General features: G+C 35.2%; 2 protein-coding genes across 2 annotated transcripts in view; both read right to left on the bottom strand.

Moving 5' to 3' along the window:
* The window catches only part of LOC123311538, a 2,026-nt gene extending 304 nt beyond the window's left edge, over positions 1–1,722 (bottom strand). The window contains exon 1 of the mRNA XM_044895569.1: positions 1–1,722. This exon is cut by the window's left edge and continues 213 nt beyond it. Within this exon, the coding sequence (XP_044751504.1) occupies positions 29–1,651 (1,623 nt within the window). The 5' untranslated portion in view covers positions 1,652–1,722 and the 3' untranslated portion in view covers positions 1–28.
* Positions 1,723–54,630: 52,908 nt separating this feature from the next.
* On the bottom strand, positions 54,631–57,984 carry LOC123311664. The gene has a single exon (XM_044895733.1). The coding sequence runs from the start codon at positions 57,982–57,984 to the stop codon at positions 54,631–54,633; it is 3,354 nt and encodes a 1,117-aa protein (XP_044751668.1).
* Between the last annotated feature and the right edge of the window lie 14,105 nt (positions 57,985–72,089).

Here is a 72,089-nt window from a genome sequence, read left to right as displayed (position 1 = left end):
GCACAGAAGTCATCAAACATAATCCCGATTATTTTCTCAAAGGAACTAATAGACTGTTATATATGGTGCTGAGTCTATTGACATCTTCTCTATAATTCACTGTTTTGTTCAGTGTTATGTGAATCATTTCACTTATGTTTCTCCGATAGTTGTTGTTTTCATGGTCAAGTATTGTCGTTTCCTCGAAATTGAATTTGTGTCCTTCTTTGAATGTATGTGAAGTCAGAGCAGTTTTCTCTTTATGTGTGATGTTGTTGGAGTCTGTTTTATGTTGTCTAATTCTGTCTTTTAACAGCTGTTTCGTCTGTCCGATGTAGGCCTTGTCGCAGTTCGAGCATGGGATGTTATACACCACTGATGATTGCAAATTTGTTGGTACACTATCCTTCAACTGTGTGAAGTATTTCTTTGTTGTGGTCTTGTTGTAGAAGGCACATGTGCAATTAATCCTCTTAAAGATCCTGGAAATTTTCTGTGAGAGTCCAGGTATAAAAGGGAATCTGCAGTATTGTGTAGTTTCTTTGTTTTTCTGTTGAATGTTGTTTCTCGTACACATTACTTTTTCTTTGGCCTTATTTACAACACGTTGGATGATATATTTTGGGTAGTTGTTTTCTCTTAAAATTTTGCAAACTTTCTGTGTAGTCTCTTCTCTAAATTTGCTGTCACTTAATGACAATGCTCTGTACATCAGGCTGATTGCAGTGTTGACTTTTTGGGTGTTACTATGGTTGCTGTAGTAGTTTATAATCCTATTTGAATTTATAGTTTTCGTGTACCAACAGGTCGTCAAATTGGTCTCTTCTCTGGTTATTAAAAGGTCTAAGAAAGGAATTTTGTTTTCATTTTCATCTTCTATAGTGAACTTTATACTAGGGTGGTATGAGTTGAACAGGTCAAATATGGTTTGTCTCATCTCCAAGGGAATCAACATCAGAGTGTCGTCCACATAAAGTAACATTAAAAGAATGCGAAAAGTTAATCTATCGCAAACAAAGTCAAACAGGTCATTCATCACCAAATTTGCAAAGGAGGTGCTGGCAGGTGCTCCCATTGCAGTTCCATTTAATTGTTGGTAAAATTTGTTATTGAAACTAAAATATCCTCCTTCAAAACATAATTCAATCAGTGATATGAAGGTAGCTTTGTCCAGGGTAGTAAAATTCTTGATATAGTTCCATCTTTTGTGTGCAACTCTGATTACCAGGTCCTTGGAAATATTTGTAAACAGGGAAACCACATCCAGTGATATAAGAATATAGCCTTTTGGTACCACGATATTTTTTATAATCTCCTTTGCCTGAATGGAATTTTTAACATTATATGGTGATGTTGATAAAACTTTGGATAGAATGTCATGCATAAGCTTTCCCAGGTTGTATGTGGGTGCATTGATGTTACTTACGATTGGTCTCAAACTCAATGTATCTTTGTGAGTTTTTCTCAGACAGTACAATTTAGGTATTACACTGTTGTGTCTGATTAACGTTCTGTATTCGATCTCATTTATTAATCCAGCTGTCCTCATTTCTTTCAACTTGTTATTTACTTTGTCTTGTATCTTCTTTGTGGGGTCCTTGTTTAGAGGTTTATATGTTTCTTCATCCTCGAGAAGTCCTGTGACTCCTCTAATGTATTCTTCCTTGAACATAACCACTGTACAGTTGCCTTTGTCAGATTCAGTTATTATGATTTCAGGATTATTTTGTATGAACTCATTGGTACACCTGAGGTATTTCTTGTATGGAAATCTGAATTTGTCTACTTTGTCATGTCTTTTCAAATAATTGTTCACAGCACCAGTACATTCAATATATATATATTCAGTACATTCATATATATATATATATATATATATATATTTACGCCGTAAGGTGTATTGCTGGACCGATATTTTCTGATGACTATCCGTTCTTTGCTGGACGTCGTTTTTTATATGTCTTAACGTGACTTGCTGGACAAGTTACATGCATTGTTGCCAGATGCACCTCCTTATTTGCAAAATGAGGGAAATTAGCGATCCGAGAATAAAAATTCATTTCACTGTAGATGCTCCACATCTGTGACCTACATTTTTATCAACGAATATACATATTGAGTAATTCAATGTCTTTCATACTCCAAGGGTATATTTATGCTTCTTTTAGATATGTTTATTGAAATTTATTCGAAGAATGATGATGAACCAAAAGTTTAAGAAGACTTTAGTCAACATGAAAAATGCGTTTTCTCCGTGAGTATAGAAAATATTCTTGGGACATCTTTTTATTTTTCTGGGCACCTGTGCTATGTTTTCTGTAGTTTGTCAAAATTTCCTGCTATAATTCGTCGCGTATACAGTTTTTTTTGAGCATTCCTTATAGATTATAAGCAACGTGATTACATCTGCATAATTCTTTAACATCTTCAAATGCTTTTTCTGCTCGTAGCTATGGTGTTATGATTATTTATTTATACAGGGTGCGGCACGGAGGATGGATGGTTTTAAAAAAATAATAAAAGCGTTAATTTTTACTCAAAAACACATTTATTGACGGAATCAGATTCTCAAGGAAATAGCATTTGAGACAGTCAAGTGTGGAAAATCACATCAGGCATGTGGTGGCCGAAATCGGTGATGCAGTGCTGGAGGCGCTCTGGCTGTGTGGGCGGTCGCCCCATCCTGTTGGAACCACACACGTCGGATTGGAACACGTTGCCGTCGTAATTCGGGGATAAAGAAGTTGTTGATCATTTCGACGTACCGCTCTGAGTTCACGGTAACAGCACGACCATTAACGTCTTCGAAGAAGTAAGGGCCAATGATGTGAGTTTGCGATACAGCGCACCAAACCGTAACTTTTGAGCTGTGCAGCGGTCTTTCGTGTAAGTGTTGTGGATTTTCATGTGTGGATTTTCATAAATGCTAGGAACACGCGAGTCTAACAGCACCTTTCCCACTTCTCTCGTCCTCAGTGGGGGAAAGTTATGCTCATCTGAAAAACGTCCGCCCTCCATGCCGCACCTTGTACAATAACTGATGACATTAATAAATTATCATTATTCCCATAACATCGTGAAGTGAATAACTTGATTCCTAACATTTCTTTCTTTCCTTTTATGTTGTATAATTTTGAAGATTGCTTGGTCTTCCACAACTCCGCCTTTGACGAGCATTACTCAAGACATCAGATGTGGTTGATTCACAAACACTATGATTCGGAACTTTGGAGTGATCCGTCTCATATTCAGCGTTTGGTGAAAATTTTTCTTCAGTTTCTGATATAGGTGGATCTTTAAGCGAATTATCAGTTGAAACCATATCGAAAGTTTCCATCAATACATTGGGAGGAATTGAATCATTTGTATATCCTTCTGCATACCTCTTCCTCATCATAGGCTATGACAATAATCTCTTGCTCTCTAGGTTCGGTACCGTATCCACTACGGATAGGGTGAATATATGTGCACACCTGAATTTTGTGTTTATTTGTTGTGTATTATATTACTTTGTGTACCATTTCAATATGTAACTGTATTCCCCATTTTTTTTTCTTTTGTTTTCCTGTAATTGGGAGTGTATCCTGTAGCATATGACATTAATAAATTGTCATAATCTCCATAACATTGTGAAAGTAATAACTTGATTTCTAACATATGGGCTCAGATATGAAGATCTTTTTAAACCTTCCTTACTTCCCCCCAATAGTTCCTTTTAGTTTTGAAGACCACTTGAGGAAAAAACAATGCTAACCTGAAGCCTTACTTATCATGACAAAATTTGCATTCATCAAGTTAAGGTCCACAATATTCCGAATATTTAATGATAACCAACATTGTTTCATGCAGGATAAAAGTACAGAAACAGCAATTTATCAATTGATCCAGGAAACCAGGAGAGTCATAAAAAAGCAATACTTCATTGACATTTGACTGTTTAGAATATGAAAATTAATGAATACCATGGAGCATGGAGTGTAAAGCAGATACACCCGAATGCAAATATTGACACCAAAAATTCAGAGTAGTTGGTCCTTCATAGGCCAATTTCTTTTAGACTCCGTTCGAAAGTTGCGGAGAAAGACATTTTACATTAGGTCTATGTTTGTCCACTTTTTTCATCCCCCCAGGCCCCCAGATTGTAAAAAACTAGGCAAAATGGATCAGATCGTATTAACAATGTCCACTTTTGTATACCCGGAGAACCACAGAATTCGATCATAGTGTTGAGTTGGTACCACTAACGGCGGTTTTCAATAAACCTATCTATCCATTTTTTACTGAAGATAGAAAAACCATCTGATTTCATTTCTATGATCTATCTGTAGATATATTTTAGAATGGTTACCAATGGTTACTAATCATCAGTAAGTGAAACGATGGATAGATAGGTTTTTTGAAAAAGGTCGTAAATGAAAGCCTTGAGAAGTTGGCAACTCCAGAAACGAATTTTGAAACCATAAAGCAAAAGAAAGTTCGTTTGTCCATCTTTTTTGTGTTTGCCTAGGCACCATTTAAGAATTATGAAGAAAGGAATTTATATCTTTCATTTTCGGAGCAGCACGCCCAAATTGCAGAAATGTATTTTAAACGTTGAAATTGATCAATTGTCCAAGGTTAGTCCACTTTCGACCATAAAATTATTTTAATTGTCCACAAAAACAACCGTAAAAATCAAACGTCGACCATCGTAGGTGCACTTTTTTTTTTACCTCAGCGAGAATATTTTGGAACGATTCAACATCATGTTGGTCTACGACGGTCGTCCACGTTTTTTCAATTTGTCATTGTTGAAGGGATATTGGAAAATAAGTTATTTCAGTGCCTTTTCTTGATCAAACAACACAAAATTTTTAGTTTTGAAATTCGAATTTTGTGTTACCAACTTCCAAAACTTTTAATGATTGATTTTTTTTGGTTCTGTGGATGGAAAAATGAAAAATGAAATATGTAAATCGGTGGACTATTGTTGGATAAATGGTCTATACCATTCGAAACAATTTTTTTGCAATTTGATGATCACGATCAGAGATTGCTCAAAAAAATTTATTTTTTCTAATTTTGAGATATAAAAGGACACTTTTCAAAACTCACTGACGTTTTAAAACGTTTTACTTTTCGCAACCAGTTACGCAAAGTAAAATATTTCGCAACTGATGATGAAACGATACTTGCTTTCATAGTATAAGTGAAAAATTGAATAATTTCCGTCAATAGACGATTTTGGGAATCTGCGGGAGACGCTTTTGAAGACGTTTTTGGTACATTTAATTTCAAATAATAGCAACATCCTATTCAAAATTAGAAAAAATGTTGTGTGAAACACGTTGGAAAACACTATTTTTCGTATTTCGCGTTCTCTACGCTCATTTCGAAAAATAATGCTTTTCCTAACTGGTTGCACAAATAACTATTTATTATGATGCATACATTGCCATGAAGAGAACTTTCATTTCAAAACTGAAAAATATTCAATGACCATTGCAATTCATCTCTGGGAAAAAAACACTTTGTCTTTATTGGATGTGATTTTCTGGAAAGGGAATGAAGGTCATCTTTTCTTTAAATCATGTCTTTAATACGATGCCATTTATTTCTCATCCAAATCAGTATTACACTTAGGCACTGTTTGTTTTATTTGATTAAATTTTATTTTTGACTGTGCATGAAAGTTAAATGCATCAACCAATTTAATATTCCAAGGAAATGAGCAGTAAACAACACGGTAACACATTAGAGTTTTCGAATTTGTGTGGATTAAGTCTATCGTGCAGCTATACCCGCATGGACATAGGAAAATCTATTGTTCATTGCTGGACGTCCAGCAATAACACGCTCTGTCCATTAATTGACGCATGGATGAATGGTTCGGTCCAGCTAAAAACGCAACGATATAATATATATTTATGGCGAAGGGTGTATTGCTGGACCAATATTTTCTGGCAAATATCCGTTCTTTGCTGGACATCGTTTTTATATGTCTTCGCGTGAAATTCTGGACAAGTTGCATGAATTCTTGCCAGAGTCAACTCGTTAAAAAAAAATTTCTTTATAGTGCATGCTACAAATCTGTGATATGCATATTGTTAAATTCGATGCCTTTTCTATTTCGATAGTTCTTTTTTCACTTATTTGTTGAAGTTTGTTTCAAATAGGCTCTATTTAACCAAAAGTTCGAAGAAATCTTAGTCAACATGGAAACATGGAAATTTCGTTTTGTCCACGAAAATGCTTGGGAAAGCTCATCTCTCAATTCCTCAAAAAGTTGTTGTTATTTTACTTGTATTTTGTCGAAATTTTTTGTGAAAAATAATCGTCGTGTGTACAGGCTGTAATCGATCATTTTTTGAATCTGAATAATTTTCACCTCTTTTAATGTACAGGGTGGGCAAAATTCGTTATCTACTGAAGGGAGCTCGAGAACTAGAGTAGCTAGAAGAAAACCGACGACACTTTTTTCTCCACTAATCCAAAACTGAAAACAGATCCAGCCTAACGTTTATAGATTTTGAGTTATGAACGAAAATTGAGAAATTGTCATTTTCAATGAAGCTGAATAACTCGCTTATTTGAACTCGTATTCGAAATCCGTTTTAACATTCTACAGGCACTTTTTTATGAGGAATTCGAATATGATATTATTAAATTTTTTGATCCAGTCAATTTGGAGATACGACAGGGATTTTTGACTTTTCAAATGTAAACTATAGTTAAAAGTTCTTTCGTCTTGCTGCAATTTTTTTGTTGATTTCAAAAATGTATGATATGTCGCTATTCACATGAATATAACATAAGAAAAAAAATTTAATACTTTTTCCTGCTTTTCGATTCACTGTTGATTTTTCAGTAGGCTGGCGTAACCATAGCGACCGTTGAAAATGCATTATGGTTCGTGAACTCCACATAATTCTATGTTAACTCAACCTTCTGTGATAGGAATCACTAACTGCCGAATAATTATTTCTTTTATATATCGATATCGAGATCGATATCCTTTAAAAGAGAGTTAAAGATTTTCGTTTGATTATTGAAGGAGAAAATTTATTCAATTATCGTTTTTCTATTCATGAAAGAGACTTAGAAAGTCAGTAATATAAATCAAATACGATAGTTAACTATAATTATAATTTTCACAGAAGTAAGATGATGAAAAATAGGTACTTCTGTCAACGGTAGTGTTCGAATTGCGAACCATTGTTAGATATGCATGCCAAACATCGCGAGAACAAACGATGACGAATTAATAATCGAAATATTTATTCAGCAATCCGTGATTCCAATCATAATGGCTCAGGTTCACAAAAGATAATGCATATTCAACGGTTGTTGGGGTAAGCCAGCCTACTTATAATTCAACAGTGAATCAAAAAGCAGGAAAAACATTGAATTTTTTTCTCGTGTAACATTCATGGAAAATGCGACATATGATACATTTTTGAAATCAGCAGAAAAATTGCAGCAAGATGAAAGAACTTTCAACTATAGTTTACTTTTGTAAAATCAAAAATTCTCGTCGTATCTCGAAAATGACTGGATCTAAAAATTAAATAATATCATATTCGGATTCCTCATATAAAAAAGTGCCTGTAGAATGTGACAACGGATTTCGAATATGAGTTCAAACAAGCGTGCTAGTCAGCTTCATTGAAATTGACAATTTCTCAATTTTCGTTCATAACTCAAAATCTTTGAACATTAGGCTGGAGCTGTTTTCAGATTAGAATTGTCAGGATAAAAGAGAATGTGCCGTCCGTTTTCTTCTAGCTGCTTTAGTTCTCGAGATCCCTTCAGTAGATAACGAATTTTGCCCAACCTGTACTTTCTGCTCGTACCTGTGCGCTTAGACATAAACTAGATTTAAAAATTTTTTTACTTCCCCTCAAGAGATATGGAAAATAAGTTATTTCTGTGAATTTTCCTGATCAGGAAACCAAAATTGCGGAAAAGTATTTCAAATAAATTAGATAGTACTATCGTATGCAGAGGAGGATTTAGATATTCGACACCCAGGGGCAAACAAATCCAGATTTTTCGCGACATTGTTTCGAGTTATCTTCAGCTCCTTCCTTTTTCCCCACTCATTTTGTTTCTTCAAGATTATTCATCTATGAAGTTTTTCTGCTGTTCGATGTACCTCTTTCAATGAATACTTGACTCAATAGTTTTTCTTTTCATTGTTATTATTTGTTTCTTGTATTATTATCAACATTCTGAAAACTATGGATAACATTTGGTTTTACTTATAAATTTTCCCGAATTGGTGATTTATATACATATTTTGATATGCTTTTGCCGAAACTATGGCAGATATAAAAAAAAATAGTTTTCCAATGTTCAAAACATTTTCTATGAAAAAAACTCATCCTCCGAAACATTGCTACCAATATTTCGAATTGTAATTCAGCGATGTATATGGAATTGAATACGGGTGTTGTGAGTTTCACGCTTACACTTGATAGGCCTCATTCACAAACAAATTTCTGATCTATAATTGTAATGAAAATTTTTTGATCATCACTTCTGTTGCGAGTTAGTACCTGATAGGTCATAGGTACTCCTCAATTTTCATGATTCTAAAGTTACACTTCTGTTTAAACTTCCTAAAATGTCCTGTTTTCATTGCTCAATCAAAATCTCAATATATAAAACAAAGTCGCTATTCTGTGGGTTACACCATTTATAACTCAAGATTGGATGAAGTGTTTGTTATGAAAGATGATTTGTTGGATTCTTCTACGGGATTAATATAATATACATTAAAACACAATCATTAAAAATTCGATTGAATGAAAATAAAGGAAATAATTATCCCTCTTGCGAATAACGCCAGTAGGTGACGCTACGTTAAATAGCGTTTTCGTGAAAGTATTATATTGGATATTAATTATTAAGATAGGAGCTTGTTTGACAGTTGGTGAAAACGGGCGTCAGACTTTTTCATAGCAAATATCCTACTCATTAGAGAACTGCTCTTGTTTTTTCAATATCTCCGATAGTTTTACAGAGTCCACATCCCTTTATTCAACCGAATTATTTATAACTGTTGTTATTTTTCAGTCCTGGTTGATTTTCCTCAAGAATAATATGATCAAGAATCGGATAACACCTTGATCATCATTTTCTGAGCCCGAAATCTTCAATTAGAGAAAATAGAACTTGAGTTGTAGGCTTATGGTATGGAAATGGGTAATAGATGAGAGCGTAATTTCGATTACATTTTGCGGCGCTCATACGCTAAAATTATTGATGATACGAAAAAATATGTAGGAGTATATTGTTGTGAATCTACTCTAGTTTAATTTTTCATATAATTGTTATCATCGTCAAATGAGTCAAAAAAACGAGATATTTAAAAAAAATTGATTTTTGCTGTCATTTCGTCAAAATGGCGGCCAAAGCGAGAAGGATGGGAAGTTGATATTCGGAGAAAGCATATCACAATATACAGGGTGTCCCAAAACTAGTGAATCAAACGTCACACCACGATAGAGTAGATCAAATACTATCGAATGACACCAATATTAGTTGAGCGAAAATATACCGTTTCCAAAAAAACCTAACCTGAAATTGCCGATTTTCGGACTAATTTTCTAGTCACAAGGCCAATTTGTGATTAGGGACAGCATTTTTCGCCCATATTATTACCCCAATAGAGGGGGTTTATTCAGAGTAATAAAAATTATGTAGAAAAAACAAGAGTTTTAATTTACATTTATTTAGGTTTTCGATTAACTCCTTGAAATAATTTTAATTAGGTATAATGAAACAATAATCTAGGATTAATATAATTTAAAATCGCTATCTTTTTTCCCAAACTGGCCCTGTGATTGAAAAAAATTTTGTTCGAAAATCGGCGGTATTTTCATAAACTTCTGATTATTTTGGAAACGGTACATTTTCGCTGAACTAATATTGGTATCATTCGATAGAGTTTGGTCTACTCTATAGTGGTGTGACGGTTGATTCACTAGTTTTGGGACACTCTGTACAAAATCGCCAATTTCCAAAACTTTCGACTAATATTCCCGGGTAACCATCTCAACGCTCAATTTCAAGATCAAGCACCTAACGCCTTTTTAGAATAATTTGATTTGACACACATTTTGTGACTTACCCAAATTTCTTTCGTTTCTCTTTTGAAATAAATCATCGAATCAAAATTGATTATCTGATATTTTATTGTTGGGACATAAACTCATAATAATAATTTTTTTTTTCAATTTTCAGTTCGAATTGCTAGTAAATCTTATTGTTCAGTTTCAATCATAACTCTTTGTTCGTGAAAGCATGCTCATTAAAAATATCAATCAATGTTTTTTAATAAATGTATCTTTCAACTAATAATGAAACCACTAATACCATGGAGAAGTTTTTATTAAAGAGCACATGAAAAAGGACATATAGAACAAAAAATGCTTTTTTGATTATGAAAAATAAAAAGGGATAGAAAGCTGAAGATTTCCTCGAACTAGATAGTTTAAATAGATCTCCTTTTTTTAATACTATTGTAAATGAATGTTTTCACAGCTGACGGAGACCTTGAACTCAACACTTCATTCGTTTCTATTACATAAGAACATTCTCTTAGACTAGGATATGATCCTTCTTGCAGGTGACGAGCAACTGTTTCTTCTAACACTTCCTGTTCTTCTATGCTGTATCTTTCTTTCTTTGCTGAAATAATGTGTAGTTGATCATGATCTACTGTATAAAGTTATTACTCATCTTTTCTGCAAACCTCAAATTCTGTGATCAATAATTGTATCATTGAAATAGGAATCTTTGGAAACTGCAATGCAACATTCGAAAGAAAGATTTTTGACAAGTGATTTAGGAATTAAATGTTGAATATGATTGACGGATTCGAAATTATCCGAGTTATGTGTACATTTATATTTATGTTAATATCTTTGAATACTTCTATGTTCATGTTCGGTTGTTGAGAATCGTGCGTTAATTGAAGAAAAATCATGCATTAGTAGGGGTTGTTAATGGACGATTTCGTGTACGTTGAGATGACTTGATCGGCGGAAAATAAATATAAGTTGAGATTCGTGTTTTCTTTGGGGTAATTGAACTGCATGAGTATTGGTCATATTATACAATGACTTGAATTTTTGTGGAGAAAATCTCCATTTCAATATAATATTATTATTGACACATTGAAGAAAATATACTCACGTTTCAAGTTTTCACGCATCATCTTATTTTTCTTCTGGTCTGCTTTGATTTTCTGAATAATTAAATGAGGCGTACGCCTATTCATCGCAACTCTGTTTTTGTAGTAAAACTCCTGTACTTTAGATTTCGAGATTTCCTCATTGTGATCTATTTCAGGACTGAAGGTCTCTTGAAGAAGTTGTATTTCTCTTTTACTCCATGGTACACGTCTAGATTTTTTACCTAAAATCAGGTTTATTTCCGCTTGGGAGAGATTTTCTTCTTCGTTTTCTGAGTCACTGCAACTGGATAGTTCATAGTTAGATTCCTCTTCAACATTCGACGTTGTACGTTCTGAATTTGAAAGTCTGTTATTTTCTGCCATATTTTCTGAATTACAAGACGTCGACGGTAAATGATGGGGATATGATTACTTTCGGCGAACCAAATTTCAAACTTAATTGTACTTCTTTAAGACTACTGAGATCATCCGATTTACACAAGAGTTCATTATTCCCAGTCATTCTTTCAGTCCTTCGAATCACATAAGAATTATTTTTCTTAACGCGAAATAATGTATACATTTTGCAGCTTTCACTCCCTTCGACGACGAAATCAAACTGAATTCACATTCAAGGAAATGAACAGCAAACAACATGGCAATACAGCAAAATGTTATGATTTGGGTGGGGGAAAACTATCGTCCAGCTATACACGCCTAGACATATAATAATATGCTGTTCATTGCTGGACGTCCAGCAATAACACGCTCTGTCGTATATATATATATATATATATATGTATATATATATATATATATATATATGACTAACGTTGAGTTCCAAGACATTTTGTACATATGGAAAGAGCATATACATCCGATTGTATATCGGTTCATTTTACCATATATTAGTTCGAGAAAGCTTTGGTTACATCAAACTCAATATACTCATTGTTGTTCAACTTTTATATCAATTTTTGCATGCAATGTCTAGTTCCAAGACATTGCCAAAAAAGTTGTTTAATGTTGATTGCCTAGATTTCCTCATTTTAAATAATTATACATGGTGGACATGTGTTGATTATATGTCCTGAAGTAATAAACTTAGTGGAAAATGTTAGGATACGAAATTTCTCCTACTATGAAAAAAATTAAGAATGAATTATTTACTTTAAAGTCCTAACCACACAAAGTTCCTTTCTTCATCGGCCTTAGGTACCTTTTTATTATTGAATATTTTTTCGTCACAATTCTGATTGGTATTGATTAAACTTATCTTATTTCAAATCAATTAGTTTCCGAGATAGCGAATTCCAAAAATTACTCATCGCATGTCCGGCTTCAAAAAAATAATTAGGTAGGCTCCGTGTCGAAACAACACCCTGTATATCATTATACATAATTTTCAAAACGAGCCTCTATTACACATGCTCTGTAAGTACGTGACTGTCCGCTCAACATTTGAAACCCCTTTTTCAACTACATTTGATTTCTACCGATTGCCCTGAAACGTGTAGCAAATCTTCAGATTCGGTGACAGTACAATGTACAATTATCTTCGTGTGATGGAAAGACTCGGTCAGTTGAACACAGTATATGGTGACTTGATCAGTTTTTCTCATAACTGCCTCAATTAAGGTATAAAATGAAGGAGCTCTGTTGTTCAGTTCAGGATGAGGCCGAGATTTAAGATGATCCTAGATTGATCTGACCGAACTGAACTGAAATGTCAAAATCAATCTAGGATAAACTTTAATTCCGAACTGAACAACTGGGCCTATTCATGTAGAGTTTCGGATTTTGCGAGAATCTACTACTTTTTCTTCAAAACAACAACTGCGCTGAAGGAAATGTGATTGACTGTTAGCGACACATAATATCAACCATCTAAATTCTTTAGTCTATACAATTTTTTTTGAACTCTCATTATACTATGTAGCAGTCTGATACTGAAATCCGTCATTTGACAAAATGAGTTGTCAGTTCATAGACTGACCAACATTTTCGAAAGCTATTGATCTATTAATTAAATCGTTCTATAAATGGTGCTAAATTGACAGTCGTATTGTGAACAACGATATGCAGCGGATTATCTAAACACGAAATAAATTCTGAAATGTTTCGGATCATGAGGTTAATTGAATAAGTATCTTTTTCGTATCATTTGTTGAACTTCATTATTCTAAATATTCTTCAATTAATGAAAATATAATATCAACACACATAGTTTTTTGATTTAATCGTCATCAAATCATTAAATAAATCGTTTCTCGAAAAGTTTCGAGTCTTGAGGCAAATAGAATATTGAATTATTTACATCATTACTTGCCGAACTTCAAAGTTCTGAATGAATTAAAATATGAACTTGACAATATACGAGACAGTTTTCGCAAGAGTTTCAATGAAATCTGAAAATTTTCATCATTCTGGAGCATTCCGGACATCAATAATTCTCGAATCATCCATGGCATAAATTCAATTTTATCCAATATAACACGCAAAACGAAATGTTACTCGAACGCATCTTGAGCAATTCGTTCCTAAAAAGCTCGAATCAGGTAGAAAAGTTTGAACCCTTCTTATCAGCATTAACACGTGTTTTGTAGTAAACAGATGCCGATTTCATTTCGGGCAACTTTTATATCAATTTTTGCATGCAATGTCTAGTTCCAAGACCTTGCCTAAAAAAGTTGTTTAATGTTGATTGCCTAGATTTCCTCATTTTGAATAATTATACATGGTGGACATGTGTTGATTAAATGTCCTGAAGTAATAAACTTAGTAGAAAATGTTAGGATACGAAATTTCTCCTACTATGAAAAAAATTAAGAATGAATTATTTACTTTAAAGTCCTAACCACACAAAGTTCCTTTCTTCATCGGCCTTAGGTACCTTTTTATTATTGAATATTTTTTCGTCACAATTCTAATTGGTATTGATTAAACTTATCTTATTTCAAATCAATTAGTTTCCGAGATAGCGAATTCCAAAAATTACTCATCGCATGTCCGGCTTCAAAAAAATAATTAGGTAGGCTCCGTGTCGAAACAACACCCTGTATATCATTATACATAATTTTCAAAACGAGCCTCTATTACAGATGCTCTGTAAGTACGTGACTGTCCGCTCAACATTTGCAACCCCTTTTTCAACTACATTTGATTTCTACCGATTGCCCTGAAACGTGTAGCAAATCTTCAGATTCGGTGACAGTACAATGTACAATTATCTTCGTGTGATGGAAAGACTCGGTTAGTTGAACACAGTATATGGTGACTTGATCAGTCTTTTCTCATAACTGCCTCAATTAAGGTATAAAATGAAGGAGCTCGGATAGTAAAATTTAGTGAGCCACGAAAAAACCAAATCGAAGATGGATGCGCCATAAGATGGCGTTTTACATAGTCCATTTGCACAATTCCATCGTCATTTCCCAATGACGATCTGAATATTTTATTCTCACAACTCGCTCAGTTTTGGTATATACAGGGTAAGTCAAAAATGTGTACCGAGCTTTCTGGGGGTGATAGTACATTGAAAAGTAAGTATAGTCTGATATAAACTCCTAGTCCAAAATGCATATTGAGGTAGATATATCCTTCCAAAGTTGATAAAATTAATTTCTCCGCATAACTGTTAAACGGTTGAAATTTCGTGCATAAATGTATGTTGTTGAAATACATTTTTTTATTACACTTCTATATTTCTGTCTGATATTGTTAGAAAGGGTGTTCTTAGAGGGTGAATCATAATATTTTTGGTACTTCTTTCATTGTATTCGTTCTGTTGAAAAAAATAGAAGCATTCGGTGGGGCGAAGAAAATTACATGAAAAAGGTACTCTTCTCCAAATACAAAAAATCGAACCGTTTTCGAGATATTTGAGTTCTTGTTGTCACATGATGTCAGCAGATTCATTCATCGCGAGATATATCGATGACGATGTTTTAGCAGGCCATGAACAATTCTGTTCTGAATTTTGTCGATGATATAATCATCTCTGCATAAAACTTACAGCAGCATTTGCATTTCCGAAGCACTCGCCAAGCATCAAAAGCATATCAGTTTGTTCAGAGAACGAATAACCTTCCATTTCTTAAAATTCCAGTTGAAAATAGCAAAAAATAAGCAGAAAAACCACACGAGAAATTAACTACAACAATGTTCATGACATGAACGTCAAAATTAAGAACAAAATTGATCATGGCCTGCTGAAATATCGTTATCGATGAGTCTGGCGATGAAAGAATCTGCTAACATCATGTGACTACATAAACTCAAATATCTCGAAAACGATTCAATTTTTTTATTTGGATAAAAGTACCTTCTTCATGTAATTTTCTTCGCTCCATAGAATGCTACAATTTTTTTCATCAAAACGAATACAACCAAAGAAGTTGTCGCAAAAAATCACGATTCACCCTCTAAAAACACCCGTTATAACAATATCAGAAATGTATAAATGTAATAAAAAAAATGTATCATAAGAAATACATTTATGCACGAAATTTCAATCTGGTGGAATATACCGGTTAGAACTTATGCGGAGAATTCTTTTTAATTTTATCAACTTTAGAAGTATATATCTTTCTCAATATGCATTTTAGGCCATTAGGTTATTTATCAAACTCTACCTTTTTTTCAATATACTATCACCCCCAGAAAGCTGAGTAGGTACACATTTTTGACTCAACCTGTCGATTAGGTTAGACTAGTTGAATACAGTACACTACTAAAAAAGTTTCAAATTCTAAATGGCCACCACCAAAAATTGGTAAATTTGAAAATTTTATAGACCTCCCTTAGTATGGGTTTCAAATTTTCAGCTCAACTCATAGAATAGAGTAGAGTAGAACAACTTTTCTTCTCCCAAATTAAAAAAAATCGTTTAAATGAATTTTCTCCAAGAGTGATGTAAAGTAAAGCTCTTCTAGTTTCGAATTGTTTGATCACAAAATGTAAGCATTCCATCACTTGATTATTGATACCGAGTGTGATACATAATAAAATATTGCAGCACCTGATTCCGAAAGCACTTTGACTGAATTTCATACCATCACTTGTTACGTAATGAACATTAGGAAATACATTCGGAAACATAGAGAATAAAATCTTTGATGATCTATCATATTCATTGGAGTATTCGAAATGTTTTATTAATTTTTCAATTGAATGATTCAATATTTAGCGTGGCGTGGAAAGTATATTAATCTGTATCTCGGTTAGCATGAAAATTCGATACTCTGATGATTCACTCGCATCGGATATTCATTCTTACCTTGACACATAATATACAACTCCCTAATGTTACAACTGCAGCTGCAGGAATGTCCTGGTAATTAAACATTTTATATGTTCAAAAACCATCTCTCTCATGCATAAATGGGTTAATATACCTGAACAGAACGAAGAAAGTAGAAGAAACAGGGTGTTTTACGGATAATTGCACAGGCTTTCAGTGCAGATGCAGGACATTTTGGAAAGTCTGAATCAGTTTTCGAAATATGTCCTGAGTATATTCATTCGAGAGATGTTTTTTGTAAGTATGTCATCAAAAACTTTCAGTCGGCATAACTCTTGAACACCTTTATAGGTTTTCGTGGAAATGTCAACAAATAAAAGCATTGGAAAATGACGATGATTCAATTATAATGATTTTTTGATAGCGCGGGTCCGTACTGAGAGTTTTTTATTTCACATCTTGTAGCACACTGTACATCAAATTTTCAAAAAGCACAATTATCTCCAAAATTTACACAAAATTAAATGTCTTTTCCAACAAGCTTTCCATACAGCACATGACGTCCAATAGACGCCCATTTTATATCCAAATGAAGTACAAACATCCACGGACCTTACATGGTCCAAGTCCAATGGATGTACATTTCTGGACCTTTACTGTACGTTCATAAATGGACGTTTTACGGATGTCCATTTAACTTTAAATAAAGGATGTTGGACAAATATCTATATGCGTTTCTTATTGGACATCTTCTGGATACACAAATCTGGATCTTTATTGTACTATCGTAAATTGTACGATAGTGTACGTCTATTCAACGTACATTTTTGGATCAACGTAAGTTATTCATGATTGTACATCTATTGGAAGTTCGGATCTGGATCTGAATATCTGCTTCCAGAAATTGTACTTTTCTGTACGACGTACGACAACTGGATGTATCATTTTAGAGTATCCATAATTATTCATTTCTCAACATTCGTAGGATGAACAGGACCGTATCTTATTTCTACAATCAGCATGGTTATTCAGCCATATTTTTAGATTAACGTGAATTATCCATGATTTTACATCTTTTGGCTGTTCAGAATTGTATGTCAATTATTTGCCTCCAGAGATTGTACTTTTCTGTACGACAACTGGATGTATCATTTTCGAGGGTCCATAATTGTACCTATATTTCTCAACATTCGTAGGATGTGCAGGACTGGATCCTATTTGTTCAATCAGAAAGTGTACGTTGATGTACGTCCATTCAACGTACATTTTTGGATCAACGTAAATTATTCATGATTGTACATCTATTGGAAGTTCGGATCTGGATCTAAATATCTGCTTTCAGAAAGTGTACTTTTCTGTACGACTACGACAAATAGATGTATCATTTTCGAGCATCAATAATTATTCATTTCTCAACATTCGTAGGATGTACAGGGCCGGATCTTATTTCTACAATAAGCAATTGTAAGTTAATGTGCGTCCAGTGGATGTACATTTTTGGATCAACTAGAATTCTCCATAATTGTACTTTCCTGTATATCCATAGGAAGCCCAATGCACTTTCAATAAGGGACGTCCGTCGAACATCCATATACGTACGTTGTTGAACATCTTTTGGATATTCAGAAATGGATCGAAATATCTGTTCTTAAAAATTATACTTTTCTGTACGAAAACTGGATATATCATTTTCGAGCATCCATAAATTTCTGGATGTTCAGGACTGAATCCAATTTGCACAATCAGAAACTTTATGTTTGTGTACTTCCACTGATGGATATGCAATACTGTATCATCGTGCATTATCCATAACTTTGGGTGACCAGGCGTCCCTCATTGTGACGGACAGTCCGTCAATCGTCCAAGAAGTCCGTCACTGGAAAAGTCCGTCGAAATGTCCGTCAAAATCTTGAATTTAATTCAGTATATTTCTAGAGAAAATTTGAGATGGATAATAAAAAAATTGAGTGCAAATTTACGGAGGATTTTTCAAAAGAATTTCCATTCCCTAAAAAAAACAAAACTTGATTTTCCAATGTACGAAGGGTCAATTCAGCATTGTATTTGGAGAAATGTTTCAAATTACAAACATAAAAAAATAGTTAATGAAGCGTCTTCCTCTCTAACCAAATATTTCAGACATTCGAGTTTTGGGCAACGCCTGAAGCCCTATTCTCATTCCACAGTGTAATGAACAACCATTTTATTAAGATTATAATATTTTCGTTTTTGTGTTGTGATAAACTTGTATCATTTTTCTGTTTTCAATAAAAAAAAATTTAAGCATATACAGAGTGAGTCTTTGACTCGTACAAATATTTTACAGTAGATTCTTGAGGTCAAAGGAAACACTTTTTTCCTTTACCATTTTTTCCAAATCGGCTCGGTTTAAAAGATAGAGGTTGTTGAAAAACATAATTAAATGTTATTATGTTTTCGAGTATGTTGTCGTTCATAAATAAAAACTATAGGTGAAATTCGAAAAACAGGCTACTTTCATCGCATGCAATTCTTTTAAAATCTACTTATATCTTTTTATCAGGGCTAAATCGTAAAAAATATTGTACATGAAAATTTTTTTCTTTCGACCTCAATAATTTACTGTGAAATATTTTTAAAAAGCAAAGACTCGCCCTGTATATAAATATATACACATTCACTAGGTCCGTCCGTCATTGACGCCTATGCAGTGAAATTTCCGAATGTTTATATAATGAATAGAGGACAAAAAGAGCTTTAGGGAGTGGAGAAACTTTCTCTTTGGTATTACTTATGACATTTCGGTATTCAGAAAAACATCGATGACGTCACAACTCCTAGCCCCGAAGACGTTATAACTTTAGAATTTTCATCGAAAGTTCCCAAGTTGAGAAATTAAAATTTACCTATTTCATATTTTTTCTCGAAACTCAATGGACATATCATCAAGATCAAGTATCAGTCGCTTTAGTACAGGTCTGCCCTTGCTATGAATTTCTTTCGTATAAGAATCAAATACATGTATATAATACCGTATAATTGCATTCAGTATGAATATTTCCTCTTTCTAATATTAAGAATGAGGGGATGAATCTATAATAGAAATACCACAGTTCTTTTACATTCCACTGGAAATGCGTTTTGATAGTTTGGAAATAACAGGAATGTGTATGTAGTATACTCCATTCACTTTTATTTTAGCACTCGGTTGGACATAAAATAATTTTCTCAAGTTTTTGTAACTAGAACGGAGTAAGGTTGGCACTCATGAAATGTCGTTAATGTCATAACGCCGTGGCCACAACTAATATTCATTAACATTACAAAAATGACGAAAGTGATTGAAAAAGAGAGAAGACAGGGTTTCAGGAAGTGCTATTTAGAATTCAGGTCCGCTCATTTAAATAGTAGGTAACCCTACACCCTCTATCTACAATATATCTGACCGTAGCAAACATATTCAATGTAAGCGAATTTATATAATGATTCATCTGAATCTCAACTACTTATATTTCAGCTGATTGTTTTCACAATCAGAAATATTGTGAGTGAAAAGAATGACAAAGAATTTTCTTCTATTGGGAGACCCAAAAAAGTGGTGGCATTTGAGAATTTTATTTTATGGTGAACGAATGCGAAAAGTTACCACCTTACAGGATTTTCGATGAATCTCATCGTGGAATAAATATATAATTATTATTATATGAAAGTATTGTAAATTATAAATAATAGTATAAATTGTAAAAGTAAATAAACTTCTATGAATGCGATCCAACCTATTAATTGTTAATTCATCTGTTCCTCTTGCCTTGAAACTTCCTTCAATTCTTTCGACTTCTATTGATGCAAGATGATTTTTGTTGAAGAATTTAACATTCTTGTAATTATCCGTTAAGTCCTTCGAGAGATTCCCAACTACTGCATGTTGATTTTTTTTAAATCTACAACTGATGTAAGGTATTCAACTTTTATCTAAAGAAGATAACCAACATTAACTCTCCTGAAGCTACTGCAAATTATCTGTCAATAATTTCGAAACATCTAGGTTTGAATCAAGCTTACAGGTATACATTTAATCTCACTTATTTTTGTCTAGTCTTTCCAATTTTGTGAACAAGATTTCAAAATATTCATATACATTAAATTTTTTCGAGGCGGACCTGAAATGAGAAATTTTTTTATTATGGTAATCGATAGCACTCCTGAAATTGAACATACAAATCAAATATCACGAAATGTATGTGGTGGTTGATAAGTCAAAATTAATTCAAAAAATTGAGAAAATTAGTTAACCAGTTTGTATCATGGTTACAAAGAATGGTAGACCCATAAATATCATGAGTGTATGCGAATTTCCCAATAAATCAGCCTGTATAATAAAATTTTTGACATTTCTCGAATTCACGATAGCTTAGGAAATTAATATTTAGCATATATCAGTAAATTGAAGATGGAGTCCTTTGACGTATTTGTCCTCCATTCATTCGAAAAATAAGCCACTATGATGACTATATTACTTTTCAACAAATTTTCTCGTGAAATAGTCATGTCGAATACTAATCGACATAAAAATTCAGGCTTAATATTCAAGGATTTTGTTGTTCGGCAAATTCGCCCAAGACATTTTTTTCCAAATCATTTGCCTCATGGCTCGTGATTATCAACATTCGCAAAATTGCCATGCACCAAGCTTTCATTTACAATCGACAAACTTTGCTGGCAAAATTTCATCTCTGGTGCTTTTACATATATGAGAAAACCATTTTCATTCCTTGTGTAAATGGAAATGCTTCTGCAATATTTCTGGTTATAATACTGAGAAGAGAATATAGCACAATATTCTATAAAACGAAAATGAGATAATGAAAACGTATTCAATCTTTTTCGCAGGTGATCATTATTTCTAATTTGCAGGATTTCGAATGATATATAGTGGAATTTGAAAAAACGCAATTGGGATTAATTAAACGTGAGAAATACATATTTCTATATTTGAAAACTACAATGCCAAGACCGTCCTGGAAGTAAGCAGTATATTATACCCTAATTAGGGTCCTGGAAGGCAACATTAGTCATAATATCAATTCCAAGACTGTCTTGGAACTGATATTTGGGTCCTGGAAGTCAACATTCGACATAATGTCAATTCCAAGACCGTCCCGGAACTATACAATTGTCTTGGAACTAGCCGTTAGCTGATAGGAAATGTCACGGAACTCGACGTTAGTCATATATATATATATATATATATGTATATATATATATATATATATATATATATATATATATATATATATATATATGTATATATATATATAGTTATAAAGTGTTAATACCACCTCCAAAATAGTAACTCGTTTAACGCTCTCACCTCATATATATCGATGTCACCTCCGATTTCGGAGGTGACATCGTTTTGCCTTGTTTTTTAGCTTGTTAGATTCAGGAGGCTTCAGGGATCAACATATCAAAAAATCGTTTTGAGGTCACAACGCACCCCGTTTATGTACTGAACAATCTTTTAGTTCGAGTGTATATCACTGGCGCTAGTGTGCCGAGCTGTATATAGAAGAATTGCTCTGCGGGACTCTTTGCTGGTTAGCACCTCCGAAAATGGCAACGTTGTACCGTACAAGCAGATGTACACAGGCGGAATATCAGTATACGGAGGAATTAAGTAAATAGAGGCGCAGCGCGCTATCTCCTCCATAATTGCAATCCAGGCGGCATATCTCAACAATTTTTATCGCATTCTTTTGTAGGGGAAAGAATCACGTGAAAGAAAACCAATCTTAGCTCTCTCGAATGGGATTATGACTGTATACATTTCATCGTGTGTATCTATGCATCCGTTGAACTTCTTTCATCTCAAGCTAACACCATAATTCTGAATTTGGCGATTTAATTACTTACTTGAAAACAAATCGATTTGAATCTTGTACATAATAGTGATTCTTTCTATGAAAATGATCTATATAGATAATACCACTCATTAGAATAACGAATAAATCAGTAATGTTCTTAGAACATAGAATAACAGGAAGGAGCTTTTCTAGGTACACCTAGAGGTAAAATATATCTATATATACTAAGAAGAACTTTCTTTCAGCTCGAACTTTCGATATTCATTTATATCAACATCGATAGCACTACAAAAAGTGTATCACTCACAAGAGCGTAATGCTCTATGTAGGGAAACGGCTTATATGGATGATAACAGATAGTTTTTTGTTAAGATTGTACAACTACCTGCAAGATAACACAACAGGAGAAAAATTATTCATTGTTTCAAACACTTGTTAAAATACATATCGGGCTAAAAACCCTGAATCTACGCCAACACGAATCACGAATTTGTACAATTGGAGATATTTCAAGCTATTCCGTCTCTGGTTTCTGCATGATTTTATCGGGCCAAATGTTGCCTTGTTTCGGCCGGTTTGATAACCACTGATAGGAAATATTGACGAATTTTCAATGAAGTGTGAGAAATTTTTGAATTTCTTTTTCCTATTTTCTAATGAATAACCACTGATATATCTATGGGAGATGATTCCCCAACATGAGGGTTCCTCAAACAACTGAAGAACAGAAGAATCTTCACTTGGAAGGCCGAACCTAGTCGAAAGACCTTCATGGTCATAAGCAAGATTTGGAATACTATTAATTCCACTACTGGGTAAACTGAGCTTACCTTCACCCACCTGAAGATGTTATTGTGTCGTGGTTCAAAACTAATTTTGTAAAATCGTATTATCTATTTTGAGTTCAATTGTGGATCTTCATCCAGTATCAGTCACATCAATTCAATATATCTCTATAATTCTGAATTTGGCGAAATAATTCATTACCTACCTGAAATAAAACCATAATAATATTGATTCTTTCTATGAAAATTATTTATATAGATAATACTTCCTATTAGAATAACGAATAATCAGAAATGTTACATTGCATATAAAAAAATGAGCTGTTCAGAGAAAGGAGAATACTTTTTGGAAAAGAATATTCAGAAGTACAGGCCGATCCTTAGGCGTGCCGAATTCCTTATGTGCCGCTCCGCCCGCTCCAAAGACAAAAAATATACTTTTTTTTACATATATACGGTGTCCCAGATAAGATGAAAAACATTTTAATGTGAGATAGAGAACACCTCGAGGATTACGAAGAACCCCCACATGTAGTATCTAAGAGTTCTAGATTCTGATTTACAGGGTGTTTTTCAAATTTAAATGGAAATTGAAACCACTCTATCTCCTGAACGGAGATATTCATCCGAAATGTGATATGAAGATAGCTTCTATGAGGTTCCAGAAACTGATTTTTCGTCTTGATAGCGACAATAATTTTTTCTATCGTGTCGATATTCAACATCCTATTGATCTCATAACGAAGTGAATTTTGAATTTTTATGGATTTAATCAATTGAATCACTATGGAATGTTAATTTTAGTTTTCATTTGATCGACTACTTAGATCAGTTTTCTGAAGAGTAACTCGAGGATGGTTCTTCAACAATTATTTATTTTTAAGTAATTTAATTGGTAAAAATAAAATATAAAGTGATCGTTTTCATCCCATGATGAAGTGAATTTTATATCTTAATGAATTGCATTAAATAATTAATTGTTCCTACATCTTTGGTTGCAGAGATGATTTTATTTGATGTTATTTTATAGAACGCACCGCACCTTTGATTTTTTTTTGTATTGGATCAAATGAAAATTGGAATAAACATTCAATAATGTATATTTAATTGATTAAATTCGTAAAGATTCAAAATTCACTTCGGTATGAGAAGAATAGAATGTTAAATATCAACACGAGAAAAAACTTATTGTCACTATCAAGAAATTGAATAAATAAATTTTACAGTTTACGCAGATATCGAGAAATCATGAAATTCATTGGGTGATTTCGCGAAATTTTAACGACAACGACTGTCCAAATTTACTGTCCTGCAAATAGAATGATATTGATTGCAGTTTTCTGGAACCTCATGGAAACTATCTCCATTCCAAATTTCGGATGAATAGGCGATTCCGTTCAGGAGATAGAGTTGTTTTAATTTCCGCTCCACTCAAACTTTAAAAACACCCTGTAAATGAGAATCTATAATCTCCCATTTGGATGATGATGTCCCTGCCCTCCGACATCTTCTCTACAGATTTTTATGTTATCTAATCTACACAATGAAAATGCAATTTACATTTTTAAGTACACGCATGCAGTAACTGTAGGAAGCATCATAATTGAACCCTAGCCGTTTTTGTTTTTACGACCACGCGATTCTATTTCAAAATCTGGTAATTTTTACAAACCCTAGACATTCCTATCTCGAGTCTCTATCGATAACGATAATTGCTCTCAGATGGTGGTTTGTTCGATCTTAACATCACGTTCTTCTGAAGCAAGCATTCTTTTGTTTTTCTTTTTTTCGGTGAAAGGGAACAAGGAATATTCGATTTGACAAGATTGAAAAATTCAGTTTCATTTAATATTTTTCGTCGTCTCATTCAAAATTTGGATAATTGGAGTTAGAAAGTAATACTCAATAATTGACACTGACTGACAAATGAAGGTGGCTGTCTGAGGCCATCCCTTTTATTTGGGCGACCGCGTGCCGGACAAGCGCTGCATACCTGCTAGGATCGACACTACCGTAATAGATAGTGATGAATATTCAATGAGAATAAGCGATTCCGAACATTTTCAGATTAATTCAAATTATTTCAGAATCGAGAGAAAAAATGCGATAAATTTTACAATATAAAAGAAATGAACGTCGGCTGAACCCAATGTTGGTCATTGATGTGTTATTCCAGATCGAACGCTCTGTATATTTTCTTTGAATCGGATTGCTCAATGATTTTGAGGAATCCTTTGCTCAGAAGCATCTATTTTATTATAGATTATGTTTAAATATTAGATTTTCCCGAAAATTTAAAGAACTTGTACCATCTCTCTGGTTTGAATTTTTTAGTGATGTATCATAAAGAAAATTACCAATTATATCGAAACAAGTGAGATTTTATGAAGAATTATTCAAAACAGATTTCATTTTTCGATAGATCATAAAGGATGTAAGGGAAAAATTAAACAAAATTGAAGTCTTTAGAAGGCCTCGAGTCAACATATTTTGAAATTGCAACCATGTTTTTGTCAAGACATGATGAATCTACAAAATGAAGTTAATAATATAAATACATACTCGGATACATATGATTGATATACAGATGATTGGTTGGTAAATTCCCAAAAGCTATGATGAACAGCGGACACTATGATGGAGGCATGATGAAAGGAGAAAGACAAAAGTTAATTTAAGTATTTTCGCTGTTTTATTATTCAAAATAAATGATTCTTATAATCAACAAATCAGGTGCAATTGACATTTTTGTTTTGGTCTTCGAAACTAAACTTCTACTATCCAAAATAAGTAGGTACATAGATAAAATATATCTATATACAGGATATCTGTGAACAAATGCGAAGAACTAAGGTAGATGATTCCTTAATGAAAATAAGCGGGGGTAGTTCCTATAAATTTTTTTCCAAATCGACAGCCCTTCCAAAATACAGCCTTTGGAAGGCGATGACGAGTTTACAGGTTTTAATTTTTTTTACAGAAGCACTGAGTAGATTGTTACCAGTTTCAACTTCGGCAAGCTCGTAGTTTAGGCGGTAAATTGCTATCGATTTTTTCAATGTGTCTCTCCCTTAAATTCAAAAATTTCTGTGAAAATGTTGAAATTTGAGTTTTTATGCTATTGTCATAGAAGTATACGAAACTAGCAGGTCGGGGGGATCCAAGATTTCGGGCCGATTCACCTTAAAAAAACATAATAAAATGAATTTCTTGAATAACTACCGAGGAGAATCCACTATTCTCCACTATAAAAAATTAGTATTATTCCAATAATATACCGACTTAATGAATGCTACGTTGCTATTACTATAAGGCCCGTTTGATCACTTCAGGATTAGGCCGAGATTTAAGATGATCCAAGATTGATCTGACAGAACTGAACTGAAATGTCAAAATCAATCTAGGACAAACTTTAATCCCGAACTGAACAACTGCTATACATGTAGAGTTTCGGATTTTGCGAGAATCTACTACTTTTTCTTCAAAACAACAACTACGCTGAAGGAAATGTGATTGACTGTTAGCGACACGGAATATCAACCATCTGAATTCTGTAGTCCATACAAATTTTTTTGAACTCTCATCATACTAATATAGCAGTCTGATACTGAAATCCGTCATTTGACAAAATGAGTTGTCAGTCATAGACTGACCAACATTTTCGAAAGCTATTGATCTATTAATTAAATCGTTCTATAATTGGTCCTAAATTGACAGTCGTATTGTGAACAACGATATGCAGCGGATTATCTAAACACGAAATAAATTCTGAAATGTTTCGGATCATGAGGTTAATTGAATAAGTATATTGTTCGTATCATTTGTTGAACTTCATTATTCTAAATATTCTTCAATGAATGAAAATATAATATCAACACACATAATTGATTTATTCGTCATCAAATAATTAAATAAATCGTTTCTCGAAAAGTTTCGAGTCTTGAGGCAAATATAATATTGAATTATTTACATCATTATTTGTCGAACTTCAAAGTTCTGAATGAATTAAAATCTAAACTTGACAATATACGAGACAGTTTTCGCAAGAGTTTCAATGAAATCTGAAAATTTTCATCATTCTAGAGCATTCTGGACATCAATAATTCTCGAATCGTCCATGGCATAAATTCAATTTTATCCAATATAACACGCAAAACGAAATGTTACTCGAACTCATCTTGAGCAATTCGTTCCTAAAAAGCTCGAATCAGGTAGAGAAGATTGAACCCTTCGTATCAGCATTAACACGTGTTTTGCAGTAAACAGATGCCGATTTCATTTTCAACGGGCAATGTAACCAGGGTCGGGGGGATGAACCAGAGTCTCTGGATGAACGTTTCTCACAACAAGAAGAATTTGAATTTTCATATGAGGGTGAGGCATTTGTTTCAAAATTTTCAGAGTACAAGGAGTATACAGGGTGTTTCACGAGTAAACAGACAAATGAAAACCGTGAATTGAGGGCATTGCGCGGAGTTCAAAATCACCCCATATACAGGGTGTCCCAAAACTAGTGAATCAAACGTCACACCACGATAGAGTAAACCAAATATTATCGAATGACACCAACATTAGTTCAACGAAAACGTACCGTTTCCAAAATAATCAGAATTTTATTAAAACACCTAAAGTTCCCGATTTTCGAACTATTTTTCTTAATAACAGGGCCAGTTTGTGAAGAAGGATATCGATTGTAAATTATATTGAACTAAGATTATTGTATTATCTCCCCTAATTGAAATTATTTTAAGTAGTTAATCGATAACCATAACCTAAGTCTCGACCTAAGTTGATGTTAATTGAAACAATTGTTTTTTCTACATGATTTTCCATACTCAGATTAAACAGGGGTGATAATATGGAAGAAAAACGCTATCCTCAATCACAAATTTGCCTTATGATTGAAAAAATAGTTCGAAAATCGGCAACTTTAGGTTAGGTTTTCTCAGAAACCGTACATTTTCGCTCAACTAATGTTGGTGTCATTCGATAGTATTTGATCTACTCTATCGTCGTGTGACGTTTGTTTCAATAGTTTTGGGGCACCCTATATATAGGTTTCTTCAGTGTTTTTTGAAATTTCTCGAATTTCCGTTCGGCTATAAGTCCTGAAATTCTCTATCAAGTCGACTGAAAATTTATATTTAGCCTTGAGTTGTTAATTTCATTGAAACAGAGCATTTAAATTCGAAAAAAATCAGGACCGGGCTCAGTGAGGCTTTACTTAACTTCAAACTCATAAAAACAACGTGTATGTAGTTTTTCAATCATAATTTAAACTTTTTTGTTATCTGCATTATTATTGTCTCAAAATGAATTGATTTTTGGGTTGCGCCACCTGTTGATCATGTTTTAGAAGTAATTGTTTTGGTCAGACGCCTTCAAGGAATAGAGCACTTCATGAAAAATAGAAATTCTTAATTGATTTTTTTTTCAAAGAAATGAAATGAATGTGTTCAACAATTATACCATATTCGGTCTTCAAAATAGTCATTCACAATGATAAAATGTTTCAAAATTGATAATGCACAAATATGGATGGAAAAACTACGCTATCTTCAAACTAAATATTAAAACTTGATCTTCAGAATTAATCTATTTTTCTTTGGACAACTAGTTGTGTGAATTAAAACAAAGAAAGAAATCGCGGGGTGTCAGATCTGGAGATCTAGCAGTCCAATGTTGGGGTCCTACCCTTCTAATGAAATGACCTGAAATACTGATAAATACTTTTGCTAGTGCATGAATATCATCAATGTTTCAATAACAAATTGTAATAAGACCAGACCAATCCATAGATTTCCATAGATCCAATAATGAATATAACGGAATAAGTGAAGAACTCGAAAGTGCATTTATCATACTTATTCGAAGTGCCAATCATTACCTTCACTAAAAGACCAAATGAGGTGAAAATCAATTCGGAAAATTACTTCAGGTCCACGTTGTCCATAAAAAGCGATTCATTCGGAAGATATCAAGTTATAATTATTATTTTCATGATAGCGTAGTTTTTTATTGCTATTTTTGTTCATTATCAATAATAAAGCTTATTATCACTGTGAATGATTTATCTGAATAACCAGATATGCTAAAATATCAAAAACGAAAAAATTCAGTTGAACATTTCCAATTCCATTTTTAGATTTCCACTTCTGATTGGCGATCATATTCATACCAATAATTATTATGAAGTAAAAGTCAATATGCTGCGCTGGTTTTTTCTAGAGGCATTTCACCACCAAACAATTATTCATTAAAAATTATCCACTGATAAAGCATACCAAACTTTCATTGATTTTGAGAAAATAAATGCAGATACCTGAAAAATTGAAAATTATGACGAAAAAAACTACAAACAGAGTGTTTTGCATGAGTTTAAGTTTGAATATAGCCTCAATGAGTCCGGTGCTGTGTTCGTCAACTTTTAATGTTCTGTTTTATTGAAACTTACAAGCTTAAGCGGATAATGAGTTTTTAGCCGAATACAACTAAATTATTTGGAGTTATAGCTGAACGAAAATTCGGGAAATTTGAATAAACTCCTCTGTATATCGGAAACGGAATGCCCAAGACACACATATGAGGTGTTTTTGAACTCAGCTCAATGCCCTCTATTCACGGTTTTCGTTTGTCCGTTTACTTGTGAAACACCCTGTGTACTGAAAAATCGCAAAAGACTCCTCGAGCAATTAAGAAATGCCATTAAATCAAGGAGTTTCTTTTGATGCGCTATGATGAAAAATATCAATATCCAGTTATTATTATTATTTATATAATTATATCTCGAAAACCAAGGCACTTTTACCAAACGTAAAATATATTTATCTGAAGCGCCATAGAGTCCTCTACCCGCAGGATCCATATTATCCATTCATTACGCCACACCCTGTATAATTATTATCATTATATCAATGTATTGAAAATAAACAGACATGAATACGAGCCAGTTGTTTTGTGAGGTGAAGCTCCTCTTGCTTCAAACTGCTTTTAATTATTTTGACTACTATTCACGCAAGATGATTTTTGTTGAAGAATTCAACATTCTTGTAATTATCCGTTCATTTCTTCAAGAGATACCCATTCCCTACCACCTTTGATTATTCAACTCAATGCTAACACTGCATCAAATGCATTTCATCTTCGGGTTAATTTTTTTGAATTCTACAACTGATGTAACGTCTTCAACCTCCAGCCAAAGAAGATAAACAACAGTAACTCTCCTCAAGCCACTGATCACTTGTATTTTCCATATAAATAAATAGATTTGGTATGTCTTCAATTAGTTTGTATAAACGTCAATTATGTTCGTTACATATTTTCGACTTGATATTTTCCGAAGTAATTTAACATTGTCATGAAATACGTAATTACTGAGAGTCTCACGTAGAACGGACTACGTAGCACTGATTTAAAACTCAAGAATGTTTTGACAAGCGTCTTAACCCAACATTTTCGTATCATACAGAGTGAAAGGTATCCAATTTTCATGGCCAATCCAGTGCTAAAATGAAAGTGAATGAAGTATAGAAGCTGAAAGTAAAACGTATATCTTTATCGATTCATTCGGGAAAAACATTTATATGGAGTTCCTGATGTCGTGAATATAATGCCCAAAAATTAGACTACTATTTCATACCAGAACAAATTCGGTAAAATTGTCTTTTGAATTAATCTTATATGTCACGAAAAATTTCATTTTCATGCATCATTCACTTTGGGACCTATATGGTATTAAACTCCCCTATCGGACGCAGTATCGTAGACATAATCATATTTATTCAAAACTGTCCAACTTCATTCACACCGAGATCACGAACCTTATCAATCAATTATCAGCGTATGAAGTTTATTAATATTAGTATCGTTCTCGAACTATTTACAGGTTTCAATATGTGTGAATGAATCAGAAGAGCAGCTGTATTCTATATATGAGTAGAATTCGAGCTGTCTTACTTTCTGTCCTCCTAAAATCTGGCAACGTTGCGGGAGGTGAGAGCGCACTACTAATAAGAAATATATGCGGAGGTAGTAAGGTCTGATTCGTTTGAAGAAAAATTTGTCGATAAAAATCTTTTCCCCTCTTTAGGTACCCCTGTTATTTACCTTCCCCTCTACATATATAAACAAAAATTATTCCAATTATATAACTGCTTCACCCGGAGGTCAGGTCGCCCAATGAACTTAACGGAGGTAGCAGCGCACTACGGGTTCATATATATATATATATGAACCCGTACTTCGTTGTTACCTCCGTTAAGTTCATTGGGCGACCTGACCTCCGGGTGAAGGAGTTTTTTAATTGGAATAATTTTTGCTTATATATGTAGAGGGGAAGGTAAATAACAGGGGTACCTAAAGAGGGGAAAAGATTTTCATTGAAAAATTTTTCTTTAAACGAATCAGACCTTACTACCTCCGCATATATTTCTTATTAGTAGTGCGCTCTCACCTCCCGCAACGTTGTCAGATTTCAGGAGGACAGAAAGTAGGGCAGCTTGAATTCTACTCATATACAGCTGCTCTTCCGATTCATTCACACATACTGAAACCTGTAAATAGTTCGAGAACGATACTGATATTAATAAACTTCATACGCTAATAATTGATTGATAAGGATTCGGAGTAAATGAATTTGGACAGAAATTATTATCTTTTCTTCATGAATATCAACAGTTTTGAATAAGTATGCTATGTCTACGATACTTCGTCCGATAGGGGAGTTTAATACCGTATAGGTCCTAAAATGAATGATACATGACAATGAAATTTTTCGTTACATATGAGATTAATTCCAAAGACAATTTTACCGAATTCGTTCTGGTATGAAATAGTTATCTAAATTTTGGGCATTATATTCACGACATGAGGAACTCCATTGAAATGTTTTTCCCGAATGAATCAACAAAGATATACGTTTTACTTTCAGCTTCTATACTTCATTCACTTTCATTTTAGCACAGGATTGGCCATGGAAATTGAATACCTTTCACTCTGTATGGTACGAAAATGTTGGGTTAAGACGCTTGTCAAAACATTTTTGAGTTTTGAATAAATGCTACGTAGTCCGTTCTACGTGAGACTCTCAGTAATTACGTATTTCATCACAATGTCAAATCACTTCGGAAAATATTGCGTCGAAAATATGTAACGAACATAATTGACATTTATACAAACTGATTGAAGACATACCAAATCTATTTATTTACATGGAAAATAAAAGTAATCAGTAGCTTGAGGAGAGTTACTGTTGTTTATTTTCTTTGGCTGAAGGCTGAAGACGTTACATCAGTTGTAGAATTCAAAAAAATCAACCCGAAGATGAAATGCATTTGATGCAGTGTTAGCATTGAATTGAATTCTCATAGGTGGTAGGGAATGGGTATCTCTTGAAGAAATGAACGGATAATTACGAGAATGTTGAATTCCTCAACAAAAATCATCTTGCGTGAATGGTAGTCAAAATAATTAAAAGAAGTTTGAAGCAACAGGAGCTTCACCTTCAAACAAAACAACTGCCTAGTATTCATGTCTGTTTATTTTCAATACATTGATATAATAATAATAATTATACAGGGTGTGGCGTAATGAATGGATAATATGGAGCCTGCGGGTAGAGTACTCTATGGCGGTTCAAATAAATATATTTTACGTTTGGCAAAAGTGCCTTGGTTTTCGAGATATTGGGGATTTTCGATGAATCACCCCAAATAATAATAATAACTGGATATTGACATTTTTCATCATGGCGGTTCAAAAGAAACTCCTTGATTTAATGGCATTTCTTAATTGCTCGAGGAGTCTTTTGAAATTTTTCAGTACACAGGGTGTTTCACAAGTAAACGGACAAACGAAAACCGTGAATAGAGGGCATTGAGCTTAGTTCAAAAACACCTCATATGTGTGTCTAAGGCATTCCGTTTCCGATATAGAGAGGAGTTTATTCAAATTTCCCTAATTTTTGTTCGGCCATAACTCCAAATATATTAGTTGGATTCGGCTGAAAATTCATTATCCGCTTAAACTTCTAAGTTTCAATAAAACAGAACATTAAAAGTTGACGAACACAGGACCGGACTCATTGAGGATATATTCAAATTTAAACTCATGCAAAACACTCGGTTTGTAGTTTTTCTCGTCATAATTTTGAATTTTTCAGGTATCTTCATTGATTTTCTCAAAATCAATGAAACTTTGGTATGCCTTTTCAGATTATTTCTAATGAATAATTGTTTGATCGTGAAATGTCTGGAAAAACCAGCGCTGCATATTGACTTTTACTTCACATTAATTAATGGGATGAATATGATCGCCAATCAACTGAGGAAATCTAAAAATGGAATTGGAAATGTTCAACTGAATTTTTTCGTTCTCAATATATGTCTTGCATTTGTTTTTGATATTTATAGCATATCTGGTTATTCAGATAAGTCATTAACAGTGATAATAAGCTTTATTATTGATAATGAACAAAAATAGAAAAAACTACGCTATCATGATCATGAAAATAATAATTATAATTCGATATCTTCCGAATGAATCGCTTTTTATGGACAACGTGGAACTGAAGTAATTTTTCGAACTGATTTTCACCTATCGATTGAAATTTATTTTGGGAGGATTTTGCATCTCTTCATAAACTTTTTAGGGTTTTCACTCCCAATCTCTGAAACAAAATCAATTAAAAATGAAATCAACGATTTGCTCTTGCGTAAATTCTTGCACTAATTTGTCAGGAGCAAATTAACTAGAAAAAATTGTTGCCTGACAATGAACTCAAAATAAATAACGTTGAAATTATAATTCTTCGTAACGTTTCGGAGTCTATATCAGACTCCTTCATCAGACGGAAAAATCTACTTTTGAAAATCTTCTGAATTGTCTCTGTTTCTGTGTGTTGACAATTAATGTCAGACAAAAAGCGACAATTCAGAAGATTTTCAAAAGTAGATTTTTCCGTCTGATGAAGGAGTCTGATATAGACTCCGAAACGTTACGAAGAATTATAATTTCAACGTTATTTATTTTGAGTTCATTGTCAGGCAACAATTTTTTCTAGTTAATTTGCTCCTGACAAATTAGTGCAAGAATTTACGCAGGAGCAAATCGTTGATTTCATTTTTAATTGATTTTGTTTCAGAGAATGGGAGTGAAAACCCTAAAAAGTTTATGAAGAGATGATTTTCACCTCATTTGGTCTTTTAGTGAAGGTAATGATTGGCACTTCGAATAAGTGTGATAAATGCACTTTCGAATTCTTCACTGATTCCGTTATAGTCATTATTGGATCTATGGAAATCTATGGATTGTTCTGGTCTTATTACAATTTGTTATTGAAACATTGATGATATTCATGCATCAGCAAAAGTATTCACCAGTATTTCAGGTCATTTCATTAGAAGAGTAGGACCCCAACATTGGACTGCTAGATCTCCAGATCTGACACCCCGCGATTTCTTTCTTTGCTTTTATTCACACAACTAGTTGTCCATAGAAAAATAGATTCATTCTGAATATCAAGTTTTAAATTTTAGTTTCAAGATAGCGTAGTTTTTCCATCCATATTTGGATATTATCAATTTTGAAACATTTTATCCTTGTGAAAGAGTATTTTGAAGACCGAATATGGTATAATTGTTGAACACATTCAACAGAATATTCTTCGAAAAAAAATCAATTAAGGATTTCTAAATACATTTTCATGAAGTGCTCTATTCCTTAGAGGCGTCTGACCAAAACAATTATTTCTAGAACATGATCAACAGGTGGGGCAACCCAAAGATCAATTCATTTTGAGACAATAATAATGCAGATAACAAAAAAGTTGAAATTATGATTAAAAAACTACATACACGGTGTTTTTATGAGTTTGAAGTTAAGTAAAGCCTCACTGAGCCCGGTCCAGATTTTTGTCGAATTTTAATGCTCTGTTTCAATGAAATTAACAACTCAAGGCTAATTATAAATTTTCAGTCGACTTGATCAGAATTTCAGGAGTTATAGCCAAACGGAAATTCGAGAAATTTCAAAAAACCCCGAAGAAACTTATATATAGGGTGCCCCAAAACTATTGAATCAAACGTCACACCACGATAGAGTAGATCAAATACTATCGAATGACACCAACATTAGTTGAGCGAAAATGTACCGTTTCTAAAAAAACCTAACCTAACGTTGCCGATTTTCGAACTATTTTTTCAGTCACAAGGCCAATTTGTTATTAAGGATAGCGTTTTTCTCCCATATTATCACCCCTGTTTATTCTGAGTATTAAAAATCATGTAGAAAAAACAATTGTTTTAATTTACATTTACTTAGGTTATGGTTATCGATTAACTACTTAAAATAATTTCAATTAGGGGAGATGAAACAATAATATTACTTCAATATAATTTAAAATCGATATCCTTTTTCACAAACTGGCCCTGTTATTAAGAAAAATAGTTCGAAAATCGGCAACTTTATGTATTTTAATAAAATTCTGATTATTTTGGAAACTGTACATTTTCGTCGAACTAATGTTGGTGTCATTCGATAATATTTGGTTTACTCTATCGTGGTGTGACGTTTGATTCACTTGTTTTGGAACACCTTGTATATGGTATGATTCTGAACTCAGCTCAATGCCCTCTATTCACGGTTTTCATTTGTCTGTTTACTCGTGAAACACCCTGTATACTTCTTGTACTCTGAAAATTTTAAAACGAATGCCCTCACCGTCATATGAAAATTCAAATTCTTCTTGTTGTAAGAACCGTTCATCCTTTCACCCAACGCCGACCCTAGTTACATGGCCCGTTGAAAACGAAATCGGCATCTGTTTACTGCAAAACACGTGTTAACGCTGATATAAGGGTTCAAAATTTTCTACCTGATTCGGGCTTTTTAGGAACGAATTGCTCAAGATGCCGAGTTCGAATAACATTTCGTTTTGCGTGTTATATTGGATAAAATTGAATTTATTGCATGGATGATTCGAGAATTATTGATGTCCAGAATGCTCCAGAATGATGAAAATTTTCAGATTTCATTGAAATTCTTGCGAAAATTATCTCGTATATTTTCAAGTTGAGATTTTAATTCATTCAGAACTTTGAAGTTCGGCAAATAATGATGTAAATGATATAGATAACAGTCAATCACATTTTCTTCAGCGCAGTTGTTGTTTTGAAGAAAAAGCAGTAGATTCTCGCAAAATCCGAAACTCTACATGAATAGGCCCAGTTGTTCAGTTCGGGATTAAAGTTTATCCTAAATTGATTTTGACATTTCAGTTCAGTTCTGTCAGGTTAATCTAGGATCATCTTAAATCTCGGCCTTATCCTGAACTGAACAACCAGGCCTTATAGTAATAGCAACGTAGCATTAATTAACTCGGTATATTATTGGAATAATATTAAATTTTTATAGCGGAGAATAGTGGTTTTCAGCCTCGGTATTCACGAATTTCATTTTATTATGTTTTTTTTTTCATGTGAATCGGCCCGAAACCTTGGATCCCTTACAGATATCCTGTATATAGATACATTTTATCTATGTACCTATTCATTTTGGATAGTAGAAGTTTAATCAATATGTGTTATTTTCGAAGACCAAAACAAAAATTTTAATTGCACCTGATTTGTTAATTATAAGAATCATCATTTATTTTGAATAATAAAACTTCATGCGAAAATACTTAAATTAACTTTTGTCTTTCTCCTTTCATCATGCGTCCATCATAGTGTCCGCTGTTCATCATAGCTTTTGGGAATTACCAATCAATCATATGTATCCGAGTATGTATCTATATTATTACCTTCATTTTGTAGATTCATCATGTCTTGACAAAAATATGGTTGCAATTTCAAAATATGTTGACTCGAGGCCTTCAAAAGACTCCAATTTTGTTTATTTTTTCCCTTACATCCTGTATGATCTATCGAAAAATGCAAATCTGTTTTGGATAATTCTTCATGAAATCTTACTTGTTTCGATATAATTTGTAATTTTCTTTATGATACATCACTAAAAAATTTAAATAAATAAATAAATAAATAAATAAATAATGTGCTTTATTTCAGGTAAAGTGTACACATGACATTGAACACTTGAAGTGAAACAGGGTCATTTTCTGCTTTATAGTCTGTGTTCCATAAAGTCTTCCACACAGTAGGGTTCGATTTCAAGTAGGAGTTTGAAGATGAATTTCTTGAACTGTTGTAGAGTCCATTCTCCTCTTAGTTTGTGAGCTAGGTTGATGCATTTAACTTTCATGCACAGTCAAAAATAAAATTTAATCAAATAAAACAAACAGTGCCTAAGTGTAATACTGATTTGGATGAGAAATAAATGGCATCGTATTAAAGACATGATTTAAAGAAAAGATGACCTTCATTCCCTTTCCAGAAAATCACATCCAATAAAGACAAAGTGTTTTTTTCCCAGAGATGAATTGCAATGGTCATTGAATATTTTTCAGTTTTGAAATGAAAGTTCTCTTCATGGCAATGTATGCATCATAATAAATAGTTATTTGTGCAACCAGTTAGGAAAAGCATTATTTTTCGAAATGAGCGTAGAGAACGCGAAATACGAAAAATAGTGTTTTCCAACGTGTTTCACACAACATTTTTTCTAATTTTGAATAGGATGTTGCTATTATTTGAAATTAAATGTACCAAAAACGTCTTCAAAAGCGTCTCCCGCAGATTCCCAAAATCGTCTATTGACGGAAATTATTCAATTTTTCACTTATACTATGAAAGCAAGTATCGTTTCATCATCAGTTGCGAAATATTTTACTTTGCGTAACTGGTTGCGAAAAGTAAAACGTTTTAAAACGTCAGTGAGTTTTGAAAAGTGTCCTTTTATATCTCAAAATTAGAAAAAATAAATTTTTTTGAGCAATCTCTGATCGTGATCATCAAATTGCAAAAAAATTGTTTCGAATGGTATAGACCATTTATCCAACAATAGTCCACCGATTTACATATTTCATTTTTCATTTTTCCATCCACAGAACCAAAAAAAATCAATCATTAAAAGTTTTGGAAGTTGGTAACACAAAATTCGAATTTCAAAACTAAAAATTTTGTGTTGTTTGATCAAGAAAAGGCACTGAAATAACTTATTTTCCAATATCCCTTCAACAATGACAAATTGAAAAAACGTGGACGACCGTCGTAGACCAACATGATGTTGAATCGTTCCAAAATATTCTCGCTGAGGTAAAAAAAAAAGTGCACCTACGATGGTCGACGTTTGATTTTTACGGTTGTTTTTGTGGACAATTAAAATAATTTTATGGTCGAAAGTGGACTAACCTTGGACAATTGATCAATTTCAACGTTTAAAATACATTTCTGCAATTTGGGCGTGCTGCTCCGAAAATGAAAGATATAAATTCCTTTCTTCATAATTCTTAAATGGTGCCTAGGCAAACACAAAAAAGATGGACAAACGAACTTTCTTTTGCTTTATGGTTTCAAAATTCGTTTCTGGAGTTGCCAACTTCTCAAGGCTTTCATTTACGACCTTTTTCAAAAAACCTATCTATCCATCGTTTCACTTACTGATGATTAGTAACCATTGGTAACCATTCTAAAATATATCTACAGATAGATCATAGAAATGAAATCAGATGGTTTTTCTATCTTCAGTAAAAAATGGATAGATAGGTTTATTGAAAACCGCCGTTAGTGGTACCAACTCAACACTATGATCGAATTCTGTGGTTCTCCGGGTATACAAAAGTGGACATTGTTAATACGATCTGATCCATTTTGCCTAGTTTTTTACAATCTGGGGGCCTGGGGGGATGAAAAAAGTGGACAAACATAGACCTAATGTAAAATGTCTATCTCCGCAACTTTCGAACGGAGTCTAAAAGAAATTGGCCTATGAAGGACCAACTACTCTGAATTTTTGGTGTCAATATTTGCATTCGGGTGTATCTGCTTTACACTCCATGCTCCATGGTATTCATTAATTTTCATATTCTAAACAGTCAAATGTCAATGAAGTATTGCTTTTTTATGACTCTCCTGGTTTCCTGGATCAATTGATAAATTGCTGTTTCTGTACTTTTATCCTGCATGAAACAATGTTGGTTATCATTAAATATTCGGAATATTGTGGACCTTAACTTGATGAATGCAAATTTTGTCATGATAAGTAAGGCTTCAGGTTAGCATTGTTTTTTCCTCAAGTGGTCTTCAAAACTAAAAGGAACTATTGGGGGGAAGTAAGGAAGGTTTAAAAAGATCTTCATATCTGAGCCCATATGTTAGAAATCAAGTTATTACTTTCACAATGTTATGGAGATTATGACAATTTATTAATGTCATATGCTACAGGATACACTCCCAATTACAGGAAAACAAAAGAAAAAAAAATGGGGAATACAGTTACATATTGAAATGGTACACAAAGTAATATAATACACAACAAATAAACACAAAATTCAGGTGTGCACATATATTCACCCTATCCGTAGTGGATACGGTACCGAACCTAGAGAGCAAGAGATTATTGTCATAGCCTATGATGAGGAAGAGGTATGCAGAAGGATATACAAATGATTCAATTCCTCCCAATGTATTGATGGAAACTTTCGATATGGTTTCAACTGATAATTCGCTTAAAGATCCACCTATATCAGAAACTGAAGAAAAATTTTCACCAAACGCTGAATATGAGACGGATCACTCCAAAGTTCCGAATCATAGTGTTTGTGAATCAACCACATCTGATGTCTTGAGTAATGCTCGTCAAAGGCGGAGTTGTGGAAGACCAAGCAATCTTCAAAATTATACAACATAAAAGGAAAGAAAGAAATGTTAGGAATCAAGTTATTCACTTCACGATGTTATGGGAATAATGATAATTTATTAATGTCATCAGTTATTGTACAAGGTGCGGCATGGAGGGCGGACGTTTTTCAGATGAGCATAACTTTCCCCCACTGAGGACGAGAGAAGTGGGAAAGGTGCCGTTAGACTCGTGTGTTCCTAGCATTTATGAAAATCCACACATGAAAATCCACAACACTTACACGAAAGACCGCTGCACAGCTCAAAAGTTACGGTTTGGTGCGCTGTATCGCAAACTCACATCATTGGCCCTTACTTCTTCGAAGACGTTAATGGTCGTGCTGTTACCGTGAACTCAGAGCGGTACGTCGAAATGATCAACAACTTCTTTATCCCCGAATTACGACGGCAACGTGTTCCAATCCGACGTGTGTGGTTCCAACAGGATGGGGCGACCGCCCACACAGCCAGAGCGCCTCCAGCACTGCATCACCGATTTCGGCCACCACATGCCTGATGTGATTTTCCACACTTGACTGTCTCAAATGCTATTTCCTTGAGAATCTGATTCCGTCAATAAATGTGTTTTTGAGTAAAAATTAACGCTTTTATTATTTTTTTAAAACCATCCATCCTCCGTGCCGCACCCTGTATAAATAAATAATCATAACACCATAGCTACGAGCAGAAAAAGCATTTGAAGATGTTAAAGAATTATGCAGATGTAATCACGTTGCTTATAATCTATAAGGAATGCTCAAAAAAACCGTATACGCGACGAATTATAGCAGGAAATTTTGACAAACTACAGAAAACATAGCACAGGTGCCCAGAAAAATAAAAAGATGTCCCAAGAATATTTTCTATACTCACGGAGAAAACGCATTTTTCATGTTGACTAAAGTCTTCTTAAACTTTTGGTTCATCATCATTCTTCGAATAAATTTCAATAAACATATCTAAAAGAAGCATAAATATACCCTTGGAGTATGAAAGACATTGAATTACTCAATATGTATATTCGTTGATAAAAATGTAGGTCACAGATGTGGAGCATCTACAGTGAAATGAATTTTTATTCTCGGATCGCTAATTTCCCTCATTTTGCAAATAAGGAGGTGCATCTGGCAACAATGCATGTAACTTGTCCAGCAAGTCACGTTAAGACATATAAAAACGACGTCCAGCAAAGAACGGATAGTCATCAGAAAATATCGGTCCAGCAATACACCTTACGGCGTAAATATATATACATATATATATATATAGCGGACGATAGCTGTCGTTATGGCTGTGCGACACATGAAACTATCCATAGTTATCCATATATATATATGTTACGGCTAAAGATAGGTGTGAACATAAACTTAAGATTAGCCGGCTAAACTTAGGTTTAGCTTCGGGTATTTGCTAATGTTAGTTTCTTCTATCTTTAGCCGGCTAAACTTAAGTGTAACCATATCCCATCGGCTAAAAATGTAGAAGGCTCGAGGGGCGTAAATTTTCGGCAATTAAAAGAATGTAAAGAAATAGTAATACGAGTATAATCAAAGTATTAATGCAATGCATTTTTTGTATGAATTTCACATATTTTAATAGCAGAAAAGCATTCTGTTAAGCAGTTGAGAAATTGGAGAATGAACATATATTTGTTTCAACTGTGTCTCAATGAATTCTCATTGACGAATCTAAAAATCTAAACGCTTGATGACAAAATTCGAGACATGCTATTTTGAGTGTGAGGGAAAACTGTAGAATTAATTATTATTTTTCATCTTGTTATTATTCATATTAATAATTTGAGGGGAATTGAATGAGCAGAAGGAGATAATGAAGACAAGAATGATGCAGCGAACTTCTTTATCAAAATACCAAAGATTTTCTAGAAAAATATAAGTAGAAGTACCCAATCTTGTTTGTAATTAACCGGACTATTTGGCTCAAAGATTATAGAGTTAACTGTATAATCTTTGATTTGGCTGATAAGCTTTACGATTAATGCACTTGTATCCCCCGGGATGATTCATCAAGGGTGGCAACAGGCCATATTTTGGAACCCGTATATTCAATGACTCGGGAAGAAATTTTTAACAAAATCAGCTAGAGAAAGTGTTTTCAACTATGTTCATGTTCACAGTTTTTTTTGTTTTTTTTTTGCGAAAGAATTGGTTGGAAAGAAATTGCAACGTTAGAAACTATAGTTCCTATTTTGTAATTTTTCCATAAACCCAATTATTGAATGGTAGGGAAAATATACTTTTGTTAACGAAAAAAATTTTCTATGTCCAATATCTCATTTTCTTGTGGGTTCATATTATGGTTTTTCACAAACTAGGCTCGGTTTGAAGAGCATTAATCTCCTAAACAGATAAAAATAACTCGTTAAATGTTGAATTGAAAACCCATGGGCCTTATGTAATACAACCCCAATACATTCGATGCTCTTTTGCATATTTCAATTCTGAAAATTTAAACAAAAAAGTGGCCGTGTGCGTTCGTCCTCTCCCATCCGACCATTCTTGAGACATCACCTCTCCGCATGTCCATCGAATACATTTTTAGCCGTTCCGTTTTGGGTAATGTGCACATTAGCCGGCTAAAGATGAAATGCCCTGACGCAGATGAATATTTTATCGAACTTTAGCCGATCCTCGAATATAAACCTAAGTTTAGCCGGCTAATCTTAAGTTTATGCTCACACCTATCTTTAGCCGTAACATATATATATATATATATATATATATATATATATATATATATATATATATATATATATATATATATATATATATATATATATATATATATATATATATATATATATATATATATATATTTTTTTTTTTTTTTTTTTTTTTTTTTTTTTTTTTTTTTTTTTTTAGTTTCACACATATTCGTGGGTTTCTCGCGACTACCCGGACTTGCCGTCAAGGGTAGTCCCGTGCTGCTGCTAGTGAGGGTATAAGGTTTTCCTTATTATATTCACTGTTCCCAGTATAACCGCCTTTTGCATCCACATAATCGTGTTTTGCGGCAGCTTCAATTCGAGTAGATGTTGGGTGGTTTTTCTGTGGACGAGACCGTTGGCAGATATTATCAGCGGCATTATTCTCGCATCCCTCAACTTCCACATATCCCGGATTTGTTGTGCCAGCGCTTCATATTTTGTCATCTTTTCGGTGTATGTTTTCGTTAAGTTCTGGTCCTGCGGCACAGCAAAGTCTATGATGATTGCTGTTTTATTGACCTTATCGAATATTACCATATCGGGTCTATTGTGTACGACCCTTCTGTCGGTTATTATTGTTAAGTCCCAGTATATTTTAAATTGCTCGTTTTCTTTCAATGTTTGCGGTGCGTATACGTGGTGTGGTGTAAAATGCGGGATTAATTCTTTTTGTAGGCATATTAGTTGATGCACAACTTTCCCCATGTTGTCATGTCGGGTGAGATATTTGGTGTTCGCTATTGTTGTGCAGCCTGATGTGAGGTGTTGGACTGTTTCCTCAGCGCTGTTACACAACCTGCACTTTGTTGTTTCTACCTGTTGTTGAAGGATGTGTTTCAGGTAAGTTCTTGTTGGAACAACCTGGTCTTGGATGGCCTGGAGTGTTCCTTCCGTTTGAGGAAAAAGATAGCCTTGCTTGAGGTAGGTGTTGGAGGTTGTCATGTCTACCTCAGGTTGTTGAAGGCTATTGAAAAATCTGCCATGCAGCGCTTTGGATTTCCATTTGTTCCTTAATTTTTCCGCAGGGTCTTCTTCTTGTATATTTCTGGATGTTGAGGCAATTCGGCGCTGTGCTGCTATCCATTGATGGAGAGGTAAGTTGTTTTTTTCGAAGTATTGTGTTAATTTTTTTTCCTCTTTCAGGCAGGTATGTTCCAGGCTGCTGAGTCCGCGTCCTCCTTCTTTTCGAGGTAAGTAGAGCCGCTCTATCGCAGAGTTTGGGTGTAGCATGCCTTGTTGTGTGAGTGTTGTTCTTATTCGTCTGTCCAAGTTCTCCAAATCTGTTTTCGACCAATTTAGTATTCCAGCCAAAATCCTGGTTAGTCCGCCAGAAAGCCTTCCAACAGATATCAGCCTGGAGAATGAAACTCTAGAACAGGTCGAGCAGTTCAAATACTTGGGAAGCTTCATAAATACTAGGGCTAACCTTGACACGGAAATACACAACCGTATCAATTCGGCATCACGGGCATTCTGGAAGCTAAAGGATAGAGTGTTTCAAAATCACGACCTCAATCTGAAGACCAAGACAGCTGTTTACAAGGCAGTGGTCCTCCCAACGCTTCTTTACGGAAGCGAAAGCTGGACGCCCTACAGGCGACATATTAAGCAGCTTGAACAAACGCAACAACGTCATCTAAGACAGATAATGCACATAAGATGGTTTCACAAAGTTTCAAATGCAGAAGTCTTGCAGCGCGCGAGTTGTACAACAATTGAGACTCAAGTAACGAGGGCCCGACTGAGATGGAGCGGCCACATTCTGAGGATGCAAGACACAAGACTCCCCAAAATAGCTCTATATGGCGAATTCACTGAGGGAGCCCGGAAACCAGGAGGCCAGTACAAGCGGTTCAAGGATACACTACATCAATCCCTAAAATCAGTTAATGCCAATCATAACTGGGAACAACTAGCATTAGACAGGTCACAGTGGAGGTCTTTGGTACACAGTTATAATGGAGACTCGAGAAGGATACAGCGGCGGCCAGATCTGGTTGGTGACTATCCATGCCCGGAGTGTGGTAGGATATGTAGGTCACGGTTGGGACTCTACAGTCACAGGAAAGCACACAGTCGCAATAAGCCCTGAAATATTATAAGTCTGTTCGCCCCTTTTTTTTTTTTTTCCTTTTTCTTTCTTTTTCCTTTCTTTTTCTTTTCTTTTTGTTTTCTCCCGCTTTCGTCTTTTTGTAGATTCATTCCCGGCAACGGGATACAGCAATGATGATGATGATTCCAGCCGTGTACGTAAATGTGGGTATAGCCCAGATGTTGATGGCGTTTATTTTGTTTTTGGCGGACAATTGTGAGTTGACTATCTTTCTTGTTCTTCTTATGAGTTCTGTTTCTGCCGCTTTCTTATTTTCTTGTTGTTTAATTTCGTACGTTTGCTGTATGCCAAGATATTTGTACCTATCCTCCGCCTTCATGTTCGCCATCTCTCGTCCATCTGCCAGTCTGATGTTCTCGCCTTCCACCAATTTTCCCCTTTTTACCTCCACCGTTGCACACTTCTCCAGACTGAATCTCATCCCTATGTCTGTGCTGAACCTCCGTACGAGTTCAAGCTCTCCTTCTAGTTGTTTTTTTCCTCTAGCGTACAGTTTGAGGTCGTCCATATAAAATAAGTGTGTTATTTTCTTCTGTTCTTCTATTTTGTAGCCGTATTCAGATCTGTTCAGCATGTTGCTTAGAGGATTCAGAGCGAGGCAAAATAGCAGCGGGCTTAGTCCATCTCCCTGAAATATGCCCTTTTCGATCTTTATTTCCTCCGTGTTGTATTTGGTCCTCTCGGTGTTGACTGTAAGTGTTGTGCGCCACATTGACCTTAGGCTTTCTATTAATTTGATTATTTTCTTGTCCACCTTGTATATTTCCAGGACTTCCAATAGCAACGAGTGGGGCACCGAGTCGTATGCCTTCCGATAGTCGATCCAGGCCATTGATAAGTTCTTCAGTTTCCTCTTTGCCTGTCTCGTTAAGATGCTGTCAATCATCAGAAGTTCCTTACTTCCTCGCCCGTTCTCTCTGCATCCTGCCTGTTCCCATGCCATAATGTTGTTTGTTTTTAGGTGGGTTCGAATCTTGTGTCCTATGGTAGAGGTTATTATTTTGTACGCTGACGGTAAACATGTTATGGGTCTGTAATTTTCAGGCTGTGTCAGGTCACCTTTTTTTGGGAGCATGAGAGTCGTGCCGTGTGTAAAGTACTTCGGTATCTTGTTGGGATTTTCTATGGCCTCTTGTATCAGTCGTGCTAGTGTTTGATGCGTGTGTGAGAACGATTTCCACCAAAAGTTATGTATGCCGTCTATGCCGGGAGTAGTCCAGTTTTTCATTCTCTTAATTGTGTTCTTGACGTCTTCCTCTTCTATGTTCATCGTGGACATTTCTTGAAGATTGGCGTGTTTCTTTTTTTCTTGCTCAATCCATGTTGCCTCTGTGTTATGTGTTCCTTTATTTGACCAAATCTTCGACCAGTACTTGTGCATGTCGGTTGGGGACGGGGTTTTCGTTGTTTGTACGTTCTTGTCTTCGTCCAGTTTCCTGAAGAACTGCCTCTGATTGTTTGCGAACAGGTTGTTGTCTCGGTATCTTTGAGTCCTCTTATTGTATCTCCTCAATCTGTTTCCTAATGCTGCGATCCTTTGTTTAAGGCCTTCTGTGTACGTCTTTATTCTCTCCTTGTATTGTGGTTCTTTCTTTTTGAGTTTGAGTTTCCGAGTATATTCTTTTATCTTATTTTCGACTCTCGTGCTAGGGCTTGTGTTGTTTAGGTATGCATGTAATACTCCTATATATATATATATATATATATATATATATATATATATATATATATATATATATATATGGATAACTATGGATAGTTTCATGTGTCGCACAGCCATATATATATATATATATATATATATATATATATATATATATATATATATATATATATATATATATATATATATATATATATATAGTTATAAAGTGTTAATACCACCTCCAAAATAGTAACTAATATATATATATATATATATATATATATATATATATATGTATATATATATATACATATATATATAGTGGACGATAGCTGTCGTTATGGCTGTGCGACACATGAAACTATCCATAGTTATCCATATATATATATATATATATAGAAGTTTCAATATTTAATAGTCTTTAAAATTATTGATTTAATTTGTACAAAAGTAGTCGTTATACCCTTATTCACAAATAATATATATATATATATATATATATATATATATATATATATATATATATATATATATATATATATATATATATATATATATATATATATTTTTTTTTTTTTTCACCATTCTGGGTAGGCGCATGATTATGCCGGATCACGAGGACCAAAGCATTTCTCAGCTGCTGGTTAGAAATCTTCTGACTATTCTTGTAGTCCACAGAATGACTTCCTTCTGGGCTACATCGATAAGACTTTCGTCAAGTCCAAGCCGCTTGGTGTGTTGGATAAGATGCATCTCAACAAGACCATTAGTTGTGATGACCAATGGAAGGATCAGAGTGGAGTTAAGTTGGTGAATTTGTTTCAGTTCAAACGCCAAGTCATGATATTTCACTATCTTTTCAATATAGGCTTTCTCAGCGTTGTCATCCGCTGGAACCGTGATGTCAATTATTATCGCTGTTTTTTCTTTTTTGTCAAAGATAACTATGTCTGGTCGGTTGTGTGAAATTGGCCTATCAGTAATCAGTGGATGATCCCAGTATACCTTCAGGTTTGCATTCTCTAGTAGTGTTTGTGGTGAGTATTCATAAACTTTTTTATGTTATTTCAATAACCCATGTTTTATAGCAAGTGCCTGGTGGTAAACTTTTGCCATGGCATTGTGGCGATCCGTGTATTCTCTGGGAGCGAGGGTCGAACAGGATGAAGTAATGTGTTGGATTGTTTCCACGGATTGTGAGCATTTGCGACATAGATCTGTTGGTAAGTTATTTCGTGCTATGTTTTTCAGGTAGGCTCTCGTAGGTATCACTTGGTCCTGGATGGCTGCCAGTCTGCCTTCCGTCTCCGGGAAAAGATAACCTGCTTTCAGGTATGAGATAGACTTTTCCTTGTTAATTTTATTCCATTTCAGAGCAGTGGGATATCTTCCATGAAGGGCTTTACCGTGCCATTCTCGTGCAGCTTCCTCGATGTTTGGGCTTTCTATAGGGGGCGTTGTTGATGCCAGGTTTAGAGCTGTGATATTTTGGTCCTCTTCAGCTATCGCTTGAAAGAAAGGTGAGTTCTTTGATTTAAAATACTCTGTCATTTGCTTGACCACAGTGTTGTGGGTGTTTTCAACCTGTTGTAAACCTCTTCCTCCCTCACTTCTTGGCATGTGCAGTCTTATTACAGAAGCATGGGGGTGATGCATTCCATACCTAGTCAAGAGTACTCTAACTTGGGTATCTATTGCTCTTAGATCGGTGGTCGACCATTTAATGATGCGGAAGGAATAAGTGAGACATGGCATCGCCCACGCTTTAATTGCCGTGAATGTTGATTTCGCATTCAGTTTACTTTGGAGTACCTTCTTCAGCCTTTCCATGAACTTAGTTTTGAAAGCATCTTTGGCTTCTCTTGTTCTGATTTCAAGCCCCTGTTTAATTCCCAAATACTTGTAAGTATCTTCTGGTCCCATCCTCTGCATTTCTAACCCTTGGGTTATAAGCATGGCTTCTCCCTCTATCAGCTTCCATATTTTTTGTGTTATCACTCCTGTTAAGATTTTGTAGATAACAGGCAAGCACGTGATTGGTCTATAATTTTTGGGATTATTGTGTCCTGGTCCTTTTGGAATCATGTGGGTGATGCCAAGAGTCAGTGTGTGTGGTAATTGGGATGGATTTACCAGGGCTTGCTGAAACAACTTTGTTATTTGTTTGTGTGTGCAACTGAAGTGTTTCCACCAGTAGTTGTGAAGCCCGTCAGGTCCTGGCGCAGACCAGTTGTTTGTTTTTTTTAGTGTTGCTCTTATATCATTTTCAGTGATGGTAACTCTATCCATTATGTAATATTTTGATTCTTCCTCTGCCTCTCGAATCCAAGATGCTCCATCATTATGTTCTCCTCCGTCGCTCCAGATTGCTTCCCATGTTGTACGCATTTCATCAGGTTTTGGTAACTCCTCTTCAACTGCGGTTGTTTCCTCTAGTTGTCTGTAAAACTGATTTTGATTTTTATAGTACAACTGGTTATTCTTGTACCTTTTAACCCTTTCATTATATCGCCTGATCCTGTTTCCTAATGCTTGTGCCTTCTGTTTCAGGGTGTCATATACAACAATGAGTTCTTGCTTGAAGGGTTCATTTGTGGCTCTGATTTTGTAGTCCGATGCTATGCGCGAGATCTTCTTGATCGTTTTTCTGGATGGTGAGTTGGAGTTCAGGTAAGTATATAACACTCCTATATTTGCTCTGATTCTCTCTATTTTTTTTTCTAGGCGGATCTTCCATGGCGGCATCTTGTTTTCTTCAGTTCGGTGTTTGTTTATGATCAACCTTATGTTGTTTTCCTCACATACAGTTACGGCCCCGGCATAAACATAGTCAGCAATTTCCTCAATGTTGAGGTTGCTCGGTAAGATTGTTTCCATTATTTTATTTGTTCTACTCACACTTTCCAGTATGTTCTGTGATCCTTTGAGTCTAGGTATTCTAGGTCTTTCTTGAGGATTGATCTTGGCATACAATTGTATGTTCCTCCTGAAAACTTTTTCTGTTGACTTGTGTTCAAGCGTCGTTGAAACCTGTTGTTCATGGTTTATTTCCTCGGTGATGATAGTATCATCAGTTGAGACTGGGGCATATGGTCTTATGCTTTTTTTGATAGACTCAAGTTCGACGCTTGAGAATTTCTCATTTTGTATGATCCATCTGACCCTGTTCGCCAGCAGATTCGGATATGAGAGTCTACTTGGATAGATCTCATTCCAAGTGGTGGTTAGAATTTGTCGATAAGTTCTTTCTGCATTCTGCAGTTCCTCAGCAATAAAGTGAACCCGCATAATGAGGATATTCTCTTCCTAGGTCCAGCGCATTCTTCCATCTCTAGTCTGAGCCTCAGCGGGATGGCTCCTGATTCCGTCCAAACTGATACTCCTTCTCACTCTCCTGATGTTGTTACTGCTATGGCTTACGGTGCCATCTCGGGGGGCTGCGCCGCTCGCCCCACAGCTGTTCCCTACAGGCTCTGCCTCCAGACGGCTCCGAAGAGGGCCAGCCCGCTGCCCTCTACCGCCCTGCATCATGCTTCTAGTGACAGGAGCTTCATAATCTACAGCTTCCTCCCAGGCTGCTAACCTGGGGGCTGGGTGACTCAGGTATGCGGGGTCGTCACTCCCCGAAAGCATTACTGCCCCCTGCATAAATAAATATATATATATATATATATATATATATATATATATATATATATATATATATATATATATATATATATATATATATATTTTTTGGTCAATCACCTTTCAGGGAATTACGAAATACCACCGGACTCTGGGAGCCAAAGTGGAATCAAGAGCTATGAAGGAAGCGTCTTACGATACGTGTAGTGCCCAGTATGACCTCCTTCTGGGCACTCGAGACAACATAGCTGTCAAGTTCCAACAGCTTTGTATTATCAACAAGATGTTCTTCTACGAGTCCGTTGACCGACATCACCAGTGGGATAATAGATATTTTCTTGAGCTTATACATCTCCTTTAGTTCGAACGACAGATCGAAGTATTTTGTTAGTTTTTCAGTGTAGGCCCTTGAAATATTGTCGTCTGAAGGAACCGTTATATCGATGATCACACAGCTTTTTTCTCTTTTATTTAGTAAGACGATATCCGGTCGGTTATTTGCAACTGGTCTGTCTGTCACCATGCATCGTGGTGTCCCAATACAGTTTAAATTCTTCGTTCTCGAGGACATTCTCAGATAAGTATAGATGATTTTTTCTCTTTGTTTTAATTAATTTTAATTAATATATATATATATATATATATATATATATATATATATATATATATATATATATATATATATATATATATATATATATATATATATATATATATATATATATATATATATATATATATATATATAGTTGAAGTTATAGGATACTAGTCGTTTGTAAAATTATTGATTTAAATTAAGGGTGTTTCGACTATTTTTCAGGGCAAAATTCCAATGAGAGTCAAATTGTATTAAAGCTCTATATTTCGTCAACTATCGTTGACTTCTTCAGGAGCAAATACAAAGATCTCATAACAAAAGTTCAAATTCTCTTAGGCTAAAACTTACAATACCATGACAATAAATATGGTAGCTTCAGAAAAACAAGACCATGAAGAGGGTAATCAAAAAAGTACGTCAATTTCAGTTGAATTATTCAGGAAAAAATTGGTTTTACAAATGACAGATTTCAGAAAATTCTATAAATTGGCATGGACAAACAAATGTGCCATGATGTTCACAGAAGGGCAAAAAAAATTGGGAAAATCTTTTCTTATTTTATACAATTTGGATTAGAAATGTCTCTTATTTATAAGTACCTGCAAGTAAGGTTACAAATTAGGAGATATTAGGAGAATACCTATTTTTTATCACAGGTCAGTAAGAAACTATAGATGTTACTAAGATTATTCGTATCCGTTTTCTTATTCATCGTTGAATTTTTATTTTCATTTATATAACACATTTCTAAAAAAGTTCTTTTTTGGTATTCTTGTTCGTGATCTAAGACTTGTATATTATCGTAATCTACAGCATATCCTGTGTTATTAATATGTGAAGCTAAAGCACATCTTTCAGGTCTCAGAACAGAATCACTTTTGTGTAACGCCATTCTCCTATCAAGACCTTGTGATGTTTGTCCTATATAAAATAGAGGGCAGTGTTTGCAATTTATCTTATAAATAACATTTTTTATTTTTGAAATATTCAATTTATCCTTTGTGCTTTTATAAAGGGACCTAGCAAAAACCATGTTAAATCTACTGATTTTTATGTTGATAAATTTCTTGAAAAGCTTCGTTAATTCGAATGTGACTTCTTTAATGTAGGTCAGTTTTGCAAAACAGACTCGGTTTTCTTCATTATTCACTTCATTTAAAGCTTCGGTTGGTTCTGGTAGTCTTGGAGCATTGCATATTAATTTTTTAAGAAATATGTTTGAATATCCATTATCCCTCATCAGCCTAAATAGCCTTCTCAGTGCCGCTTGTCTTAGAGTATGATGCGTGATATCTTCTATTCTTCTTTTTAATCCCAAAATTATATTTGTTTTTATTTTGATATCATGGTAAGAATCTATATTTATATATCTCCCAGAACTACTGGGTTTTCTGTACCAATCTAAAATAATCCTGTTATCCTCAGTCCTATATAACTTCGTGTCTAGAAAAGGTACAGATTTGTTATTCTCCCTTTCTATTGTAAATTTAATGTGATCATCGAAACTGTTGAAAACGATTAGTATCTCTTCTTCTCTATCTTCAGGTATAGATAAAATTAGATCATCAACATACTGATATATAAATGATGGAGTAAAAGAAAGTCTCTCTAAAGATGATTTTATAAGCGTTGACATCACCATATCAGCTAAAATAGGACTCAAGCAACTGCCCATGGGACATCCAAATTTTTGTTTATAGAAAGAACCATTATATATAATTATAATTTCACCCATTTATTATTTTCTGTTTCAAATCTAGATGTAGGATCTCTCGTCAATAATGAATAAAAATGACTATTTCACTAAGTGTAATATTTTGGTTAATGATGGAAACGTTTATGAAAAATTGACGAGAGATCCTACATCTAGATTTGAAACAGAAAATAATAAATGGGTGAAATTCATGAAAGAAAAACAATATATTGATGGGGTCATCTCCAAAAAGCTCATGTGTTATGGTTCACATCCTCCAAGATTCTATGGGCTTCCTAAGATCCACAAAGAAGGAGTTCCTATGAGACCTATAGTATGTACTATTGGCTCGCCCACATCTAATCTTAGTAAATTCATTGCCAACATACTTCAAGCCTCTTTTCACCAATACAATGAGTTTCAGATACTAAATTCAAAAGAATTTGCTATCAAAATGAATGGGTTTCTTCTGCCTCCTGACCATGAGATTGTGTCCCTTGATGTAATATCATTATTTACAAACATCTCCTTAGAATTAACAATATACATTATTGATGAAAATTGGGAGTTGATAATGCCACACACAGAGATTCATAAAGAGCATTTCATTCAGATAGTTGAATACATTTTTCATTCTAATTATTTCCTATATAAAGCCCGTTTGCAACAGCCGAGAATTCTCTACAAAATTCTCGCAAGAAAAGGGCGGAGACTATTTAGTACGCAACTGAACAGAGAATTCTACCGAAAGTGCGTATGTAACGGAACATAATTCACGGCGCATGAAATCTCGAGTAAATTTTCTAGAGAATTCTCGGCTGTTGCAAACGGGCTTAATGGTTCTTTCTATAAACAAAAATTTGGATGTCCCATGGGCAGTTGCTTGAGTCCTATTTTAGCTGATATGGTGATGTCAACGCTTATAAAATCATCTTTAGAGAGACTTTCTTTTACTCCATCATTTATATATCAGTATGTTGATGATCTAATTTTATCTATACCTGACGATAGAGAAGAGGAGATACTAATCGTTTTCAACAGTTTCGATGATCACATTAAATTTACAATAGAAAGGGAGAATAACAAATCTGTACCTTTTCTTGAGACGAAGTTATATAGGACTGAGGATAACAGGATTATTTTAGATTGGTACAGAAAACCCAGTAGTTCTGAGAGATATATAAATATAGATTCTTACCATGATATCAAAATAAAAACAAATATAATTTTGGGATTAAAAAGAAGAATAGAAGATATCACGCATCATACTCTAAGACAAGCGGCACTGAGAAGGCTATCTAGGCTGATGAGGGATAATGGATATTCAAACATATTTCTTAAAAAATTAATATACAATGCTCCAAGGCTACCAGAACCAACCGGCTTTAAGCTTTAAATGAAGTGAATAATGAAGAAAACCGAGTCTGTTTTGCAAAACTGCCCTACATTAAAAAAGTCACATTCGAATTAACGAAGCTTTTCAAGAAATTTATCAACATAAAAATCAGTAGATATAACATGGTTGTTGCTAGGTCCCTTTATAAAAGCACAAAGGATAAATTGAATATTTCAAAAATAAAAAATGTTATTTATAAGATAAATTGCAAACACTGCCCTCTATTTTATATAGGACAAACATCACAAGGTCTTGATAGGAGAATGGCGTTACACAAAAGTGATTCTGTTCTGAGACCTGAAAGATGTGCTTTAGCTTCACATATTGATAACACAGGACATGCTGGAGATTACGATAATATACAAGTCTTAGATCACGAACAAGAATACCAAAAAAGAACTTTTTTAGAAATGTGTTATATAAATGAAAATAAAAATTCAACGATGAATAAGAAAACGGATACGAATAATCTTAGTAACATCTATAGTTTCTTACTGACCTGTGATAAAAAATAGGTATTCTCCTAATATCTCCTAATTTGTAACCTTACTTGCAGGTACTTATAAATAAGAGACATTTCTAATCCAAATTGTATAAAATAAGAAAAGATTTTCTCAATTTTTTTTTGCCCTTCTGTGAACATCATGGCACATTTGTTTGTCCATGCCAATTTATAGAATTTTCTGAAATCTGTCATTTGTAAAACCAATTTTTTCCTGAATAATTCAACTGAAATTGACGTACTTTTTTGATTACCCTCTACATGGTCTTGTTTTTCTGAAGCTACCATATTTATTGTCATGGTATTGTAAGTTTTAGCCTAAGAGAATTTGAACTTTTGTTATGAGATCTTTGTATTTTCCAGTTGCTCCTGAAGAAGTCAACGATAGTTGACGAAATATAGAGCTTTAATACAATTTGACTCTCATATATATATATATATATATATTTTTTTTTTTTTTTTTTTTTTCACCATCTAGGGTTCTGGTTACTAAGAGGAACCGGGTCATATCTGACCAAAATTCTCTTAGGTCGTTGTCAGGAACATTCTCACAATCCTAGCTGTCCACAGGATCACTTCCTTCTGTGCTATGCTAATGAGGTTCAAATCAAGTTCTAAAGATTGGGTATTATCGACTAAGTGGCTTTCAACAAGTCCGTTGGTAGTAATTATCAAGGGGAGAATTGAGATCGTCTTCAACTGATACATTTCTTTCATTTCAAATGCAAGATCGTGATATTTGTTCAGTTTTTCGGAATACGCTCTACTAATGTTGTCGTCAGCTGGTACTGTTACATCTATTATTGTAACTTTTCGTTTTTCTTTGTCAAACAGTATGATGTCAGGTCTGTTATGTGTTATCATTCTATCCGTTTCAACTGAGTTGTCCCAGTAAAGTTTGAAGCCTTGGTTGTCCAGTACAGTTGCAGGTACGTACTCGTGTATTTTCTTTGTGGAGTTTATGAGACCTGTTTTGATAGCAATGGCTTGATGATACACCTTCGCCATTGCGTTATGGCGGTTCGTATATTCTTTTGGTGCTAGAATGGAGCAAGACGACGTGATATGCTGGATTGTTTCAAGAGCTTGACAGCATTTACGGCATCTATCGGTAAGTATATTTTTTCCAGTTATGTGTTTTAAATATGCTCTTGTTGGTATGACTTGATCTTGTATTGCAGTAATGCGTCCTTCTGTTTCTGGAAACAGGTAGCCCGAAGTGAGGTAAGTAAGTGAATGTTGTTGGTTGACTCTTTTCTCTTTCAGCGCTGCTGGGTATCTTCCATGTAGAGGTTTGCTATGCCATTCTTCAGACATTGTTTCAAGCGTCAACATCCGAGGTGGGTCCGTCGTACTTCTTAGATTCAGGGCCGTGATGTTATGGTCTTCTCTGCATATCGTCTTGAAGAACGGTGAGTTTCTTGAATGAAAGTATTTTCTGAGTTCGTTCACCGCCTTTTGATGAGTGATTTCGATATTCTGTAGGCCTCTGCCACCAGAGTGTCTAGGCATGTACAGTCTATTGACAGATGCGTGGGGATGGTGGATACCATACTTGCTCATGAGCACTCTTACTTTAGTATCGATCGCTTTTAGTTCTGTATTAGACCATTTTATAACTCCGAAGGAGTAGGTTAGACTAGGTACCGCCCATATATTTATTGCCGTGAACATAGCTTTAGAGTTCAGCTTGCTTTTAAGAATTTTTTTAACTCTATCGAAGAATTTTTGTTGAAATGAAGCTTTCGCATCTGATGTTCTTATTTCTAGAGCTTGCTGAACTCCAAGGTATTTGTAGGTTTCTTCTGGTGCGAGTCTCTGGATCGCTATTCCATCCTGTACGAGCATTTCTTCCCCATCCACTAGTCTTCCCCTCTTTACGTGTATTACGGCACATTTGTCCAAGCCCATTTCCATTCTTATTGTCTGCGAGAATGAAGCTACTATTCTCAGTAATCTCATTAGCTGTTCTTCATTTGTGGCATACAGTTTTAAATCATCCACATATAATTGATGGGTAATTCGGATGTTTTTTATTTTATCTATGGCATATCCATAATTGCCTTCATTAAGTAGTTTGCTCAGGAAGTTGAGTGCCAGGCAGAACCAGAGTGCACTGAGTTTATCGCCCTGAAAAATGCCACGCTTGATTTTTATCTCAGCTGTTTTAATATTTTCCTGTTTATTGCCAAAACTCAGATGTGTCCTCCATGTTTTCATTAGATATTCCAGAAGGTTTATAATATTTTGTGATACGCCATAGAGTTTAAGGATTTTTAGCAGCCAAGAGTGCGGTACCGAGTCAAATGCTTTCTTATAGTCTATCCAAGCAATTGATATATTTCTCATTTTCTTCTTCGCTTGTTTCGTTATTAGGCAGTCGATGGTGAGGAGTTCTTTGCATCCTTGGGCGTTTTTTCTGCATCCGTTTTGTTCACGCGACAATATTTGATGTTTATTCACATGTCTCCATATATGTTTAGTTAGTACTCCAGTTAGAAATTTGTAAACTGTTGGTAAGCATGTGATCGGGCGGTATTTCTTTGGGTCATTTATGTTGTTACCTTTGGGTATCATGTGAGTCACTCCCGCGGTAAAGGCGTTCGGTACGGTTGTTGGGTCATCAAGCGCCTTGTGAAACAACACTGCCAGCTGTTGATGCGTCGATTTGAAGTTTTTCCACCAATAGTTATGTATTTTGTCTGATCCCGGTGCTGACCAGTTGTTTGACTTCTTCATAACTTCCCAGACATCCTCAACAGTTATTGCTACCTCATCCATTGTATATCGGTGTATTTCATTCTCAGCGTTCTTTATCCAGTACGCATCATCATCGTGCTGTTCTTCCTGCTCCCATATTCTCTTCCATGTATCATACATGTTTTTTTCGGTTGGATATTCTCCCTCTAAATTTTCAACTGGCTCAAGAGATCGAAAGAATTCCTTTTGGTTTTTGTAGTATAGCTGATTGTTCTTAAATCTTTTCACTCTATCATTATATCGTTTGATACGATTGCCAAGTGATTTAACTTTTTGTTTCAGCCTGTCATCTACAGCCAAAAGTGATAATTGGAGGGACTCAGTTGAAGATTTTGGGTTTATCTTAAAATCCTTGATGATCTGGTTGATGCCTTTTATAACCCTTTTAGTTCGTACTCCGTTATTGAGGTAAGTATGTAGTGTCCCAATTTTCTTTCGCATAACCTTTATTTTTCTTTCCAGTCTGGTTTTCCACGGTGGCGTAGAAACGATCGGATTTGCAGCCATGGGGAATTCACCTATTTTCATTCCGAGCTCTTCACATATCGTTATTGCCCCTGCATAAACGTAATCTACCATCGTTTGTAGGGTTGTGTTTGGTGTGATATGAGTTTCCAACAACAGGTCCACTCTCTGTACACATTCTAGTAGCTTCTTCGATCCTTTCATCCTCGGGATTTTTGGTCTATTTTTCGGTGAAAGGCCATAATATTTGTAAATATTTTTGAGGAGGTTGCGTTCTAGTTTCGTCGTTCTCATACTAATCTGGTACCCGTTTCTCTCCTCTTCATCATCCTCAAGCTCATCTTGTTCATTGTCTGTAGCTCCCCTTGGTATGAAGCTTTCTTTTATAGTATCCAATTCGGGGTTGGAAAACTTGTTGTTTTCTAGAAGCCATCTTACTCTATTTGACAGGAGGTTCGTATATGATTGTCTGTGTGGGTTGATTTCATTCCAAATTTGTGTAAGCACCTCTCGATAGTTCCTTCCTTCTCTTTGTTGCAGGTCTTTCGCAATGAAATGGACGCGCAAAATCAGGATATTATCTTCCTCCGTCCATCGCGTCCTCCTGTCTCTTCTTACTGAGGCATCCGTGGAATGAGTTTGCACCTCATTCATAACGGATGCTCCATCCTCTTCAGAGGTATATATATATATATATATATATATATATATATATATATATATATATATATATATATATATATATATATATATATATATATATATATATATATATATATATATATATATATATATATATATATATATATATATATATATATATATATATATATATATATATATATATATATTTATCCAGCATACTATGTTGCGTCCATACATTGTCTTTGGGCCATACACTATTGCGTCCTGAATAATACTGCGTCCGTATACCGGACGCAGCATTGTTTTTCAAAGTTTTCTCTGGTATTTCGAGGGATTCAACGACAGGGGTGGTCGCAAATCGTGAAGGACGTCGAGAGCTATCTTTGGAACAACTATAGATTTCATTCATCTTTTAATAAAAGAGTTATTCTATGTTGAAAAACATATCTCCGGACGCAGTAAAGTGCTTCTCATGAAACCTAAAGTATATTTTTAGTTCACGCAAATTCCGCTTCGGGGGCGCTTCAAATGATGAAAACTGATATACAGTCAATATACATCTTTCACACGACGCATAATGTTGCGTCCTAAATCTGGCAACTGTGTATACAAGTAAACCAAGTTGTATTTGCACAACTGAAATGATTTAGCTTCCTAGGCTCCAAGGTCATCCCGAAAGTCTGTTAGGTGAATAATTGGATTCTGTCTCTAGAGCAATAGCAGGTCCGATTGAAGTGCCCTTATGGTGTTCTTTTGACTGATATTGTCATTATTATTTTTTCGAATGAAAAAAAATTATAACCCACGTGAATTTTATTCCACTTCAATAAGAAATCAAACGATAACACTTTCCAGAGAATCATCGGATTTATAAATTGACATGAAAGGTATCGCTTTATCCGCTTATGCTTATGTCACCTCATTTCACTTGTGAATAAATTTTTTTTCATTCCACTGGATGACTAAACGTCAACTCCCCTTGTTGCTAGAGGCAAGTGTATTTGCCTCTTCATTTCCTTCAGTTCCCGAGGGACCAGGAACCTAGCTATAGTCATACGTTCATACAGAGCAGTTTTTGTTGATCAGTCGTCATGTAGGCCATCTGGCATTTGTGAATTGGTGTATTCTCCAGATTCTATAATATGTTCTTATGTTGTTATCTACTACTTTCTTCATTGTCTTCAATAGAAACGATGTTGAATTAATTGTTCTTGAAGATTGTGGGTCCCCATTTTGGTGTGAAGGGAACTTTTGTCCTTGTCCATTTTCTGTGTATATGACTCATTCTAAGCAGCTTCTGGTTATCTTCAGAAGATGAAGACGAATCTCTTCTAGGATTTTTCTTCACACTTCTGGTGATCTATATAGATTGAAGGTGTTCATTGCCCACTCCAAACATCGTCTTTTAAATATCCCAATCTTCCTTACGAGGATTCTTGGTCTATATTGCTGCATCGATTCTAGTTATGGGTTTACTACCTGTGAAGGTTGTTTTGGGAAAACTGAAAGATCCTTCCTGTTCTCCTTCGGTGAATTATCCGTCTGGCTTATTGAGCGATATTGTGAGGGTTGATTACTCCTTTTGCCATGACCTTTTGTATTCTGTGTGCTGTGGGATTAGAAGTGAAATTACCACAAAAATTAAAAAGTTCTACAAATTATGTCAACTCTTGTATATATGTAGTGTCCTTGTAATATATTAATTAATAAGGACTGTCTGTCAAAGTGTATATAACAGAGATGCGAGATCTGATTGAATTTAGAACAAATCATATTGTACACATATGACTGAAACAATATATTTGTTCTGGGCGTAGTAAGGTTGAACAAGCGTACGGGTCTAGAAGTTGGGCGTCCTACATGAAATCCTACTCTAGCGAGTAGATGTGCCATTCAAGGGTCCATGAAGGAAGCTCAAACAAACAACGCCCTTCCTGACATCAAGCTTAACTGCACCGAATTTATTCAATAAAACAGCATGATCTTACTCGAAAAAACTTCTCTGCACAGCCGCCATTAGTCCGAGAGCTGGCAACGAAATTCGGCAAAAGTTTCGTACTGGCGCATAATTTAATATGATTTAGTATTGAGGGTGTACATAAGTCAGCACCCACTCTCAAGGTCAGGTAGTGGAACAACTAGCGGCGACGCGCTTTGATGTAGGTATATGAAATTACAACACACTCTACAAGTATTTTGTAATGATTGAAATTTGTCACTAGTTCATAGAACAGAAAACTTGAAAAAGTGGTCAGATCTCATTTTAGTGAAACGCGGTGTGTCAGTACACCAAATAAGTTGCTGCCTTGACGATGTTGTTTCAAAAGAATTGTATTGGCTGAAACTGCATTTACTGCTCAAATATCATATAATATTTGTGAATAAAATATTCAGACCACATATCAATAGAAGAGAGGCAGTCAGCAGTCACCCCACAGTACGGATATTGTAATTTTATATGAATCAAAGAGCGTCGCCGTCAGATGTTCCACTACCTGACCTTTTAGCGTGGGTGCTGATTCATATACACCATCAAAACTAACTCATATTTAATTATGATACATTACAAATCTTTTGCCGATTTTCGTCGGCAGCTCTCGGAATATATGTCATTGTGATGTGTATGGCAATCGTATATGGGGTTCCAAGCAATGCATCCAAACTCCAGTTTGCTCGTCACAAATATATTGAACAGCAAAATCATGGTTTCCGGATCAGAAAATATCTGCTATTACGCACGATGAATTCATACAATCTTGGCCTCGTACCAAGTAAATGATTAACATGAGGAACAAATGTAAAATTTTGATCAAAACAACGCCAAGATCTTTTATCTCCGTTTTTTTGCTCAGGACGCTGCCATCAAGAATATAACTATACAGTAAATAGTTCTTTTTCCTGGTGTACGTGGCGACATTGCACTCAAAAATGCCCAATGGTAGTTGATTTCTGCCACACCAAATCAAGAATGAGTCCACAAAGCACGCCGCAGAAAACGCAGTCTTCAATAGAGCCTATATCACCAAAGATTTTAAAATCGTCGGCATCAGCCCATGCACGAATAGGATTAATTAGATGCATCCTCACTTGTTCCAACTTCCGGGAGTGGATAACTGGAGTGGAAGGCCTCTAAAATTCCCTGATCGACTTTTTGTTCCAGATCGTAATGCGAGAAGTTTGGCCAATTAGTTTCGAACTGTTGTAAGTTTTGCTTCAGATGGATCTTAATGGTGGATCAGTTCCTCTTCTGTTATTTTATATTCGATTATCCTATGGTCAGAGATTGATGGTTTGGTCACCATTTCCCAAGCTTTAACACTTCTTCTGAAAGCTGCATTGACCATTGTCGCGTCCAGAACCCCTTTTCTTGCCCTAGTGACAGAACCAGGTGTTGTCCCCACGTTCTTGAGATAGTTCTTCATTCTGCCAGAGTTTTGCAGGCCAGAATAATCTCCAATTCAGTAACGTTATTAGTTCTCAGATCTGAAAATTCTTCAATCAGATTTACCATTCAAACTTTATGCCCTGGGTATGAAGCCCCCTGTTCGAACATTGATCCTTTGTATTTTTCACTTTTCTGTTATTCGTTCACTACCACATTATTTTTGGCAGCGAACGAAATACAACACAAGAAATTCTTCGAATTTTTTTTCTGGCAGAACTTTATGGAGCTTTATTGCGTGTATATACACGCTTTTTCAACAACTTGGCATATGCCAAGTTGTTGAAAAAGCCTAATTACAATATATGCGAGCTTTATCATTCTCAAAAACTGCTTTGGTCTTTGGAGGTACAAATGAGAGCTTTGGTTATTTGTCTATGCCATAAACTTCTCTCAGATGGAAGTAAGGAATTCGCATTGTGTCTCTCTATATACCCTGATAAAGTATGAATTATGAATTCTGCAAGCGGACAAGATGTGCATAAGAGTTTTCGTCGATCACGGCTAGCCCTGCAAGATGTTGAGGTGACCACTTGCATTATATTTTTCTTATACTACCTAGTATTCTAGTATCTAGTATCACTCCATCTTGATGAACAAATCCTCCCGTTTCCGACATCAGCTCAGCCGACTCCAGAAAAGCAGAAGATGATTTTTACAGCAAGTCATGGTCTTTCAATCTCTTGAAATATATAAAGTATTTGTTTACTCATATGATATTCGAATGAAAACTTCAGTTTTGCTTGTCTAATCTGGCTTTCTAATATCTTTTGTTCTGCTGGCGTGATAGATTTTCTTACTAGCTCAAGATCGATTCATATGTCGGATATCAGCTTCTCCAAAGCACTCCAGCTCTTTGACTTTGATTTTATGATGAGCTACTATTCCCTTGAGTGGGTCTTGACCTCTCAATAATCTTATTCCATTTCCAACTTTTGTGTATTGGTGGTATTGCAAACCTTGAAACCCCTGTCTTCCTGCATTCGAGGAAAGTATATCCTTTGTATCGAAGAGTTACAGTTATAATTTGTTCGGCGCATCTGTCGAATCCCCCAGACCTGCTACCGCGACCAAAGCGGTCTATTGTGGCACACAAACAAGCTCAAAGAGCTAAACTTCTACCTCCATTGCCATCTTCCAAAGGGAAGAGGTGATAACAGAGGAGGAGTAGTTCATGAGTTCCCCTAGAACCAGCCTGAGCGAACCTTGTCTGCCGCTGGGCAGTCACTGAGGATATGCTCAATGGTTTCGTCCTCCTATAAGCAAAGAGAGTCCTTGTATATCGAAGAGCTAGGATGCAAGCTACGATTCATATTCAAACTCTTCCATCGAACTCGAGAATTTCATTTGCCGTCCATTTAACTACCCTGAGAGAGTAGTGACTCTCCAGACTGCCAAATTGTTCGTAGGATAAACTAACAACTGTGCAGTTAATGCATTCCTAATTTAAGTTATCTCCAGAGCACCACTCTCTCACATTCATTTGTTATAAATAAAAACGAAAATGAAATATATAACGTTTTTAAAATTATTACATAATCACTAAAGCTCTTCTTGACAAAAAGACACTTAAAGAGTGTTTGAAACTTTCTGAAATACGATTCCCCAAGTGAGCAGTCCACAAACTAAGGATGATAGCCATCATAAATATAGAGGTGTTTCGAAAGATGAAAGTTGTAATAACTGGAGCCAATGTTATAATACGATCACGTCATCGAGTTCGAATAATCCTACTGTACCAGATTCTAAAACATATGTGGCAACTACGCTGGACGCAACAACATGCTAATGGTGAAAGATTGAATAAAATTCGGACGCAGCATTGTGCTACATATGAAAACAAAATATACGCCGGACGCACTAATGGTAGGACCATGAAAGGACGCAATAATGTGCGTATATCAACTTCTTTATTAATAAAGATATTTGAGATCTGAAACGACCAAATTACGTAATTTTTTGCGTAGAGTAATATACTTCGATCAGATTCCACATAGGTAGCGTATTTCTGGGAGACGCAATAAGGTTGCTTTTTGAAAGGACGCAATAAAGTATGCCAGATGTAAATATATATATATATATATATATATATATATATATATATATATATTACGTATTTTGGTCGTTTCAGATCTCAAATATCTTTATTAATAAAGAAGTTGATATACGCACATTATTGCGTCCTTTCATGGTCCTACCATTAGTGCGTCCGGCGTATATTTTGTTTTCATATGTAGCACAATGCTGCGTCCGAATTTTATTCAATCTTTCACCATTAGCATGTTGTTGCGTTCAGCGTAGTTGCCACATATGTTTTAGAATCTGGTACAGTAGGATTATTCGAACTCGATGACGTGATCGTATAATAATATTGGCTCCAGTTATTACAACTTTCATCTTTCAAAACACCTCTATATTTATGAAGGCTATCATCCTTAGTTTGTGGACTGCTCACTTGGGGAATTGTATTTCAGAATGTTTCAAACACTCTTTAAGTGTCTTTTTGTCAAGAATAGCTTTAGTGATTATGTAATAATTTTAAAAACGTTATATATTTCATTTTCGTTTTTTTTTTATTACAAATGAATGTGAGAGAGTGGTGCTCTGGAGATAACTTAAATTAGGAATGCATTAACTGCACATTTGTTAGTTTTCCCTACGTTCATCCTACGAACAATTTGGCAGTCTGGAGAGTCAACTACTCTCTCAGGGTAGTTAAATGGGCGGCGAATGAAATTCTCGAGTTCGATAGAAGAGTTTGAATATGAATCGTAGCCTGCATCCTAGCTCTTCGATATACAAGGACTCTCTTTGCTTATATGAGGACGAAACCATTGAGCATATCCTCAGTGACTGCCCAGCGGCAGACAAGGTTCGCTAAGGCTGGTTCTAGGGGAACTCATGAACTACTCCTCCTCTGCTATCACCTCTTCCCTTTAGAAGATGGCACTGGAGGTAGAAGTTTAGCTCTTTGAGCTTGTTTGTGTGCCACAATAGACCGCTTTGGTCGCGGTAGCAGGTCTGGGGGATTCGACAGATGCGCGGAAGACAGGGGTTTCAAAGTTTGCAATACCAACATTATACACAAAAGTTGGAAATGGAATAAGATTATTGAGAGGTCAAGACCCACTCAAGGGAATAGTATCTCATCATAAAATCAAAGTCAAAGAGCTGGAGTGCTTTGGAGAATCTAATATCCGACATATGAATCGATCTTAAGCTAGTAGGAAAATCTATCACGCCAGCAGAACAAAAGATATTAGAAAGCCAGATTAGACAAGCAAAACTGAAGTTTTCATTCGAATATCATATGAGTAAACATATACTTTATATATTTCAAGAGATTGAAAGACCATGAATTGCTGTAAAAATCATCCTCTGCTTTTCTGGAGTCGGCTGAGCTGATGTCGAAAACGGGAGGATTTGTTCATTAAGATGGAGTGATACTAGATACTAGAATACTAGGTAGTATAAGAAGAATATAATGCAAGTGGTCACCTCAACATCTTGCAGGGCTAGCCGTGATCAACGAAAACTCTTATGCACATCTTGTCCGCTTAAAATTCATACTTAATCAGGGTATATAGAGAGACACAATGCGAATTCCTTACTTCTATCTGAGAGAAGTTTATGGCATAGACAAATAACCAAAGCTCTCATTTGTACCTCCAGAGACCAAAGCAGTTTTTGAGAATGATAAAGCTCGCATATATTGCAATTAGGCTTTTTCACAGTGGCGGCTGGTCTGTGAGGGCTATGGGGCTACAGCCCCCCATACAAGAAATCACAAGAAATCAATTCTTTTATGTTATATTCCTTCCCATACGATTTTTAATGAAAATATTACATTCCACGGTTATTTATATAATTTAATAATCTAAAACTTTCATGCGACTCCTGCAGTGTTGCTTATTTCACTCATAATCTAGCAGTTCGTCCCTGCATGGGCGATGAATCGTGTAGCCCCGAATTCTTGCATTCGGACAGTCATTCGGCTCCAGCCGCAACTCTTCGTGTCGGTCGTTTAAAGGAGTAAAAGGGCTACGATAAAAGTCGCCCCTATCCGCTTCAGTCTAGCCGCTGCCCGCTAGCGTATAGACAACCTAGCGTGTGTTCGAATTTGTTTACGTTTTGTCGGACAATAGTGTTAATATTTTATAAACTGATTTCGCGAGGCTTTCGCTGGCGGAAAAAAGCCGTATTAAACTGCTGGGTGGACCTACTCCCGATTTAAATTTAACCCAGGCAGATAAAACTTCTTACACAAGACGATTCTCAAGACAAGGGTATAACGTGTAAGTATAACAAGTGATAACGTATGGGCAAGGGCAGGATTTAGAGATTTGAAGCACCTTAATGAAAAAAGTAAGAAGCATGAGCTATCTGCCAAGCATGTAAATTGTTCCACAGAATTAGCTTTTCTGGTTACGACTAATATCGCTGCTCAATTAGATTCAGCTTACCGGAATAATATTATTAAGCACAACGAGCAAGTAGATAAGAACAGGTATGTTTTAAAAAGAATTATAAATTGCATCAAATTTTGCGGAAAACTGAGTTTGAAATTTCATATTTTATTCTAAAAGTAGCCCCCTAGTGAACTAGATCACGAGCCGCCACTGCTTTTTCAACAACTTGGCATATGCCAAGTTGTTGCCAAAAATAATGTGGTAGAGAACGAAGAACAGAAAAGTGAAAAATACAAAGGATCAATGTTCAGGGGGCTTCATACCCAGGGCATAAAGTTTGAATGGTAAATCTGATTGAAGAATTTTTAGATCTGAGAACTAATAACGTAACTGAATTGGAGATTATTCTGGCCTGCAGAACTCTGGCAGAATGAAGAACAATCTCAAGAACGTGGGGAAAACACCTGGTTCTGTCACTAGGGCAAGAAAAGGGGTTCTGGACGTGACAATGGTCAACGTAGCTTCCAGAAGAAGTGTTAAAGCTTGGGAAATGGTGACCAAACCATCAATCTCTGACCATAGGATAATCGAATATAAAATAACAGAAGAAGAACTGATCCACCATTAAGATCCATCTGAAGCAAAACTTACAACAGTTCGAAACTAATTGGCCAAACCTCTAGCATTACGATCTGGAACAAAAAGTCGATCAGGGAATTTTAGAGGCCTTCCACTCCAGTTATCCACTCCCGGAAAATTGAACAAGTGAGGATGCATCTAATTAATCCTATTCGTGCATGGGCTCATGCCGACGATTTTAAAATCTTTGGTGAAATAGGCTCTATTGAAGTCTGCGTTTCCTGCAGCGTGCTTTGTGGACTCATTCTTGATTTGGTGTGGCAGAAATCAACTACCATTGAACATTTTTGAGTGCAATGTCGCCACGTTGTCTGTTGTTGAGACTCATTGTGAGATTGCCAGTTTGAGATTATCTTCTTTTAGTGTGACTGTGATATCCATATATAGATTTCCTAAAGGGGATTTTCATAAATTTTTGACTATAGTGGAGTCTAATCTTGTTAAAATAAATTTGTGTGAGAAATTCATTATTTGTGGTGATTTTAATGTAAATTTTAGTATTTCAGATTATTACTCGGATGCATTCTGTGACTTACTGTCATCCTATGGGTTTCGGCGAACCGTTTTTGAACCTACAAGAGGTAAAAACTGCCTAGACAATATTTTTTTGAATTTTGGCTGTTCAGATTGTCGTGCTAGGGTACATGAAGTGAGTTTCTCTGATCATAGAGCGCAGAGGTTAACGATGAGGATCCCTGGTGAGTCTAGAGATAGGTCGGTTCGGGTTTTCCGACCGCGTACTGGAAGAGCTTTCAATGAGTTTTATGGCTTCCTGGAGAATATCGATTTCAACGTTCAAGGAACTGCTAATCAGTCGGTGAATGAAAATTTCAAACATTTTCATGATGTTTTCCTTGATGCATATGAGAGATGTTTTCCTCTTAAGGCTATCACCAGAGAAAAATTAAGGGTAGGTATCAGTGAAGGCTGGTACAATGATAGATTGAGAGCTCTACGGGATGACCTAAATCTTGTATCGGGTTTGTATGGCAGATGCGGCACTGAGCGTCTGAAATTTCATAAGAGGAGGTTGAAAACGAGGTATAAAATGGAGATAAGAAATGCTAAGATTAAACACAATGATCAAATTATAGCGAAATCTAACAACAAAGTTCGAACTATGTGGACCATGATCGACCAGAGACGCGGAGTTACGAGGGGGCAGTCTGATATTCAGGTTGATGTTGAGACATTGAGTGAGTATTTTCACTCTGTTCCACACAGAATTGCTGGGAGTGTCGATAAAGGTAATATTGACGTTTGTTTTCGAAAGAAATTCGAAGTGGTCTCAGTTTTTCATTTAGGGAGGTATCTTTTATCGAGGTAAGAGATATTGTGAGCTCATTGAAGAGTAGCACTTCTAGAGATTTCTATGATTTGTCTGTTGACTTGATAAAGAGGAATATAAATACAATTATCTATACATTGACCAAACTAATCAATGGCTGTATTCGAGAGAATGTCTTCCCGGATTGCCTAAAAATAGCTAAAATAATACCATTTTTCAAGGGGGGGATAAGTCTGCTCCGGATAATTATAGACCTATTTCTGTGTTGCCGGTCTTTTCTAAAATCCTGGAAAAGGTTATGTGTATCCAGATTGTAGAGTATTTTGAGAGAAATCAACATTTTCATCTTCGCAATTTGGCTTCAGAAAGAAAAAATCGACAACCGATGCTATATTGAGTATATACCAGTTTGTTTTAGAATGTTTTGAATCAGGAGAGTGTACCTTGTCGCTATTTTTAGATTTAACTAAGGCGTTCGACTGTGTACCTCATGCAGCATTATTGGCTAAGCTGCGGAGATATGGTTTGTGTGAGAGTAGTTGTAGGTTGGTTCAATCATTTTTGACTGATCGATTACAAACAGTATTCTTTAATAATAAGTGGTCACAAAAAACGAAAAACACTATTGGCGTACCACAAGGTTCGATATTGGGACCTATTTTATTTTTGATTTTTATAAATGACTTTCCAGATTTTATGAACTTGGTGCATAATGTTTTATTTGCAGACGATACGAATATTTCTGTTTCATGTAATGATATGAATATGGTGAGAGAACTATTTGCTGGTATGAGGGAGGATGCCTTGAAGTGGTTCTCGGGTAATGGACTCTCTGTCAATAAAGAGAAAACTGAAGAGTTTGTTTTCTCCTTGAAGAGGACCGAAGTGAGAAGTGTGAAATTTTTAGGTCTACAATTGGATACAAGACTCACATGGTGGGCTCATGTAGATTATTTGTGTGCAAAGCTGGCAAGGAACATTTTTGTTTTGAGACAGTTATCTTCCTCCGTATCAGTTGAGGTGCTTAGGTCGGCTTACTTCTCGTAATGTGAGTCCCATTTACGTTATGGGATACTTGTATGGGGCCGCTGTAGTGGTTTTGGGAGAATATTCAGACTGTAGAGAAGAGGAATACGTATTATAGCCAACATAGGCTATCGAGAGAATTGTAGGGATTATTTTAGAAAATTGCATATACTGACACTTCCGTCAATATTGGTCCTGGAGTTGTTAATGTATGCCCGTGGTAGGTCTTGTATGTGGGGTTTCCGTGGTGGGGACCATTCTTATTCTACTAGGAATAGGGGAGATTACTGTGTCCCATTTTGCAGGTTGACGAAGTCACAGGGTGCACCCGATTATTTGTCGCCTAAATTTTTCAATGTTTTACCGTCACACTTGAGAGGGCTTCCCCCTAATTGTTTCAAAAATAAAATAAAGTTGTTCTTAGTGAAACAGGCAATGTATGACATAAATGATTTCCTCAAATGTGATTTTTCAGCGTTTTAGATTTTTCTAAAATTGTTATTTAGGTAGATATTTGCTTGTTGTGTTGATTTTAACATGATTATAATTTTGACGAATGTATATACTTTTTGTATGCTAACATGAATAAACTTACTCTTACTCTTACTCTTACGTACACCAGGAAAAAGTACTATTTACTGCATAGTTATAGTCTTGATGGCAGCGTCCCGAGCAAAAAAACGGAGATAAAAGATCTTGGCGTTGTTTTGATCAAAGTTTTACATTTGTTCCTCATGTTAATCATTTACTTGGTACGAGGCCAAGATTGTATGAATTCATCGTGCGTAATAGCAGATATTTTCTGATCCGGAAACCATGATTTTGCTGTTCAATACATTTGTGACGAGCAAAGTGGAGTTTGGATGCATTGCTTGAAACCCAATATACGATTGCCATACACATCACAATGACATATATTCCGAGAGCTGTCGACGAAAATCGGCAAAAGATTTGTAATGGATCATAATTAAATATGAGTTATTTTTGATGGTGTATATGAATCAGCACCCACGCTAAAAGGTCAGGTAGTGGAACATCTGACGGCGACGCTCTTTGATTTATATAAAATCCGTACTTTGGGGTGACTGCTGACTGCCTCTCTTCTATTGATATGTGGTCTGAATATTTTATTCACAAATAATATATGATATTTGAGCAGTAAATGCAGTTTCTGCCAATACAATTCTTTTGAAACAAAATCGTCAAGTCAGCAACTTATGTGGTGTACTGACACACCGCGTTTCACTAAAATGAGATCTGACCACTTTTTCAAGTTTTCTGTTCTATGAACTAGTGACAATTTTCAATCATTACAAAATACTTGTAGAGTGTGTTGTAATTTCATATATCTACATCAAAGCGCGTCGCCGCAAGGTGTTCCACTACCTGACCTTGAGAGTGGGTACACCCTCAATACTAAATCATATTAAATTATGCGCCAGTACAAAACTTTTGCCGAATTTCGTTGCCAGCTCTCGAACTAATGGAGGCTGTTCAGAGAAGTTTTTTCGAGTAAGATCATGCTGTTTTGTTGAATAAATTCGGTGCAGTTAAGCTTGATGTCAGAAAGGGCGTTGTTTGTTTGAGGTTCCTTCATGGACCCTTGAATGGCTTATCTACTCGCTAGAGTAGGATTTCATGTGGGACGTCCAAGTTCTAGACCCGTACGCTTGTTCAACCTTACTACGCCCAGAACAAATATATTGTTTCAGTCATCTGTGTACAGTATGATTTGTTCTAAATTCAATCAGATCTCACATCTCTGTGATATACACTTTGACAGACAGTCCTTATTAATTAATATATTACAAGGACACTACATATATACAAGAGTTTACATAATTTGTAGAACTTGTTAATTTTTGTGGTAATGTCACTTCTAATCCCACAGCACTCAGAATACAAAAGGTCATGGCAAAAGGAGTAATCAACCCCACAATATCGCTCAGTAAGCCAGACGGATAATTCACCGAAGGAGAACAGGAACGATCTTTCAGTTTGCCCAAAACAACCTTCACAGGTAGTAAACTCATAACTAGAATCGATACAGCAATATAGACCAAGAATCCTCGTAAGGAAGATTGGGATATTTAAAAGACGATGTTTGGAGTGGTCAATGAACACCTTCAATCTATATAGATCACCAGAAGTGTAAAGAAAAATCCTAGAAGAGATTCGTCTTCATCTTCTGAAGATAACCAGAAACTGCTTAGAATGAGTCATATACACAGAAAATGGGGAAGGACAAAAGTTCCCTTCACACCAAAATGGGGATCCACAATCTTCAAGAACAATTAATTCAACATCTCTTCTATTGAAGACGATGAAGAAAGTAGTAGATAACAACATAAGAACATAGAATCTGGAGAATACACCAATTCACAAATGCCAGATGGCCTACAGGACGACCGATCAACAAAAACTGCTCTGTATGACCGTATGACTCTATAGCTAGGTTCCTGGTCCCTCGGGAACTAAAGGAAATGAAGAGGCAAATACACTTGCCTCTAGCAACAGGGGAAGTTGACGTTTATTCATCCAGTGGAATAAAAAATTTTTAATTCACAAGTGAAATGAGATGACATTAGCATAAGCGGATAAAGCGATACCTTTCATGTCAATTTATAAATCCGATAATTCTCTGGAAAGTGTTATCGTTTGATTTCTAATTGAAGTGGAATAAAATTCACGTGAGTTATAATTTTTTTTCATTCGAAAAAATAATAATGACAATATCAGTCAAAAGAACACCATAAGGGCACTTCAATCGGACCTGCTATTGCTCTAGAGACAGAATCCAATTCTTCACCTAACAGACATTCGGGATGACCTTGAAGCCTAGGAAGCTAAATCATTTCAGTTGTGCAAATACAACTTGGTTTACTTGTATACACAGTTGCCAGATTTAGGACGCAACATTATGCGTCGTGTGAAAGATGTATATTGACTGTATATCAGTTTTCATCATTTGAAGCGCCCCCGAAGCGGAATTTGCGTGAACTAAAAATATACTTTAGGTTTCATGAGTTTCATGCCGAGTTCAATTGATTACGTAACAAGAGTTCCTACAAACATCAAAGATAAACACAAGAATATAATTGTAAGATTTACTTCAAAGAAAACTCGTGACGACTTCCTTGCCTCTTACCGAAAGAAGCGCCTCTCTCTGAAGGCAGTCCGCAGTGGCTTGGCTGTAGAGGGAATATCTGATAGATTGTATATAAACGAGCATTTAACACTTACTAGCAAAATTATTTACAAGGAGGCCCGGGCTCTGGCGAGAACGAAAGGATACAAATATGTTTGGACT

This window comes from Coccinella septempunctata, chromosome 4 (assembly GCF_907165205.1).
Source record: "Coccinella septempunctata chromosome 4, icCocSept1.1, whole genome shotgun sequence".
NCBI classification, from domain to species: Eukaryota; Metazoa; Arthropoda; class Insecta; order Coleoptera; family Coccinellidae; genus Coccinella; species Coccinella septempunctata.
The sequence above is the reverse complement of the archived record's forward strand: the minus strand, read 5'-3'. Positions and strand labels throughout refer to the sequence as shown.

Coding starts and splice junctions, on each gene's coding strand:
- LOC123311664 (XM_044895733.1), bottom strand. CDS start 57,984: ATGAATGAGGTGCAAACTCATTCCACGGATGCCTCAGTAAGAAGAGAC.